Below are 64,830 nucleotides of genomic sequence, written 5' to 3' on the forward strand. Positions count from 1 at the left end.
ACTGCATCTGCTTTTTTATCCCTAAACCCTGCATATTTAAGCCATATGGTCCCAAAAATATGGGTTAGAGAAGGGTGATGTGGGTTACACAAGCTCAGCTGTTATTTAAAAGCAGAGAGTGAGAAGGGATGGGCCCAGGGGCCAAAACGTCAGCTGGTGCCATCGGGTGCCACCGCTGGCTGTGGCACTGCCCAGGGCTGTCCCCAGCAGGGATTCTGCCCTGGTCTCTGCTCCTGGGGAAGTTCTGATGCCTTCAAAGCCCGTGTTTACACTGGGAATACTTGGCAGAGCACTGGATGAGCAGAGCTGCCAGGTGGGCTTTTAAGCCAGGCTTTATTTATAAAGAGGGCACGGGCTGGGGGTTTGTGTGACCTGGTGTTTACAATTCCTTGTGAGTTTTTAATGAAATAGAAGAGCTGCCAACACATCAAATAAAGGCAGAACAGCTTTGCATATCCTTGCATGCCATGTTTTATGAGTGAAATCTGGGAATAAGCTAAAGGATGGTGTCAAAGCAAAATGGATGCACTTCAGAGCACTCCTGTTCTCTAACTCAGATCCCAGCTCTGCTTTCCCTGTGCACCTCTGAGACCACCCAGCACTGGGGTCCCTCCAGGGTGCAGGATTGGGCTGTGGGATGCTAATTTTCAGTGAATTTTCCATGGCTGGCACCCTGAGCACTGCTTGGTTTGATTTCACCTTCCCTGTCCCACACTCAGCTGTCCAACATCGCTCTCCTCCTTCTCCAGGTCAGGTTCCTCAGGGCTGGCTGTACAAAGGGAATCAGGAGGTGCTCTGCTTTCCCATGCCCTGGAATGTGTGTGCACACCCCTTCTTCCCACCCTCCCACAAAGCTCTTATCAAATCTGTGTCTCCCTGGGGGATGACCCCAAAAGCCTCCCCTGATGCCTCAGCAGCCTCACAGGCTGCAGGTGGATCTGCTAGCAGAGGGAGACACTAAATCCTGGATGAATTTGGATACAGGGAATGTTCTACTTGACTAGAGCTGAGGCAGGACATGCTGGCTTAACACCACCCTCCCTGTGATTTGCTGTTTCAAATACAAGTGCAGACTTAAATCCATAAATATATAGGTACAAGTAGTAAGTATAAGACTTAAATCCATTCAGCTTTTTCCTGAAGAGGAAGGAATTCTCCCAGCAATGAGCAGGTGCTGCTGGGGTTCAGATCCGTCCTTCCAGCCCTGTTAACTTCAGTGTATAAATCACATATCAGGTTTTATCTTTTATATTTTCACATTCTGTGCTGCTTTAGTGTGTGGGTCTGGGCTTCATGTTAAGTGTTGGTGGGCTCTGTGCACAGAGCAGGGAGACAAAACAATTCCTGCTCCAGCTGGGCACCAAGGACAAATGATCCAAATCTCAGCCCCAGAGCACAAACCCCGTGGGCTGGAGAGAGAAAAACAAGCAGGGTGGGACTGCCTGGGCTAAAGCTGCAATGGGACAATGAACTGCAAGGTGCAAATGGAGCAGAGCTGATCCCAGGGACAGAGCCCGTGCCCGCTCGTGCATTTTGGGGCCATTTTGGTTCATCTTGGGTGCAGCCCTGGCTGGAGATCCTTTGAATCAATCCCTGCTTGATTCTGGAACTCTGCCCAGCCTGCACAAGGCATCAGCTGTTTAATTAGCACGAGGCCTCACAAGGATCAGCATTGCCAAACGAACCCCAGCCCTGGCCCGCTGCCTTCTCCCCCTTGGCTGCTCCTGCTGCCCAGATGGCTCAGCCTGCCAGCACGCAGCATCAAATCATTTTATTCCTATGACAGCAACTTGATTCCTGATGATATAGGATCCATATATTAACAGCATCTCGTGGTTTTTCTCTTTTCCCCTTCCAGGAGTGAATTCCTCGCTTGTTGCTGATTTCATGCCCACATCCTCATGGAACATCTCAAGTGAATTAGATAAAGGTAAGCAGGCAAAAAAAAAAACCCAAAACAACCTGAATTCAGATTTTAAAATCTCCATTTTTCTCGACTTGACCAAAGCAGCAAACAAAGGGGGTCAGGGAGTATTCAAGATAAACCTCATTTGCCTCGGGATCCTTTGACATTTAATTCCCTGTGGTTCTGTGATTTCTGTGATGTTCCCTGAGATTGCTGTGTTCATTCCTTGTACCAGGAAAATATTCCACAGGGCAAAAATATTTCAAGATGCTCTGTCACACACTTTTTCTGGTGGATCTTTGGATTTGAACTCAAAATTCACAGGCATTAGGCACTGAGTTTGCTCTGATGTGTTTTATTACGAAATTTTGAGGCTTTAATAATGAAAAATACATTTGCAGGTGGTAATTAGGTGTAATTTGGAGCTCTCCAAGGGGTATATATTGTAAAAAAAATGAGAGGTTTATAACTCTCCTTAATTTTGTAAATTAAGCGCTGCTAATTTAAGGCAAATGGATGAGATTCCCTCATTGCTGAGATTTCCTCATTCCCTCAGTGGCTGCAGCTCCAGAGTCAAACCTGTGCATCTTTGAGGATGCTCTTAGCCACCCTCACTGCAATTTGTCAACCACTTTTCATTTGCCAACCATTTACTGCTAAGATGGAAATTTCCCACAGTGGAATTCTGCCCCAGATGGTTTTCCCAACTGTTTTTGTATGTTTTGTTACTGTTTTTTTGAACATGTGCTCATAATGTTTGATGTTTATGCATAAATATGTTTTCTGTGCTTAAGGATGAGGAGAATATGTAATATTTGGGTTGATCCTTTCACATCTGCCTTCCCAGCAGGGAAGGAGCAGGACTTTGTGGTGATCCAGGACACAGTGGGGAAGATGAAAGTCAAAGGGTGGGAATGTTGCTGGTGGGAAAGGGAGGAAAGCTTATGGTCATCAGCAGAGAATTCCCAAATCCCAGTAAATTTCTGAGGGAAGGAGTTGACACCTCCCACTGTCCCAGGTGCTCCAAGCCCCACCCAGCCTGGCCTTGGACATTTCCAGGGATCCATGGGCAGCCACAGCTGCTCTGGGCACCTGTGCCAGGGCCTGCCCACCCTCACAGCAAAGGATTTTTCCTGATATCCCATCTAAACCTCCTCTCTTTCCATGATTCTTCCCTGTTGGCAGCTTTCTTTGGTGTTTCAGAAAGCAGGAAATAATTAATGGCCTAGAAAATAAAACTGAAAAGTTTGGAAATGCCAGAGAAGGGAAAACTTTGACTTAGGAGAGCCCAAGCACTGTGTGATTGAACCATCTCTCCACGGCACCTGTTGCTGAGCTGCAGATATTGTCAGGAACAGGTAAAATGAATTTCCCGGCTTCTAATCCACCTGGAATGTGGCAATTAGCAGGGTTTGGGCTGAGCCCCGCATTCCTGGGGGATTACCGGCCCTTTGCTGCGGCTCATTAGCCTTTACAGCGCCGGCAGCTGCCACGCCCCAGCTCGGATTTACATACGGGATTAAAACAAAGCCTTGGTGCCCGAAAAGCTTCGTCAGAGGGGCGGCTTCTGCCAGCAGAGGCACGCAGGTTTTGTCTTGTCTCACCCGGGCTTTCATGTGGGAGCTGCTGCTGCTGCTTCCCTCAAAGCCTGAAACTGCAGCTTGGACCAAGCCAAGCCTTGGGCAGCACTGGAAACCTCCGAGGGGAAAATGAGGCTCGGTTCCCATTTGTTTTGCATCTCAAAGAGTGTCTTGGCTTGAACAGACAGGTGTCTGCTAAGGAAGGCAGGAGCATCCTGTGAAATTGAGAATGGAAACGCCCTCCCTCCAGAATTACTAAAATTTTGAAATTAAGGGGCTCTCAGGCAAAGATATGGGAATAGGAATAACATTTTCTTTTATTAGGAAAATTAAAATACTGTGTTTTATTAGGAAAATTAAAATACAAATGCAATAGTACAAACAAACTAAGAACAAACCACTGCCAGAGTCAGAATTCATCCTCACCCACTGTGTGTCAGGGTGGTGGCACAGTCCCATGCCATGGTGGTGGCACAGTCCCATCCCATGGTGGTGGCACAGTCCCATCCCATGGGGGCTCAGCCCGCCTGCAGTGCCAGCTGTGGTTCTGCTGCAGCAGGGATCCTGCACAAGGGGGGAGTTTTCCTCTGCAGCTCCAGGGCTGCTGGAGATGGGCCTGGAATTCCTCTGAGAATGCAGTGGGCAAAGGCTGCTGTGGTGTCCCAAACTTCAGATTGTACCCAGGTAGGAATGCTTGGCCCCTCCCCTGGGCGGAGCATCTCCCCATGGGATGATGGGATTGGATCAGCCATGCAGGGACACTCACTGGCCATGGACAGAAGATAATTAATAATTAATGGCCCATGAACAACAGAGATCTCCTGGAGGGAGGATTGGTTGTGGAAGAAATAAAGAAAACTGCCCAATGAATGGAGATAACTGCCCCACTACTGACAGATGGGGACAGAACACACAGCCCCAGCCACACCTTGCATTTCCAGCCCCAAAAAAGGAGTCAAAATCCACTTGTCTTCCAGGAGGTTGCAGTACTCCAGCGTCACAGTAAAACTCATTTTAAAGCCTGTTAAGTTCACCACATGAAAGTGGTTTCCAAGCAGATTTCCCAATTAAATCCCTGCCTACTCTAAGTGGCTCCAGCTCTACCTGCTGCCTTTTGGAAATGAGCATCTCCTCCTCCAGCCTGTGCCCCGTGCTGGGGAAGGAGGAGCAGCTTGATAATAATATTCTGCATTTTGAAATAATGACTTAATTTGGTGCTTTCCCTCGCCGGTTGAGTTCTGCAGTGATTATCTTACAACTGAGCCCCATTCAGGTTTCAATTTCTATTAAATAAGCTAAATCGACAGCATTAAACAGTTGCCTGTTTATTCTTTTTAGCAGGAAATGAATTTAAAAGAGACGCAGCCACCCGTGAAGAGCTGTTGAAAGCAACGATTGATGGGAGGGAGGAGGTGGTTTCTCACCAAAACCTTAAAAAAACAAACAAACTGGGCATAAAAATAAAAAATAATCACTTTTTAAATGGGAGAGATTTAGCTATGAGCATTTCTCTCTCTTTCCCTACTAGTAAACCATGGTGTGCAGAGGGAATGCCACGAGGGAGAAAGAGAAATGAAAATACGATCCTATAAATATTTAATTCTATAAGGAGAAATAAGTGAAGTTTGGGGGAAAAAGGGGGCTGTGGTGGTAGGAAAAGCCCCATTCCAGGGTGGTATGCATGGTGGAGCTTTTTACTCACAGGTTTTTGGTTGAGATTCCCTTTGGTGGGGGGAGCCTGGAGCAGCCCCAGGTGGGAGATCTCCCGTGGGATCGTGGTTCAAGAGGCTGGAAAAGCCTCATCTATGTGCTCCTGCACAGTGATTTCTCCTTGGATTTCTCTTCCCTGAAAATTCCTCCCCTTCTGTCCCCTCTCACCACCAGCTCCTGCTCCAGCTCCCAGTTTCCCATCTTCTCTTCCTTCTTTAGAAAGGTGAAGAGCCCTGCATTCAGCTGCTCCTATCCCACGAAACAGATCATGGGAGGAGAGGCTTCTCCTTCTTCCTTCCATCCCACGTCAGTTTATTTACAAAGCAATAGGCCTGAATAGGAATGGGAGCCTATTTACATCTGCCACACTGGAGGAATTGTCTGGGATCTCTTCATCCTTAGGCAAAGATAATATTGGAGCCCTTGCCAGGAAAGGGTCAGCTTTGGAATATTATTGTAACTGAGTAGGATTCAGCTTCAGTGGCTGTTCATTCTGCAGGGCTGATAAGAGAGTGATGCAGCTGCCCTGGAATGGGTCCCCCAGTGCCCCATTCCCACCTGCAGCCTCCTCCAGAGCACAGGGACGTGTCCTGCCTGTGCCTGCGCTGCAGCTCATTTCTTCTGTTGGTTCCTCCTCCTCCTCCCAAGATCTCTTCCTTGGTCCTTCAGCTTCCAAAGAAAACCATTGCTGTGAGTTTTTGCCTGTTTCCCTTTTCCTTTCATGGCCTATCAGCTCTGGCAAGCAAATATTTTGGAACCATTTCCATTTCCAGACATCCACCATACCAAGCCCAGACCCACAGCCCTTCCCAATGCCTGGAACCAACATTCCCTGGAGAGCTTGGCAGAAGACTCAGCTGGGATTTATCCTGAACATTCAAAGGCATATCAAGGATCGCTTGATATCAGTGGGCTGGGGATGCACAGCCCAAAATGAGTGTGGAGGGTCCAAAGAAGGGTGGGAGAGGTGCAGTGTTTGGGACTGCATGTCCTGAACTTCCTGGAGATCCTGGTGTGGGCAGAACATTCCTGGAAGGGCCGGACGGCAGCTCCAGCACAGCAGGAGGAAAATGCAGGCAGTGGAAGGTCTGCAGGACATCAGGGCTGCAGCCAGGCTGCTCATGGAGCCTTTGGCTCACCCTCACCGACAAACCCAGGCTGAAGCTGCCACCTTGGCACATCCCCCCAGGCAGGGAAAGGACCTGGCTGGGAGCTCTGTGAGGGAAAATCTCAGTCATCTCCCAGGGAGGATCTGACTCTTAGGCAAACTGCATCCCAAACAACATAAACACACCCAAACGTGGGGAAAACCAGGTGGGTCGAGGCCTCCTGCCTTTGGCCCCAGTCCTTCAGAGATTCCAGATTCTCCTTTGAAATCACTGGATGCGAATTTGATCCCTGTGCTGAAAGGGGAAGAATTACAGCTTTCACATTCATGCACAATTTACCTTTCTATTTTCCTTTATTATCTGGGGGATATGGGGTAAATCAGGCTCCCCTGGTGGGGCTCAGGGTTCTGATTCGATTTGTGGGGTCCCGTTAGTAGCAGGGCAGTAAATTACTGCTACTTTGTTTGAAAATTTTTTTAGCCACAGTACATTAGCTCCTTTTGTTTGCTTTTCCACTGACGGAGTGCACGTTTTTATTTGAGAATTTGTGTTTCTTGAATGTCTCATTTATAAATAATACAGGGTGTGAAATTCGAAGGTCACAGAACACAGCCTGAAAATGAAACCGCCCTGAGTAACTTTGGGCTTTCAGGGCAAAAATCTTTCACAAAAACTGCACTTACATCAAATTCTTTGTATAATCTGGGTGTGTGCAGTGAATATTGACCATTATACATAAGGTAACTATATATAATAACCTTTTCCTGGCTCATCCAGCTATCTTTGTTTATTTGAAAGATTGATAGATCAGAGGGTCAAGGGACGTGTTTTATTGTACGTTTCTGTTCCAAATTTCCTGACATTTTTGGTTGAAAAAAAAAATAGACCTTTAAAAGGCACAGAAAGGGCTAATAAGAACCAGATCCTAAAGTGATGCTATGTCAAAATGTCAGAAATAACAGCTTTTCTTTGACTCCACAGCATTAATCTTGAGGCACATACCTTTCCATCCACCCTCCCTTTAATGATTGGGTTTTTCTTTGTGGCTCTTTACTGCAGAGCAGCTTCTAAAGTGACAACAAAATCCCTTGATGGTTTTCAGTAGTTGGCTTTATAGCTGGATGTGGACATTTGTTTACCTATTCCAAATCACTTTTTTTTTTGGTGATAAAGTTTAGAGGTTTCCTACTTGGGCTATAAAACTGGTTCCTGAGTAAAGAAAAGCTTCATTTCCCCTCAAAGTGACCTCTGAGACATCTGTCCTTAAAGCTCAGAGGTGTCTGGTGAAAGGAGGGGCAGAAGCAACTCTCAAATGCATCCAGGAGTTCATGGAGGGCAGGGAGTTGCCCAGTTCCCACCCAAAAGCAGTGGGATTCAGGTTCCAGATAATTTTGTGGAGGTCTGGCTTCCCTCCACAAACCCAGCGCCGTCTCTGAGCTGCCAATTATCAGAATATCAAAATTAATTCTGGGAATCCCAGTTACAGTCACACGTGGAGATCTGGAAAGCCATCAGGCCTCGAGCTGTGCCTGCCTGGTTGGGGTCAGGGAGTTGGAGTTATCCTGGCTGGCACTGAACCCTCTGGATGGAGTCTGGGAAGGGAAAGTCAGGACAGAACTTCCAAGTGCATCCCAAACTGACTCCTGCACACCTCTGGGAAACGCACTGGAGGTAAAGCTGGGCAAGCTGAGGCAGCAGAAGGTTTCCTTTGTCCCAAGACTGCAGACATTGGATATTTCCTCGTGATTATCTGGACTTCTTTAACTCTGATATTCTTCAAGAGTTACCAGATCATGACTTGAGTGCAGCATCTCTTCCCTCCCACTGTCATTCCTCTTGTTTATTCATTTAAAATAAGTGAAATTCCAAGTGGGAGTTTTCCTTTTACCTTGTTAATAACAAGGTCTGGTGATCAGACCCACGGGGAGTTGTCTTCCTCTGTGAGTGATGGGCAGATCCAGCAATCCATGGGGAATCCTTTTCCCAAGGAATGTGTGTGATTTCCATCAGAAATCCTGCTGCTTCCTTCCTTGTCATGGAGCAGCCATGGAGCATGCCCCTCCAGCATCTTCAGTCTGGACTGGATCTTCTGGGTGGACTCTGTGTGTTTGACCTTCTCCAAAGAGAATTATTCCTCATGGAAGATTCCCAGTGGAGTGAGCTCGGTGGCGGTGTTGATGTTTGGAGGCATGGAGCACATCCAGGTGTGGCACCACACTGGACTCGTGGCTGATCCAGGGCTCTGAATGAATGAAAATGCAGCTTTCCCTGAGACACTTTTGGGCATTTTTCCAGTGTGTGCAGTGACAAAGAACCAGGGAGCTGCCAAACCTTTCAGTTCACAAGCATGATTCAAGGCCGGGTTCACAGAATCACAGAATGACTGAAGAGACCTTAAAAATCATCGAGTCCAACCCAGCCCCAGCACCCCAACTAAACCCTGGCACCCAGTGCCACATCCAGGCTTTGTTAAACACCCCCAGGCTGGATGGGATTTGATCAGCCTGGTCTGGTGGAAGGGTCCCTGCCCATGGCAGGGCATGGAATGAGCTGATGGCTGGGGTCCCTCCCAGCCCAGACTATTCCAGGATTCCATAAATGCAATCACCACTGGAATGTTGGTGTCCCAGTGCCTTACTCCAGCCAGGACATGTTCTGCTCTCTGTGCTGCAGTGCAGGTTTGAATCTTCAAATCCAGAATTAAGCAACTTCTCCGGGCCAGCAGGTGGAAAAGGTGTCCCCACATGCCTGAGGAAAGGTCTGGAGATGTTTGCAGAGAACTGTGTTGTTCCCCATCTGCAGTGGAAGGAACTTGGCTCACCAGCCTTTCTTGTGCACCTGGATTAAAGCTGGTTTAAGCTTGAGCAGAGATTTTAATTTTAGCTTTTCTTTGAATATTCCGAAAGATCAGAAGGGCAGAAAGAGAAGGATAAATGAAACAACAACTCTTCTCATAAAATGACCCTTCCAGGGTCTAATCCTGCATCTCCATCGTGCTTTAAACACCTTGTGAAATCAGAAACATGCAGCACACACGGTGCTGGGGTAAAGGTCTCCCTGTGGCCAGCAAAACCCTCCTGCAAGCCAAGAGGGTGTTACTGCTCTGAGCTGTGTCTTTGGTAATTTAAGATAGAGTAACCATGTGGTCACAGAGCAGATTAACATTCCTTGGCCGGCCAGGACGAGCTTTTATTTTGAAAGCCACCTGGGTTCCACTTAAAAGTAGTAGAATAGTGGAGGATTTATTAGGACTGGGCAGGCTCCTATTTAACAATGTCAGGGCAGAGCTGTGGAAATACAGACACTTTTCTTCTTTGGAGACACGCAACGCTCCACATTTCGTCCTTGCACAGCTGTTGCTGTTCTGTAACATCAAACCAGCCCAAAGTCTGGCCATGAAGGATACCTAATATTTGGGTTTTATATGCAGTGTCTCCAATTTATGCGCTCAGAATCATGAGGATGACTTATGATGTGTTGTGTTTGCCTTGGCAATGGCTCAAACCCAGAAATATATTTCAGGCTTGGCTTTCCAGATATTATCTCAAGTCATTTAAAAGTTCATTATAGGGCACCCGCTAGTGCTGCTCTAGTAAAGGGGCTGTCAGCATTTTTCAAGGGTTTATAACTCAGCCATTAAAAAAAAACCCTCTCTGTGGGCTGAAACTTGGCATTCGGGGTCTAGGCCCAGCAGTAAATTGTTTTTACAAATTAAAAAAAAATCAGTTTGACTATTATTAAATTATAGGTGGGCTAAATTTTATTTAGAACTCTTTCAGGCTATTCTCCCGTACTTCTGGAAATTAAAACGTTTCCCAAATGTTTTTATAGAGTGCTACTCTAAAATATGGACAGGCTTTTGTTCTGTGCTCGAAACCCTGAGATTTAACTTAAAATATAATAACAGTGCTTATCCCAGCATAGCACTTTTCACCTTCAAAGTGCTTTATGAGCATTATCTCATTAATGTACATAGCAGCCTCCCCATGATGTAAGAGGGATTATTATCCTCACTTTATGGCTGGAGACATCGAGCCAAAAGGTTTAAGGCTGTTTTTAAAAGGCCTTAGTTGCACAAATCCCATGTGAGCTTTGATTGGCTTTGGGTGTCTACTTCCCTTTGGCTCTTCTAAAAATCACAACTGGGCTGATTCACCCGGGGCTGTTCCGAGCCAGGATTAAACTCAGACTTTCCAAAGGCCAGTGCCACCAGACTGGATCATTCCCAGTGCACAAAACCCATACTTTCTTCTAAGAAATTGTCCTTTAGGTCAGAGGGAGTCAATCCAGCTGGAGGGCTCCTGGATGGCTGGAGAGGGGCAGATGAATTATTCATTGGAAGGGACCTTAAATCCCATCTCATCCCACCCCTGCCATGGGACACCTCCCACTGTCCCAGACTGCTCCAACCTGGCCTTGGGCACTGCCAGGGATCCAGGGGTGGCCACAGCTTCTTTGGGAAAACCATGCCAGGGCCTCACCCCTGTCACAGGGAAGAATTTCTCCTTTTGATGGGCTTTGGAAGGCGAGAGAGACAATAAAAATACAACTGGGCTTCTCTCTAACCCCTCCACACCAGGCAAGGGCAGCAGTGGAGGAGTTTGGTGCATGCCAGGGAAGGGATGCTCATAATATTTTGTGCCTCAGCAGAAATCCAGGGTTTTTGGGGAGTTCATTTTCAGTTCCAAAACAGCTTAATATGTGAGAAACATCTCCCAGAGCTCCCAATGGCTTCAAACCTTCCCTGTTTAAATCTCATCTCAGGTGAGCTGCTTGATCTGGTTTATGATTCAGATGCTAAATGTACAGATTTGAGTACTAATCTAGGGTGAATTTAGGAGATTAATTTGTTTTAGTTTTTCTGCAGTAGCTCCTGGAGGAAGGTGGAGAACAATCAGAGGAGTCAGCAGCTCCTGAGGCCACTTGTGTTGCTATTTACAGAGAAGTTCAGCCACACTTTTTCACTGATTATAATTTCTGTTGGTACCTCAAAATCCTTTTCCAGCCTTTGGAAACATGCCCTACATCCTCACTATTTTATTTGCCTCTACTGTATTCCTCAGGAGCTTTAACCCATCCTGTTCACTGTGCTGCTTGTCAGGCAGCCCATCCAGGGCTGCTTCCCTCCCTGTTGGGCTGGAGATGGCTGAAGGAGCATTATCAGGAATTAAATAAATGGCTGTGGTTCAGAAACGCCACACTGGGTAATTAACTGTGGTTCTCTGGTCCCAGGCCATTCGTGGGGCTTTATTAAACCCAGATTGTGCAGAGAGCCCAGGAATCCATGGGCTGGCTGGAGCCCTGCTTCCCAGAGAGGGTGTCAGGATGGCAGGGCAGAAATGTGCCTTGGATGGAGCTTGGAGAAATGGTCCTGGGGAGATGAGGAGCCAAGGGACACCCCTGAGGGACTTTGGACCCTGCAGGGCTGGGATCTCTACTCTTTTAACCCATCCACAGGTTTCCTAAATAACTGGATCTATGAGAGTGCCAGAACAGCTGTATTTTCATAGAATCATGGAATGTTCACGTTGGAAAAGGCCTTTAAGATCACCAAGTCCAACCAGCACCATGTTCACCACTAAACCACATCCCCAAGTGCCACTCCACATGTTTTTTGAACATTTCCAGGGATGGTGACTCCACCACTGCTCTGGGCACCTTGCTTAAATGCTTTACAGCTCTTCCCATGAGATTTTTTCCCTGATTCCCAATCTAAACCTCCCCTGATACAACTTGAGGCCGTTCCCTCTCATCCTGTCCCTTCCTCCCTGAGAGAAGCACAGTTTCACACCTGCACATTAGGACTTAATTGAAAAAATACACGTGGAAAAAAAAATATCTGTGGGCAGGGCCTGGGTGCCAAATGTTTGTCCCAAATGGCTCCTGGGACCAGGTGAGGATAGGGAGGCTTTGTTCAAAGTGCTGCGCAAACACAGGGTAAGCTGTGTACTAAACAGATTAAAAACAAAGGCAGGAGATACTGCTCCCCACAACCCATAATGAAGGGAGGAGCTGGGCAAGCCAAGATTACAGGAATAATTAGGGAAGTGGCTTACTTAGGCAGGCTGGGTGGCTGAGCTGGTTTGGAACGTGCTGGAGGGGTTTTTCACACTTTCAGGAAGGTTTCTTGCTGGAGTGAGCTGCAGGTGGACTTGAGAGTGATGGAGCACAAGCAGCAAAGCACCAGTTTGGGGATGGAAGTGTCCAAGGCCAGGTGGGACAGGGCTTGGAGCTACCTGGGATACTGGAAGTTGTCCCTGCCATGCCAGGGGGTGGAAATGGGTTAACTCCAAGGTACCTTCCAACCCAAATAATTCTGTGATTCCAAGTTCACTGCCTGATTCTGGCTTTTCTTGACCTCCTGGTTTGGCTCTGAGAGTTCAGGAGCCAGATGCAATTGGGATTTCCCATTCCTTGGTCACCCTGCTGGGACAGCCAGCAGCTGATGGTGGCCACCGTTAGCTTTGAACCTCTGACATGGAGATTCCATTCCCCATCCCCAACCCATCTTGAAAGGATTTAATGAAGTGGTGAGTACAGGGAATGAGGAATGGCCTCTTCCTGAGGGATGCCCAGTGAAATAGCCCTGGAGAGAAGGCAGTGCTCAGAAATGGGTTAGAAGAGATTCATCTTCATAATTTTAATTTCATTTGATTTTTCAATCATGAACCCTATTTCAGAGTGGAGGTAATCTTCAGTACTCTTAGCCATGGAAACACTGAGTGAGAATAAAGTCTCCTTTCCCAGATATGATCCTTATTCCTCATCTCTGCAGCTGGTGCTTACAAAATCATGGATTACACGCCATCTGCTCAGCCTGAGGGTCACTAAGAATGGCTTGGAAACAGGATCACAGAATCCTGGAATGGTTTGGGTTGGAAGAGACCTTAAATCTCATCCAGTGCCACCCCTGCCATGTCAGGGACACCTTCCACTATCCCAGGCTGCTCCAAACCCTGTCCTTGGGCACTGCCAGGGATCCAGGGACAGCCACAGCTGTTCTGGGTCACAGGATTTGCACTTCTGAATGATTCCTTTCATATGTTCCTACATTTGGTGGGTTCTGGAATGAGCAGAGGCAGGTCGGCATCAAAATGAACAACTGGAGTGCTGAGATGTTTTTCCTGTGTTTTGGTTAGGAAAAAGAAAAGAAAAAACAGCAGCAGTGTTTTTTTCTATGTGCTAAATTAAGCCAAGTAGGAGATGTTGAAACAGCAGAGGGAACCCTGCTATCCACTGTGACCGTGCTCACAGGGGTCCGAGGATGAGGGAAGAGACGAGGATCTGACTCCAGGTTTCAGAAGGCTGGTTTATTATTTTATTATATATATTATATTAAAACTATACTAAAAGAGTAGAAGAAAGGATTTCATCAGAAGGCTGGCTAAGAATAGAAAAAGAAAGAATGATAACAAAGGCTTGTGTGTCGGACAGAGAGTCTGAGCCAGCTGGGCTGTGCTTGGCCATCAATTAGAAACAACCACATGAGACCAATCACAGATGCATCCCACAGCAGCAGATAACCATTGTTTGCATTTTGTTCCTGAGGCCTCTTAGCTTCTCAGGAGGAAAAATCCTAAGGAAAGGATTTTCCATAAAAGATGTCTGTGACATTCCACCTCCTCTGTGTCACTTCCAAAGACCAGCAGGAGCTTTCTCCACAACGCCATCCCTGCTCTGGAACCCTTCATCCCCCTTCTTTTCTCCCCAACCCCAGATTACTTCCTGACGCTGGACGAGCCCATGAACAACATCACCACCACGCTGGGGCAGACGGCAGAGCTGCACTGCAAGGTGTCGGGGAACCCCCCTCCCACGGTGCGGTGGCTGAAGAACGACGCGCCCGTGGTGCAGGAGCCGCGCAGGATCTCCTTCCGCGCCACCCCGTACGGCTCCCGCCTGCGCATCCGCAACCTGGACACCACCGACACCGGCTACTTCCAGTGCGTGGCCACCAACGGCAGGAGGACCGTGTCCACCACCGGCGTGCTCTTCGTCAAGTTCGGTGAGTCTGCTCCCCGTGAACTGACGCGGCTCCTGCTTAGGGGAAGGGGCTTGGCACGGGGAAGGCGGCGCGGCGGCGGCATGGGGTTGTTGAGGTTGGAAAAGCCGAGTTTGTTAAACTTATTGAGCTTGGGTTATGCAGAGAGCCCAGGAATCCATGAGCTGACTCAAAATGGGCTTCTCAGAGAGGGTGTTAGGATGGCAGTTCAGAAACATGCCTTGGATGGAGCTTGGATAGAGCTCCTGGGTAGCTGAGGAGCCGTGGGACACCCCTGAGAAGAGAGACTTGGACCCTGCCATCTGTCCTGCAGGGCTGGGATCTCTGCCCTTTTAACCCCATCCACAGGTCTCCTAAATAATTGGCTCCATGGGCATGTAGGAACAGCTGTATTTTCATAGAATCATGGAATGTTCACGTTGGAAAAGGCCTCCGAGGTCATCCAGTCCAACTAGAACCCAGCACTGCCACCACTTCACCACTAAACCATGTCCCAGGTGCCACATCCATGTTTTTTGAACAGTTGTAGGGAGGGTGATTGCCTTGAGTAGACTATTCCAACACTTTTGGAGGAGAAATTTTCCCAATATTCAATGCAAACCTCCTCTGGAACAGCTTGAAGCTGTTTCCTCTCCTCCTGTCCCTGTTCCCTGGAGCAGAGGCCGACCCTCCCTGTCTGTCCTCTCCTGGCAGGATTTGTGTAGAGCCCCCCTGAGCCTCCTTTGCTCCAGGCTGAGCCCCCATTAATGGGGTACCTGGGCAGATTCAGACCAGAGGAGAAAAACTCCTTTTTTCTGAGTGACCTCTGTGTCTGGTGAGTGAGAAACCTCAGCTGGCACTGCAGGCTGAGGGCCTGAGATGAGCTCCATATATACCTGTCAGGGAAAATAAGCACTCATTCTCCCAAGTTTATACTGAGATAACTGCCTTCAAAGCTGGTCTCACCACTCTGAAGATTCCAAACAAGAAACAGGTTTTGTGTGTCTTCTCCCCCTCCTCCTCCACGGTCAGGGGGAAATAATTCACTGAGATGAAGATATTTGCACACAGTCCTGGTTAATCCTCTTTGGAGCTGGACAAATAACACACAAGGAATGATGGATGTGATGAGTTTCATCTTCTTTTTTTTTTTTCATAAATCTCCCGTGTTTTCTGATTTCTGATAAGAAATTAATCATAAAGTGTTCTCCTAAGGCAGTTTCAAGGGGAGGGTGAGCTGCTCACCTGTTTATTGTCCTCGTGTCATGTTCTGCAGCCAATACAGCCTTTTCTTTGGTGCTGAGGGGCTGCCACTCCTCTGTTCAACTCCATAAACCACAGGCAGCACCACAGACTGGTGCTTTTATCTTTTAAAAGCTTTTCAAAAGCTTCCTGCTTGCTACCTCGCCGTAACTCATCCTGCTGTTTTTCTTCTGTCACTTTTCCAGGTCCCCCGCCAACAGCGAGCCCAGGATCCTCGTAAGTCCTTTCATGTCTCTTCTGTGCCTTCATTAATCTTGCATTTCAGCAGGCAGAAGTTCATTTGTCATGTGGTGTGACAGGAGCACTTTTCCATTCTGCTTTTTAAGTCAGATAGGATGGTAATTTATTGTGACGGAGTTATCTGTCTCGCAGTGATGTTTTCATGTTATCGTGTCAACTCCTGTTTCTTAGCCCAGACTTCTTAATTTGCAATATTATTACCTTTGGGTCCTCTGGTGCCTTCAGTCTGTGCAGTGATTTCAGGGCACCTACAGGTACTTCATCCGTGTCACAGCCCAGTCGGGGAAATATTTATCACTACAAGCAGATTTTACTGCCCTGGGGCTTCTTGCTGATTTTCAGGGTCGTAAACTGTGTCTGTCTCTCTGTACCTGTATTAATAAACTGCCTGAAAAGATTTTTTAAAGATTTTTAAAAAGATGGAGTAGGTGGGTGGGAGCAGTGGCTGTTTGCACCGTATCTCCCTGTGTCCTGGAGCTCAGGTTTGGCTCCTGCTGCAGGCTCTGAGCACTCCCCACGTTGTATTTTGGCAGTGGAGCTTCTGTCTTGGGCAGTTTTTGAGAATATTCACTTCTATCTCTAATTTCAAAATACCTGATCAAACCTGCTCACCTTTTCAGTGCCTTGCTGTTCTCAAGTGTGATGTGTGGCTGTCCTGAGGTTTGGAATCAGTTTTGTGGTGCTTATTCACATCTCACATTGTGGAAAAACATTGAAAATCCACCTCTCCTGGTGAGGGGAGGGAAACAGACACCCAACTGAACCAGAAAATTCATCTATTAATGCGATAAATGCAATTACAAGGGATGAAAACCCTGGGAGTGTGAATGTTCCTGGCTCTTACGGAAAACCTTCCGTGAATTATTGCAGAGGATATGAATGAGGAGAAGCCTCTGACCACAAAAGGATGTTGTAGGATGCCCTCTAATGGAACAGCCTAAAATGTGGTTTTATCTCCCCTTGTGAAGGTGCTGCTGTGGAGTCCTGGAGTTTGCTTTGGAAGAGCAGCTCTGTGCTGGGGTTTCAGGGGGTTCCAGCCCTGTTGGGTGATTCTGAGGGGCTCTGGGGAGGGAAGTTTCCTGCTGCTCTGGGATTTGGGGGCTGTTGGGCTCTCCAGCAGTTTGGAGAATTAATGAATGAGGTGAGAAAATGGGGATTTTGTGCTGCTCCCACCTAGTTTGGGGTTTCTGAAATTTGTGGGGTTAAACAACACCTCCTTGGTGGTCAGAGCCCACAGAGAGCAGAGCTGGGCTGGAGTTTCACTGTCTGGGCCACTCAGGATTGCCTCACTTTTTAAAACAAAATACATTTGGGAATCTTTTTACCCATTTTTTCTTTCTGGCAAGGGATTTGGTGGTTTTTTTGCTCCCCTTCCAAAAAAAACCCCACAACTTAACCAGCTGAAATACACACAAAGGATGTGAAAAGGTGAAAAGAAAGGGAGATGTTCTCATTAATAGTTGATTTTGTAGTTGTAATAATTATGATTTTGTAACCAAAAAAGACATTTAATCACACTTCAGTTGCATGTTGTGAAATGCAGGAGGGAAATTACCTCACATTCTGGTTCTTTGTGTTTGCTGCTCCTTGCATGCAGGGAATGTCCTGGGGACTGGATTGTGTGACTCTCGCGTCGCCTTCTCCCTATACAAGTTGAAAAATGAATTATGAAATTAATTTTGTTGCTTTTCTTTCTGTGCAAGCCAAGCTCATCTGTGGCAGTTTTCAAGCTGCAGGGTGAGAGATGAAGTACCTGGCTGTCCTCCCTCATCATCCTCCCTCTGGGGAAACACTTCCCTTGGGAACAGTTTGGGCCATAAAATCAGGAAAAAACCTGATGCGAATTCCTGGGCCTGCTGTTGCTATGTCTTTATCACCACCCATGAGTGCAAGGTGCTCTTCATTTACAGATTTCATTTGAGGATCCTGTTTTTACAAATATCCACCCACTCAGCCCTTTTCCCTCCATAATTTGTAGAAAAACAGATGGGCCAAGTGTGAATGGGAATGCCAGATGATGATTTCTGTGAAAGGGATAGATAACACAATAATTATTGTGTGTTCTTTTTGCTGCTTTCCCTAAGAGAAATGGGCAAAAAGTCAGATTTGGAAATCAGTCTGAAGGCGAGTGCTGCTGGGTGGGTAGCACTGCCTGCCCTGAGCATCCTTCCTTTAACTCTGCCCTGGGATCACATTCCATGGTCCTGCTCTGCTGCTCTCACTTAGCTTTTTTATTTAAAAAAAAAAGCCCAACAAGCCCTACTTGTGCTTTAGAAAGAAATAATTATTTATATTATATAAGAATAAAAATATTATATAAATATATAAAATATTGCTAATAAAATAAAATATAAAATATAAATATTATTAAAATAATAGAAAATATTTAATATAAAATATAATAAAAATAAAAATTTATAAAATAATATAAAATATAGTAAAGATTATATAAATACATACTAGTATATTATATTTCTATATTACAGAAATAATATATAATATAGAAATATAATATAAACATATATAATTTCTATTCTATTAATATATAATACTGTATTTATAATGTAGAAATATTATATACACACATGATTTTTAATATAAAATTGAAAAGAATATTTTGAAATATAATAGAAATATATAATATATAATACATAATAATATAGTATTGTATAATATAATATATATTGTATTATATTATATACATTTAAAATAATAATAATAATTATAATATAAAATGTTATATCTCTGGGTGCTGCAGCTGCAGGGCCAGCTTCAGGCAGGTGACAGGAGGCTGTGGATGCCCATGTCCCACAGCTGGATGTGTCCCCAGGAGGCAGCTCAGGCTCTCCACTGCTGGAATCCTTTCCCCAGTGTGGATGGAGTCAAGGGCACCTCAGAGCAGCCTGGGAGGGACAGAGAGGTCAGGGAGCTGTGGCTGGAAAAGCTGGATTCATCACCCTCAGCTGATATATGTCCTTTTCTTCATGAACTTCTGAATTCAAACAAAAATTGGGTTGATTTAATACTTTTAGTTTATTTTTAGGGAGATCAAAGGCAGCATTTTGGTGGTTCACTGGTGTATTTGTGCATTGCTCTGTGTCTGTGCATTGCACACAAATTTATCCCAGAATCCCAGGAGGGTTTGGTTTGGAAGGGACCCCAGAGATCCCCTAATTCCAGCCCCTGCCACGGACACCTTCCTCTAAACCAGGAATTTGCACTGTAGCCATTGCTTCTCAAAATTTCCCCTCAAACCCAGATTTTTAACGTTATTTTTGATGTTCCTGTGCTGCACATCCCTTTGAAAGTCACTTTTATCCATCATGCATGGCAAGGTTGGTCCCTGCAGGACGCAGAAATGTGTTTTCACCTCGGGGATCAGAGCCAGAGATCAGAACCAGAACAGAATGGGGTCAGGGCACAGCAGAGTCCTGGGATGAGAGGGTTTAATGTCACCACAGAGATCCTGTGGGCTGGAAATGTTCTGTGCCCAATCTTTGTGTTCTTCTTGTCTCATTCTCCATTGTTCCCCTTCCCCTGAGCCTTGGCTTTGTGCTTACCCCAAGCTTTGACACTGCAGGAGAAATCCTGGGCACAAATCACTGAAATTTGGGGCAAGAACTTCCACAAGAGCTGCAGTGAGGGAGAAAAGGAAAATGCCAGTTTGCACGGGCTGGTGTAAAAATGAGCTGGAAAAACCCTGCTTGAGTGGAATCCAATAGGAAGAGTGCAGGAAAATGCTCTGTTTTTATTATGTACTATTATTTATTATTTATTATTTATTGTTTATTGTTTATTGTTTATTGTGTTGTGAGCATGTTCTGAAGAGGTTTAACCTGGATGTGTATGGCAGGGGTATATTCCCAAGTGGAATATGTGCATGCTGGTGCCAATATTCCTCTGGAACAGTCCTTTTGTTCTTCATGGAGCCTCTTCTATATATAAATACCCTAAATATGGCATTGTTTTGTTCTTTATTTAACCACTGGGAACGAGGAGAGGGGAAAAGAGGAGACAAGAGGGCTGTAACTTTAAGGAGCATCTGATTCATAAAATGAAACGAGGTTTGTGATTCCCAGAAATAAATAGCTTGCAAAGCTTGAGAAACCACAACCCCCCCTGGATTTTCCCATCTTTTTCAGTCATTGAGATTTATTTTTTTTATAATTTTTCTTTTTTTAACTTTCAGCTAAACACATCTGGGTTTTTCAGTAAAACAGATCTGTTTGTAAGGTGGCTGTGTGTGCCAGCAACAAGAAAATGTGTAAGCACTGGCCAGCATCCAGGTGAGGCTTGGCCAACTGTGTGTGTGATTGTGGATTTCAAAGAGGAGCACAGACACTTTCCTCTTTTGGCCACAGAAGGTAAAATTTAGAGAAGAAAAAATGCCAATTTTTTTGGCCAGAAGATTTTCACTGCTCAGCAGCATCCTGGGAGTGATGTCCCTGCACGCTGGTGCCAGGTTTGGCTCCTGGAATCCTGGAATTCCAGCCCGTCCCACTTTTTGTGGCTGGCACAGAAACTCCCTCCTGCTGTTCTGTGACGGAAATTTTGAGTGAGGGCTGGACACAATTCCCAGGTGTTTTTCTGTGGGATCTTTTACAGTCCCACTGTGTGCTGGTGCAGCACTCGTTCCTAGAGCCCTGTGGGATGTGAGACTCAGCCCTGAGGTGGGATATTCCGTGCACAGGCCAACATAAATACATTTTGGGGGGGAAAAAGCCCCACGTGGAGCGAGGCTGGAGCCTGAGTGGCTGATGCTGACACAAACCATGTTCATCCTGCTGCATGACTTCATCCCAGGGCAAATAATCCCCCCTCAGTTTGCCAGGCAGGTTATCTGCCAGGGCTGCAGGGGGAATGTTCCCAGGGAGAGCTGCCCTTGTCCCCTCATGGGCTCTTTGATCTGCTGCACACTTATCTCTCTCGTGCCACTGATGCCTCAGGTTTGGCTTTTCTATTTTCACACCCTGTGCTGCTTTAGTGTGTGGGGCTGGGTTCACATTCAGGGGATGCTGAGCTCTGTGCACAGAGCAGGGAGACAAAACAATTCCTGCTCCAGCTGGGCACCAAGGACAAATGACCCAAATCTCAGCCCCAGAGCACAAACCCCGTGGGCTGGAGAGAGAAAAACAAGCAGGGTGGGACTGCAGGGGCTAAAGCTGCAATGGGACAATGAACTGCAAGGTGCAAATGGAGCAGAGCTGATCCCAGGGACAGAGCCCGTGCCCGGCCGTGCATTTTGGGGCCATTTTGGTTCATCTTGGGTGCAGCCCTGGCTGGGCTCTTGCAGGGGGATAGAATATAAGTAAATAAAGGTAGTATAGAAAGTAATCTTACCCCTAAGGAGTTGCAGCTGAGCCAATTATTAGAGATTAGGAACAGGCCTGACTTTACCTGGCCACAGCTGTAGCCAGTGAGAGGAGTGTTATAAAATAGTGAATTACCTGGTTGAGAGGGGAACTGGAGTCAATTGGCTGCTGGGAGAAGAAAGAAAAATCAGTGCTCTGAGGAGCTGCCTGCAAGAAACATCAAGCAGGTATGAAATTCTTGCAATAAGGAGACAACAACGTGTGATATTTGCAGTATAATGGCGACGGGTTCTTGTGCTGCCCAAGGTGGATCCATGGAGGAGATCCTTTGAATAAATCCCTGCTTTATTCTGGAACTCTGCCCAGCCTCCGCTCCAGGGCAGCCTGCACAAGGCACCACCACTGTCTCACCTTTCTTCTGGATTGTTCTGCTCTGGCACTGGGGACAATGGAGTGGCTGCTGAGGGTGCTCAGGCTTTTGGGATTTGTGCTCTTGGATTTTCCTGAGCGAGCAAAAAGAACTGAAAGCCTCTGGGTAAATGTAACACAGAATTTGGGAAGCCGCAGTCAGGTCTTGTATGAAGTGCATTGGCTGCAGAGCCTATTCCAGGCTGTTTTATCACCTCAGGGTACTTAGGTAGCTAAATATGCACCTTATCTGGGAGTCCCAGGCTCTTTTGCCTCTCCACCTCCCCTTATCTCCCAGACATGTGTGGAGCTGAGCCAAAGCCAGGTTTAAGGTGTGTTAAGAGGGGCCTGTGTGAGGGATCAGCTTAAACTATTGCAGGAGTGGCCTGGGACAGGAAAGGGATCACAGGGACACAAAAGGGAGCGGAATCACAGGGTGGGCTGGGCTGGAGAGGACCTTAAATCCCACCCAGTTCCACCCAGCCATGGCAGGGACACCTCCCACTGTCCCAGGGTGTCCAGCCTGGCCTTGGCACTGCAGGGATCCAGGGGCAGCCACAGCTGCTCTGGGAATTCCATCCCAGCCCTCCCCACCCTCCCAGGCAGGAATTCCTTCCCAAAATCCAGCTGCTCCTCTCTGCTGTTCATCACCCACTGATGTTCATGTGAGCAGTGCTGCAAACAGCCGAGTTCTTTGCCAGGAAAAGCCTTAAACTGTGTTTTGTCATGCTGTGGCAAACCCACAGAAAAGAAATTGGCCTAGAGTTTGGTGAAAGACTGACCTTAGAAAGTGCTTTTGGCTTTTAAAAGGGTGTCAGATAAGCATTTCTGCAGATGCCAGCTGGAGTGCTCCCTTATCTGCGGGCAGTGCAAACAAAATCCCCTCCTGCCCACACGTGGCACAGGGAGACAGAGCTGCATTATCTGAAAACAAATTAATTGCAGAGGTGTCAATATTTTTTTAGGCAGGGAGTGAGGTGCATTAGGATTGGGCATGGGGAGCACAAAGGGCAGACAATGTGCCATTAATGTTTGGTTTTCCCTCTGTGCAGGGTCCCCAGAGCGGCCGCAGATGGGAATAAATGGGAATAAAGGGGTGGAGGTGGCCCCTGTGGGGTGCTCCAGTCAGGGTTTGAGGGTTTGGGGTTTCCATTTCCATCAGGAAAGGATTCCCTGGCCTGGCATGTGGGATTTGTGGCCAGATCCTGGGGACTGGGGGAGCTGAGAGTGAGGATAACACTGAAAGAGGCATTTGTGCTGTCATTCTATCTTTATTGCCTTTATTTATATATCAGACTTTATTCATATTTATATATATATATCAAGACCTTATTGCCTTTTTTAACCCTGGATCCAGGAAACTCTCAAATCCCTCCTGGTTATTTATTGGACTCAATGATTTTTCCCAACCTTTATAAATCTATGATTCCAAGGGGACTGATAAGCAAAGCACAGATATAGGATAAACTTCCCTCTCTCTAATTGGATATCTCAGTTATCAGTCTTTCCTCAACATTAAAGAAATCCTGTGATGACATAATTTGACCCTGAAATACAGACTCTCTGCCTGTCTCCCTGATTTATTTAAAAAGGAGAAAAGCGAGGATCATTTTGAAGTTTTTGACAACAGAAAGGCAAAAAAGTAAATCAGGAAAGGCTGGAAAGTTGCATTATTTCTGCTGATCATTTCCTGCAGGGCGTTGTGTTCATGGAGATATTCTTCAACTGTTGTAAAAAATATTAAATATCATTAAACCCAGTTGGCAGTCTGGGTCTGACCAATAATAAAGCCAAACCAGACAACCCAACCTGCGAATATTGTTCCTATTTGTTGGAACCCTGATTGCTGAGAATTTTAGACTTTCTATACTGACACACGCTAACACTACATTTAACCTAAAACTCTAAAGAAAGCTTCCAAAATTAAATAATAAAACTAAAATTAAGAGTGTGTTGTTTAAATAGAAGTATAGAATATCACATAGTAGAAAATGTAAAGTTTTAAAATATAATAATGTATATAAAACAAAATGAAAACTTTATAACAGAAGCTAATCCTTCTTCATAAGTTTAAGTAGTATTGTGTATTTAAATTAAAAAGTCCACATTACAAACCATAAGCAATTAGTTATTAAGTTAAAAATAAAAATAATTTAAGTATAATTTCTTAATTAAACAGTTTATCCTTAAAAAAGCCTTATAAAAATACAACTCAATTTTTTACTTTATTGACATCAAATACTATAAAACTCACAGTTTATAAAACTGTAATATAAATAAAACCTAATAAACATCTAAATCCAAACAAAACCTACCATCTCACACATTTAATCATAACAAAAAAGGTTCAAACACAACAACCATTAATGCCTTTTTCCTGGGTGTCACCCTTTTTGTCTGGGTTGGAATTCAGCCCCCAGCACAGGGGATCTGTGTTCCTAAACTCCACATTAAGGCTGACCCTAAAAGCCTGCTTGGAAACAAAACTATTGGATTTTATTAAACATTCTGAGCTTTTGTTATTAATTAATAATATTTTATTATTTTATTTAACAAATATTTTATTTATTAATAAATATTTTTTAATTTTTTTAACTTTAAGAAATATTTTGTTATTTATTAATAGAAGCAGATTTTGATTTTATTTTTGCTGAGGCCATCAAGCATTTGTGTCAGAAAATGAAAACTGCAGAGCCCTTGAGCCAGCAGAGAGGAGGGAGACGCTGGCAGTGCTTCAGAGCAGTCTGAAATCTGCTTTTCCCATATTTCATGTGGTCATTCCAGGTAACAGCCCTTTTGAAGCCAGCCCCAAAATCCCTGGTGGAGCTGCTAAAAGCTTGCAGCAGCACTTGGGGCCAAACCACTGCGTTTTGGTGAAGCATTCCAGTGCTCAGGAGCTGGGCTTTGCTCTTTAGAACAGGTTTAATCGAAAAATTCCCATTTAGCTCTAATCAGAAGGACACTTTAAGTGGCTTAGAGGGATTTCTTTGAGCCTGAGGGCTGTGAGGAAGGAGCTGACAGTGTTGTGACAATGGATTTGTGCCATGCTGGCCTGGCTTTGGAAAGACTTGGCCTGAATGTGTGCTCAAAGAGGACAGATAAAAAATGATGTTTTAGAGAGTTTCTAATTCATGTGAGATTAAACCTGATCTTGGGGCAGCACATGAAAATCACTGATCTGTTGTTTGATTTCTGAACCCAACCCAGTTCCTTCTTCAGTGTCCTGGCACTGCAGAGCTGCTAAAACAGAGGTGGGAAGTGTTGTTTTGAGGACAAAGATTGTATTTTATCTCAGTCCCTGGCTTTGGGAGCTTTCTCTTGTGTTTTGGGGGTTTCCTGGTATACCTTATGCAGTTAAAAAATAAAATACAACAAAAAGTTAAATTGTTTGAAACCAAGGTCCTTGATTTCCCTCCCCACCAGCCTGTGGTGGGTTCAGAGCCATTCCAAGGATTCAGTGCTGCAGGAGAACAGAAAATTTGAGTTTTTCTGGTCTCCAGTGCCTCTATTGCCCAGTGTTTTACTCCTGGGGAAGAGTGGGAAGGGCTGTAGGTGGAGGAGGGAAGAAGGGAAATAATTCTATAACCTGCGTGTGAAATGGTGTAAAATGGTGTCATGAGTTCAGTGTAACTGAGTCAGGAAACTGACAGATGAAATTGGGACTTAATTAGGATTTTCTGCAAGAGAAAATGGAACATCTCTCAGGTGGAACAAGTGGCTTTCAAAGTCCTTGTTTTGCTTCAATCCCTGCAGTGTCTGGTGGCCAAATGCTGCTCTAGAACTTCCCTGGGAGTGGCTGGGTGGAATAAAGAACTGCTCACACATTTCAGAGCTCACTTTTAATATCTGAGGTCATCCCTGAGGTTCCCCTGGGCCATAAGGCCTTTAATTAGAAGGGAAATCCTATTTAAAGGCCTATAATATTTCTGTGGTCACAGTAAAACCTCTCACACAGGCCAGCAGTCAAACCTCAGTGGGCAAATCTCAATCTCTGTCTCATTTTGTGCTTTTACCTCAGTGCCCAGCTGTTGCTGATGTTCCTTAGCAAATCCTCTCCTGCTCCTTTGGTTTTGTGCTGATGGGAGCCAGGGAAAGGAGGAACACTGAGGGATGTGCTGTACTCAGCCTGGTAAAAACACGAAAGTGGGAGTAACTCTGTAGTGACCCAAGGGGCTTTCATGACTTCAACAGGGTGTCAAACCTTGGGAATGAGTTTTCCTGCAAGGATAACATCACTGCTCAGCCAGCCTCTGTGTAGTTACTGCTCACCCCCAGTGTGTGCAGCTCCATCACAAGGTTCTGCAGTACAAGGGAGAGGATTATAAGGTGCTACATTATTTATCCTGGTAATTAAAACCACTCCTGATGTTCCAGCTCTGGCTGTTCAAAGCAATAACCCCGGGCCACCTCAAATACTATAAAAGGAGTTAATCATCCATTTCTGAGTGTGTCAAGTTTATTGATCTTGTTAACAGGAAAACATGTGTAGTTACCTGGGTGAGGAAGGAAAGCGCTTATCAGCTGAGCTGGTGTTTGGATGCTGTTGTTGGTGCCTGAGCCTGCCAAGATCAGTGCTCAGCAAAAATGAATCACAAATGTTACCTTGCCATGGTTCCCCAGCCAAATTTCTTGTCTGGGTGAGTTTACTTTAAACAAATAAATTTTCTCTCCCTCCTGATTTTGCTCCAGATGAATGGACACATTATTTTGCCACAGTTCTGCCCAGCAATTAGCACCAAGAGCACTTTGCAAGGCAGTCCAGTTTCAAGGTTCACAGCTGGTTTAGAGCTTGGGGGGACTTAAAATGAGAAGGGACTGATGCCTTGTGCAGGCTGGACAGAGTTCCAGAATAAAGCAGGGATTTATTCACAGGAATGGATCTCTTCCATGGATCCACCTTGGGCAGCACCAGAGCCCAGCCAGGGCTGCACCCAAGATGAACCAAAATGGCCCCAAAATGCACGAGCGGGCACGGGCTCTGTCCCTGGGATCAGCTCTGCTCCATTTGCACCTTGCAGTTCATTGTCCCATTCCAGCTTTAGCCCAGGCAGTCCCACCCTGCTTGTTTTTCTCTCTCCAGCCCACGGGGTTTGTGCTCTGGGGCTGAGATTTGGGTCATTTGTCCTTGGTGCCCAGCTGGAGCAGGAATTGTTTTGTCTCCCTGCTCTGTGCACAGAGCTCAGCATCTCTGATGTGAGCCCAGCCCCACACACTAAAGCAGCACAGGGTGTGAAAATAGAAAAGCCAAACCTGAGGCATCAGGACTGTTGCAGTCCTCACTGCTGTAGAACTTCTCTCTTTGTGTATTGCTCAGTTCTGAGGATTTTTCAGTCAACTGGGTCGCATCTGTGGGGGAAAAAAAGGGGTCATGTTGATTTGATGTGTCTTTAATTTCTGAACATGCTCCTGCCTGGATCCAGATGCCCCTTTAGGATCCTAAATGTACAACCACTCCTCCCTTTACAGCCCCGCTCCTGACTCAGCCAAGGTGGCCCTGAGAGGTCACTTTTCCACAAGCTCCTGGGAATTGCCCCCAGCTCCAATCCTGAGTTGTTTGGGCTTCATTCCAGCCATTCCCTGGTTTGCCTTGGGTGCTGTAAGGTCAGCAGACGTGGAGTGATTTGGGTTTTCCATGGACAGCCCAGGATCTCCTGCAGAGATCATGGAGGGGTTTCTTCTACAGCTCTGGGATGGAAACTGCCTCAACCTGCCTGTGTTTAAATTCCTTTAGCAAGTCCCCTCTCATGTCTTCTTAACTACTTTTGGAACAGAAACAATTTTATTGCATTTAAATGATAAATTTAACTCTTTTAACACCTTTAACTCTGGTGACAGTTGCACCATTTCCATCGTGTGAGAAACAAATGTGAATTACAGCAGAAACTCTTCATCTTGGACTTGAAAGCATCACAAAGCCTCTTTTGCACTGTTGGCAGCTCTGACAGCTTTGGAAATCTCCATGTCTGGCTTTTGCTCCTCGTGGCAATTTTTCAGCATTTATTTTAAGTTTGGTGTCAGTTTTTCCTCCCCAACAGGTACCGATTAGGCCAGGAGCATCAGATGAGGATTTGCCCTTCCAGGAGTGTTCCCATCATTTGGAGAATGGGAAGGAGCAAGAGATAATGAGAGAAAGATATTATTCCAGCAATGATAAACACGAGGGAGTGTTTTGGGGTCCAGTCTCAGCCCTGTGGGGATAAACCTGAGGAACTCTGGGCTCCAACTCTGTATTTTCCATGAATAACGTGGATTGTTGCTCCATCCTTGGCACTGCAGACAAAACAGGCAATCGTGGTCCTGCCAAAACCAAGTTCCTAGCTGGATCAAAGGAGCAGCAGGGGAGGAATATCAGGGTTTCCTTTGATTTCCAGCTCTAAATGCATGCATGAGGGGTGCCTGACTTTTCAGTGATGTTTGGCTTAATCCTCCAGGTTTTTATGCAGTTGCAAAATCCATGTTTTATGTTACTAGAGCACCATAAGGGTGAGTATTGATCTGAGCATTCCACCCACTCTGAGATAAATCCCAGCTTTAAAATGTGGTCCAGTGCAAGTGCCAAGTGTGCCAGAACAGATGTTACTAAAATAAGGTTCTAGAAACAAGCCTGTTATCTTAAATAATATTTTTCCACGGGGAGAATGCATTAATATCAGCCATATCATGCATTTGAGCTTATCAATACCAATTAATTCCAGATCTGCAGCTGAAATGTTGCTGGCGCAGGTAGGAAGTCTGGCAGACGTGCTTTAATTTGCATCAAAACACCCCAATAATCAGGTGCAAAATGCCTTAAAAAAGTGTGATCCATTCCCAGTGGCACATTAACATAATTCCTCCTAATGCAAACCTCCAGGGGATTCCTATTCTCAATTGCTGGCACACAGGAATAATAAAATAAAACTAAATAAAGCAATTGGGATCGTTTTATGTGTTGAGAAATATCAATAAATTCCATATCCTAAGACTTTGGTCCAGAAAAATTTTGTGCACATGAATTTTAAAATGTGCTTGTTGTGGGGGATGAAAAGTGGCTTTTTTCACCTTGAAAACCAATTATTGGCTGTAAAAAGGCTGTGAAGGGACAGCATTTTAGATGTTTTCTACAGACTCAGACAAACAATTTAAACTTGCTGAGTTTCAAACTTGCTGGCCTTGAAAAATTAGGTTTTTCCAACAAAAAAAAAGGGTTAGAATGTACTTAATTCTTTTAATGCTGCTGCCAGAAAACAGCCAGGAAGGTGTGTTGGAACATATTCACTTTTTTGGGCTAACATGAGGAAGAAGCAGGGACTGGCTGTTTTTTTTTTTTTTTTTTTCCTAGAAACTGAAGTTTTGGGTTGGATTAGTCCCATTTTGGAGTAGAAAACTGCCATTTTTTTAACAATTCTCTCCTCCAAGCAGGATTTTCAGAATTTATGGCTGGGCGTCCTTCTCAATGATAACCAAAATATGAATAAATTTGGCCCTAAATTCTGAATATTCAATATTCTGAATATGAAATGTGAGAGGTTTGGTCCCAGGCTGGTTCCTGGAGTGTGGGTGCTTCACTCAGGTCTGAGCAGCCCCTGGAGAGAGGGAAAATGCTTTTTAGGAAAACAAACAGCTTTTTTCTCCATGCTTATCCCATTCCCATGGGGGCACAGAGGGACAGCTCTTGATTCCCACTGGAGCCAATTTTCCCTGGTGTTTGTTGTTTTAACAAGGAGTTTCTTATCTCCAAAGGGATCTCTGCAGAATTTCCTAGTTTGGGATCATCTGTGGGATCCCTGTAGAGCTCTGGCCATTCCCAGGTGAGGAATTTGTGGGGTTTGTGGGCACATTTATGATGGAGCTGCAGCTTTTGTGAGCCTCCAACGTTTTCACAGTTGTGAGCCTCGACCAAATAATTCCGTGAGCCCAGCTGCTTGAAATGGGTTTGGATTTAGCCCCAGCCCAAGTTTGTGATGCTCCTTAACCCGACAATCCCCACTGCTGAGGAAAGCTCTCAGGCCTCGCTCCCAGCAAGGCTCTTGAGGAAAATCCATTTTCTTAAAGCAGTCTGGGATTGTTCAGCTTGGAAAAGCCCTCTGAGATGGATACAGCCACCCCCAAGTGCCACATCCATGGGGATTTTGAATCCCTGCAGGGATGGGGACTCCACCATCCCCAGTCCTCATCCCTGATCACCTTTTCCATGAAAGAAAATCCCAATATCCAACCTAAACATCTCCTGGCATAACTTGAAGTTGTTTCCTCTCATCCTGTTCTCTGGGAGCAGAGCCTGACCCCCCTCTGGCTGCCCTCTCCTATCAGGGAGATCTTTTTATCTGTGAAATAAAAACAGAATTAAACCAGCTAATTTTAGAGCTTGCTGTTATTTTTGCAGCAGTCGTGGGCTCCATTTATTGATGGGTGCAAATTTCTGGTCAAATGATGGCTTAAACAAGCTAACATTATAGGTATTATTTTTAATTAACTTGTGCTGAGGCATGTGTTTCACTTATAATTCAAGTGTCAGGTTTGTGAAGTCTGTTTCTCATCATGCTAAAGGTTAAAATATTAGGTCACCAGAAGAAAGAACTATTTGAGGCACAGAAGACAAATTAAATGTTAGGAGGAAGGAGAGGGGAGGGAGGAGCAGAAATAGAGCTGTGACTCCAGAAAATAAGGGAAAGCAGGAAAGAGTTAGGGAGAGATAAAATGGGCCAAAACTCATTTTGTGGGGTTCTGTGTTGCAGGTTTTCTATCAGTTTGAAGAGTTCAAAGCTGCATTTGCAGTGTCCTGATAGCCAGGAAGGGTTGGGATGTTCCTTTCTAGAACATCGGCATCTGGATTTTCAGAATTTAGGGCTGGGCAACGTTCTCAAGTCTAATCAAAATGTATGTAATTGGGCCCTAAATTCTGAATATTTAGCTAGGAGGGATTTGGACAAAAAAAAACCCCTAAAGGATGCGGCCAAGCCTTAGAGGAATTCTCTTCCCTTGGCCTTGGTGTCCATTTCCCAGCAGGTGTAGGACGTGGATGAGGATGGGATGGGCTCCAGCCCCATCCATCCCCTCCAAGGCCCCTCAGATCCTGAGGCTGATTTATTGATTTTTGGTCAATATTTAGCTCTAATTTGTGGTCCTAATGTGGCCTCAGTGCTAGCCTGGGCTCCCTGCTGCCATCCCACTGCAAATCCATCCAGCCAGCATCCCAAACCCACAGGAATTCTGGATTATTTATCCATACCTGGATTGGAGGAATCATTCAAAGCCACCATCAGTCTGAACAGTGAGGTAACAACTAAGTAAAGCCATTCCTTAGGCAGATCTTATTGAAATACTTATTTAATTATTACATTATTTAGTTATTAATTATGTTTTTAATCACAAAGTCCTAGAATGGTTTGGGTTGAGGAGGACATTAAAGATCATCTTATTCCAACCCCTGCCGGAAGCAGGGACACCTTCCACTATCCCAGGCTAATAATAATAATAATAATAATAATAATAATAATAATAATAATAATAATAATAATAATAATATTGTTATTATTAAAAAAGCACAGGATAATGAATTTTTTACTCTCTGCCTCTGCTTTCCCAGTGACCCATATCAGTCCTGGCTGCCCTGTGCCTTTCAAGGGGTGTCAAACAGCAACAGCTTTTATTCCCCAGAATTTTTCCCTAAATTACACAATGACGTGGAGGTCTGGGCAGTTCTCTTCTCTTTGCAAAGTGAAACGCAGAAATGTGCTGAAATATTACCATGAAACAGAGCCAAGGTGTTCCCATTTTCCAAGTGAGGCACAGGGAACTGGGGGTTGCTCTTTGGAAAGTATGAGGGAATTTTATTCATCTGTTTGCTTTAAGGGAGATCTGCCAAGTCAAAACCCTTTCATTTCATCCTGTGCGAAGCTGGAACACAAGGAGGGAACAAAATATAAATTATTTAACAATGTACAAATAATTTATACAGAGAGGGGGCACTGGGTGTACGTAACCATAAAAATAATTTATTGCTACACCTTGTAATTAAAGGCAAGGCAAAATGTCTTTCACCTTGTCAGTGAAAAAAATGTCTGCAGTCTTCACCCAGAGCAAAACTTTTCCATGTCCACTTGGTAGATCTGGGAGATAATTCAACATTGATTTGCTTTTGCTCTTCAGGTTGGTTAATTCTCATAAATCAACTTTCTCTGTATTCACACCTCAATTCATGCTGGCTTTGGGGACACTCAGAGCATTTGGGACTTTGTCTTGCTTTGTTCTGTTCTCTCCTTTGGCCACTTTTGCTCAAGATATCCAAATTAGTCCAAATTAATTAGGATTCTTTCTTGCAGGATACTCATTTAAATCCTTCTTAAGGCGAAAGGAAAGGAAAGGAAAGGAAAGGAAAGGAAAGGAAAGGAAAGGAAAGGAAAGGAAAGGAAAGGAAAGGAAAGGAAAATCCATGGGGTGGGGTAGGGATGACCACACAATTACAGCATCTCTGGAATATGCTTTTTTAAATATACTGGATTGTAAAATTAAATACAACATGATCTCACAGGTTCAGTTTTTCTATCAATATATGAAATTCTTCTAAATGAACTCACATTAAAGCCTGGCTACAGAGCTTTTGCTGAACTGAGTTCCTGGACTTGTTGTTGGCATTTGCTGGAAATGTTGGTTAAATCTGGGCAATTTCTGGTAATTTAGAAAAAGGCTGCAAAGAAAATTCAGGATGTTGGGAAGTGGAGTTTGACAGAGAACTTTGGTTTGTGTTCAGGAACCGGTTGCAGAGGGAAGTGGTGCCACAAACTAAGAAAATCAATATTGCAATCTGATTGTTGTTGTTTCTCTGCATGGGGATGCCCAAAAAGCTGCAGAAGTTCTGCCCAGTTTCAGAAAGGAGCTGCTTGGGAGGGGGAGCAGCCTCTGCATTTGCTGGAGCCTCACAGCAGGAGCAGCTGAGATAAAATCAGAGGATGGGCTGGGCTGGAGGGGATCCTAAAGAGATTTTGGCTGTGGATGAATTCCAAAGCTCCTCCTTCTGTGAGTTTGAGCGATCAGACACCTGGGCACGCTGTGAATTCACCCTTGGTGCTGTTATCACACCGAGCCAGGGGTGCTGCCACGGGGGGAGTGCAGCAGGATCCAAAAGCAATGGGCAGCTCCAAAATAAACACCCAGGCTGGGAATACTGACAGAGTGAGACAGAAAACGGAGTGCGAACCAAATCTGAAAGGAAATAATCTTAACGGTGCTGTGTCATCTGTGGGTCATTAAAATCCAGCTCTTTGTCCTTCACCCAGTGCTCACAGGGGCTCAGGGGTGCAGGCAGGGCAAGGAGCAACCCTGGATTCTGAGAATTTCAGATTTCTGTGCTGCCAGGCACTGACCCCCAAGAGAACCCTGCACTGACCTGAGGTGTGGAGAAGCTTCCAAAATTAAATGACAGAACTGGGATTGTGGGTGTGCAGTTTGAATAGAAGTGTGTGAGATCACATGGTGGGAAACTTAGAGTTTAAGGTTTATATATTTATATAATTTATTTTATTTAAATTATATTTTAAATCTATTTATTTATTTAAGCTTAGAGTTTTAAGTTTCATATATTAATAGAATAATAGAGTTTAAAGTTCTATATATTACTAGAATACTAGATATATATAGTAGTCTATATATCTATTATATATATTTTATATATATATATATATTATATGTATTATATGTCTATTAATATATAACATGGAGGTTTTGGGGAAGAGGCTGGTCCTTCTTCACCTTCATCTTCACTTTCTTCTTACCTTCTTCTTCACCTTCTTCTCCAAGGGTTTGGGTGGTTTTGTGTAATTGGATAAAACGTCCCCATTGGGGGCACGGGTGGTTGGTTATTGGGTTAAAAGTAATTTAGTTGTCTTTGCTTAATTGGACAGTTTATCCTTAAAAGGCCTTGCAGAGAGAGATGGGGCTCCATTTTCAGTTTGTGAGAGTGAAGTGCTGCAGAACTCAGGGTTTGTGAGACTGTGGCAGAGATAAGAACTGACAAACATCTGAGTCCCAACAAGAAATTCCATCTTGTGCATTTAATCCCTGGCAAAAAAGAAGCAGAGACTCCACAGGAGTCAGGTGTGGGGCAGCTCCCGGAGCCCAGATCCCGGCTGTGCTGGGGCTGGGGTTGTTCCTGCCCTCCCCAGTCTGCACAAGGATTCGAGCCCATCCTCAGCCAGGAGCGCCTCCAGGCTTGCCCTGACTTCCAGGAGGATTTAAACTGGGCTGTAAGTGTTAACACGGTAATTGCTGGGTCGGGCCTAATTTCCATCCTGCTGGAGCCAGAGGGGCCTTTCCTTGTGCGGGATCAGGATGGAGAAGCACGAACACATCGGAGCAGGGATGCGGTGATTGCTCACGCCCAGCAGGTGAGGGATGCCAGGCACGGACTGCGGGAAAGAATGCGGGCTCAGCCTTGATCCCAGGGAGCTGAGAGCTGTGCTTAAAGCCAAAAATTGGTAATAGCTGTGCTTAAAAACAAAACTTGATAATAGCTGTGTTTAAAAACAAAAATTGATAATAGCTGTGCTTAAAGCCAAAAACTGATTGATAGGTGTGTCTAAAGCCAAAAACCGATTGCTGTGTTTAAAACCAAAACCTGATAGGTGTGTTTAAAGCCAAAAACTGATAGGTGTGTTTAAAGCCAAAAACCGCTGTGTTTAAAGCCAAAACCCGATAGGTGTGTTTAAAACCAAAAATCGATTGCTATGTTTAAAACCAAAAACCTCTGTCTTTAAAAAAACAAAAACCTGATAGGTGTGTTTAAAGCCAAAACCTGATAATAGTTGTGTTTAAAGCCAAAACCCGATGTGTGTGTTTAAATCCAAACCTGATAGGTGTGTTTAAAGCCAAAGCCCGATGTGTGTGTTTAAACCCAAACCTGATAGGTGTGTTTAAAGCCAAAGCCCGATGTGTGTGTTTAAACCCAAACCTGATAGGTGTGTTTAAAGCCAAAGCCCGATGTGTGTGTTTAAATCCAAAGCTAAAATAGCAGTATTTAAAGGCAGAGCGCTGCCAGGGGGCAGCAGGAGGTGCGGAATGTGTTGGAGCTGCAGGGTCCTTCATGCTCCTCTGGGTTTGGATGGGGTCGGATGGGATCTCTGGGAAGCACAGGGTGATCACCCCGGCAGCATCTGCTCGCTGGGAAAGGGTTTCCTCTTTACCCTAATGCTCCCCTCCTGGGATTTTCTGCAAAATCCCGTTCCACAGGGCATTTCCAGCCAGGTGAGCCGGTGTCCCTGCTCACTGCCCATCCTTGGGGGAGCCTTTGTGCAGTCCTCAAGTGAAATTCCATGTTAAATTTATCCTGGAGCAAAGGAGGCTCAGGGGGCCCTTGTGGCTCTGCACAGCTCCTGCCAGGAGGGGTTTGGGATCTGCTCCAGGGAACAGGGACAGGAGCAGAGGGAACGGCCCCAGGCTGGGCATGGGGAGATCAGGGTGGAGATTTGGGGAAATTCCTTCTGGGAAAAGGTTCTCCAGCCCTGGCACAGCTGTCCAGGAGTCCCCATCCCTGAAGGGATTTAGGATCCCTGTGGATGTGGCACTTGGGGACAGTGGTCAGTGGTGGCCCTGGCAGTGCTGGGGAATGGTCGGACTGAATCTGAGCAGCCTTTTCCAACCTTAAGGATTTTATGATGCTATAATTCCATAAAAATAATAAATAGCTAATTATTTATATCCAGTCTGGGCATTTAATGATGAGAGGTTGAGCTCAACTCCAGAGCCTGCAGTTGCTGTTGCGATTTTTCAGCTCAGGTTTCAGTTTTTCTCTTCAGGAACCAACAGAATAAAGAGATTGTCACCAGAGTGACCCCGTGCAGGAGCCAAGGCTGTGGTTGTGGATCCCCGCTTGCATCTCAGGTGTCTCTGTTACCTGAATCCCTGAGGCACCTCAGCCTCCCCTGGGGCTGTTAATGAAGAGTTTAATTGGCAGTTAAAGGTTGTGCTTTCAACCCAGCTTCCAAGGTGCTTGGGAATACCTCAGGAACATCATGCAGGGGAACCTGGAGCCTTTCTCACCGATTTCCCAGTGGTGAGATAGCCTGGAGGAGGTTTCACAGAATTCATGGAATGACTGGGTTGGAAGAGACCTCCAAGATCATGGAGTCCAACCCAGCCCCACACCCCAACTCACCCCTGGCACCCAGTGCCACATCCAGGCTTTGTTAAACACACCAGGGATGGGGACTGCACCACCTCCCCGGGCAGCCATTCCAGAGCTTTATCACCTTTCTGTGAAAAGCTTTTCCTGCTCTCCAGCCTGTATTTCCCTTGGTGCAGCTCGAGGCTGTGTGCTCTGGCTGTGTCAGTGCTGCTGCAGACAGAGCCCAGCCCCAGGTGAGCACAGGCACCTTCCAGGAGCTGTGACAGTGATGGGGGCACCCCTGAGTCTCCTTTTCTCCCTCAGGGGCTCCTCACAGGGTTTGTGCTCCAGCCCCCGTTTCCATCTCTCCCATCCCTCTTTCCCACCCCTCTCCTTCACACTCATAAATTACTGCGCTTAATCCGCGGGCTTTGGCTTCTCCCTGAGGCTCTGCGGGAGTGCCGGGACGCTGCTGGGGAGCCGGGGGGTGTTTGGGATGCCCTGGAAGGCGATCCCAGCGCTTTTCCCCGCTAATCCCATTAGCAGCGCTGGCCGCGGAGCCGGGAGCGGAGCGGCCGCGGCCCCGCGCAGCCACAAAGAGCGGGCGCCTTCAAAGAGCCCCCCGGGATTTGCATCGCCAAGGTCTTCAGCACGGCATGAAAGTGGCTTTTGTTAAACTTAATGGCGGAGTTGATTAATAAAAAGCTCTGATTTTTCCCTTATTAAGGCGTGGTGCGATTCCGCCGTTGGGTTTTTGGCATCTGGGGGAGGGAGAATTCTGCGCACAAAGGGAGTAAGTAACCTGTTCCCTGCCCGGCTGTCATCATCCCTAGGGATATTCCACTGTCATTTCTCCCACTTTGAGAGCCATGGCTGGGCTGGGCAGGAATAACAAAGGAAATATCAGCAAATTTTCATTTAGCTCCTCGTTTTTTGCTGGGAGCTCAAGCAGAGCTAAGATATCTGTCCACAAAGTTCATCCCAAAAATCTCAGTGCAAAATATCTCAGAGTGGATCCTAAAGGAAAGATTTGAAAGGGCTGATTCATGAGTTGGGATTTCAGGGATCATGTACTCAAAAACCTCACTAAAACTCTCTGTTCAGTGCTGAATATTCAAAATACCCAGTGTCTGCCTGGGTCTTCAGCAATTTCCTTTCTTTGCTTTGTTTGAAGAGCATTGGCAAATAATTTTCCATCTGGATTTCTGGATTAAATGTCTCTTATATTGCCTAAAAGAAAGCACCAGATGAAAGAAATGTGTCTGTAGAACTCCTGTCTCAGTTTTGGTTCTGTTTTAGCACTAAATGTTGCCACACACAGAAGGCTGAGCAAACATTTCACATTTCCAGGGTATCAGTGCTGGCAGAGGTTAGATTTTCTATATACACTTTAAATTCTGCCTCCAGAATTTAAATATCCAACCTGGCAGAGATTGGGTTTTCTATATACACTTTAAATTCTGCCTGCATGACTCTTCCTGCTGTGTTTATCAATATTAAGCATAAGCTTGGTTCAAAAATAGAAAACTATGTGTTAGCTGCTTTAAATAAACATCTATCCTATTTTTCCAGGCAGTTTATATTTCTCTTCTAATCAAGGCTGAGTGTATTTCTGAGCAGAGCCTTAAAAGCACTCATTTCATGCAACATTAATGTGTATTTTGGCTAAGCTGACATGCCACTTTTTACCAGGCAGATGAAAGGGGTTTATTTAAACAAACAAATATACAAGGTCTTGTTGAAGAGAATGAAATAATCCTAATTGTATTCAGCATTTTGTAGTCACCTTTTTTTGTTTCTGGCTGTTTCAGGGATGAGTATGAGGAGGATGGGTTTTGCCAGCCCTACAGGGGCATCGCCTGCGCCCGCTTCATTGGCAACAGAACCATCTACATGGAGTCCCTGCACATGCAGGGGGAGATAGAAAATCAGATTACAGGTGGGTAAAAACACCTTGGCTGCTTCCCCACGCAGCCCTCTGCTCCCAAAACGCTGCTGGAGTTTTATAAACAGCGATGTTGTTTTGCTTTGCTTTATTCCCTCTCGCCATCAGCTCGTCTGGGGGTCTCTGCTCCTCCAGCTCCTCACAAAACACCTGAAAAAAAAAAGATTTTTCAGGGAAAAGGGGCTGTGTGTTTATAGCTTCTGGGAGACTCAGTGCTGCTGTTACCCCAGCAGGTTTTGAAAGCAAAGGGGGAGAAAGTTTAGTTGATTTTATGTGGCTGGAATAATTTAGGTGCTGGGAAAGGCTGCATAAATAATCCAGCAAGCAGTATTATTCCTTTGGATTTAGGGGAGAACCAGTTGCCATTATTTTTGTGGGATATGCTGATGCGGTTGCTGGATTCACAGATATCATAGAGATCATTATATTCTCTATTTTTAATATAAAATAATTTGGTCTAATCCTAGCCCTGGTAATCAGCTCTATATTCAGATTTTTTCCTTGCTGTCAGAATATCCCAAATTTCTCTTCTCCCTTTGTCTCCAAACACTGTCAGCATTGCAAAAAAAGGCTTCATTTCCCCAAGAAAGGCAATGTGAGCCAGCAGTTCATAATTTTCCAGCATTTTGTTTGAAAAGTTATTTGGGATTGTATTGGGATTGTCACCTTCCGTGAAGGAACCAGTGCAGGAATTTGGGGGTTACCTGTTGGGCTTACAAATATTACATGAATTTGTAAATTATTCTAAGTTATTTGGGAGAAAAAAAGGAATAATTAAAGGAAAAACTAAAGGAATAATTATGTTGGGGGGGGGGGGTTGGGTAATGAGCATAGCATTAATCCCTGATGAAAACCTGATGTATTTTCCTTGTCAGTGAAGTCATCATGGTTAATAACTTCCAGTGTAATTAGTGCTGTGCATTCCTGCTCATCACCTGCACAGCTGCAGTGGGGAGTGAGGGTTTCTCTGGGATGACACAGCCCAGGGAAAATGTTCCCAAGCCAAACCCTTGTGGTTTTTCCCAGCTGCCTTCACCATGATCGGCACCTCCAGCCACCTGTCGGACAAGTGCTCCCAGTTTGCCATCCCCTCCCTGTGCCACTACGCCTTCCCCTACTGCGACGAGACCTCCTCTGTCCCCAAGCCGCGGGACCTGTGCCGGGATGAGTGCGAGATCCTGGAGAACGTGCTGTGCCAGACCGAGTACATCTTCGCCAGGTCCAACCCCATGATCCTGATGAGGCTCAAGCTGCCCAACTGCGAGGATCTGCCCCAGCCCGACAGCCCCGAGGCCGTCAACTGCATCCGCATCGGCATCCCCATGGCCGACCCCATCAACAAGAGTGAGTGCTGAGCTGTGACCGTGCTCACAGGGGTCCCAGGATGAGGGAAGGGATGAGAATGTGGACTCCCTGTTTCAGAAGGCTGATTTATTATTTTATGATATATATTATATTAAAACTGTACTGAAAGAATAGAAGAAAGGATTTCATCAGAAGACTGGCTAAGAATAGAATAGCAAAAAATGATAACAAAGGTTTGTGTCTCGGGCTCTCTGTTCAAGCCAGCTGACTGTGATTGGCCATTAATTAGAAACAACCACATGAGACCAATCACAGATGCACCTGTTGCATCCCACAGCAGCAGATAACCATTGTTTGCATTTTGTTCCTGAGGCCTCTCAGCTTCTCAGGAGAAAAAATCCTAAGGAAAGGAATTTTCAGAAAATATCATGGCTGCACTGAATGCCATGGTGCCTTGGTTTGGAATGACAGGAGTCTGCTAGGAAAGGCAGGAGCCTCCCCTGAAATGGAGAATGTGAACCTCCTTCCCCCTCTGAATTGCTATAAATTTTAAATTAAGGGGCTCTCAGGCAAAAATTATGGGAGCAGGAAATAACAGTTCTGTAATAGGGAAGGAAATAAAAGGCTGTTGGCAGCAGTCCCATTGGAATTGTGGCTCAGCCCTCCTGCAGTGTCAGGGGTGGTTCTGTTGGAGCAGGGATCCTATAGAAATCCCATTGGAATTGTGGCTCAGCCCTCCTGCAGTGTCAGGGGTGGTTCCCTGTAGAAAGGTGTAGTTTTCCTCTGAAGATCCAGTGGAAGAGGCAGCTGCTATTCCTCTGGGCAATCCAGTGCAGAAGCCGTGCTGGTGTTTCCAGGATCTCCAGATTATATCCAGGCAGGAATGCTTGGCTCCTCCCTATGGGCTCACATCTCCCAGTGGGATGCTGTAGCTCTTATCAGCCGTGCAGTGACATTCAATAGCTGTTATCAGCAGATATCTCCCCTGAGGGAGGAGTGGCTGTGGAAGAGATAGGGAAAACTGCCCGCTTAATAGAAGACAACTGCCATACAGATGGCAATAGAATACATCTTGCCTTGTGTGTCCTTCAGAAATGAAGAGTGGCCTTGTGCTGTGTTGCCTTTGCAGATCACAGGTGCTACAACAGCACGGGCGTGGATTACCGGGGCACGGTGAGCGTGACGCGCTCGGGGCGGCAGTGCCAGCCCTGGAACTCGCAGTACCCCCACACCCACACCTTCACTGCTGCCCGGTACCCCGAGCTCAACGGGGGCCACTCCTACTGCAGGAACCCTGGCAACCAGAAGGACGCCCCGTGGTGCTTCACCTTGGATGAGAACCTCAAATCAGAGCTCTGCGATGTCCCGGCCTGCGGTAATGCCTGACCCGGTGTGGGCTGGAGCTGGGGGCAAGGGGATGGGGTTTGGTGCCTTGTGAAAACTGCCCTGGAGCAGAGGCTGGGCAGAGTTCCAGAATAAAGCAGGGATTGATTCAAAGGAATGGATCTCCTCCATGGATGCACCAGAGCCCAGCCAGGGCTGCACCCAAGATGAACCAAAATGGCCCCAAAATGCACGAGCGGGCACGGGCTCTGTCCCTGGGATCAGCTCTGCTCCATTTGCACCTTGCAGTTCATTGTCCCATTCCAGCTTTAGCCCTGCAGTCCCACCCTGCTTGTTTTTCTCTCTCCAGCCCACGGGGTTTGTGCTCTGGGGCTGAGATTTGGGTCATTTGTCCTTGGTGCCCAGCTGGAGCAGGAATTGTTTTGTCTCCCTGCTCTGTGCACAGAGCTCAGCATCCCTGAATGTGAACCCAGACCCTCACACTAAAGCAGCACAGAGTGTGAAAATAGAAAAGCTAAACTTGAGGCATCAGTTTGGTGCACAAAATGTTTGTAGGAAAGGCTGGCTGGCCCTGCTCCCTGGACACCTTTGAGCAGTTGCTGCCACTGCAGTGACAAAGTGGTGGCATGAAAATAATTTCCTGGGGAATGGCTGTGCACTGCCAGCTCAGGTGTTTCTGACTTTCCAGGTTGGTGTTCCAATCAATACAACTCCTTAGGCCAGATTAAATCATAGAAACATGGAATGGTTTGGGTTGGAAAAGCCCTCCAGGGTCATGGAGTCCAACCACCCCCAGCACTGCCAAGGCCACCACTGCCCCACATCCTTAAGTGCCACATCCACACATTTAAATGTCTTTTAAAGGCCCTTTTAAGACCCCACCACTGTGGGCAGCTGTGCCAGGGCTGGACAATGTTTTCCATGAAGAAATTTTCCCAAATATCCAATCTAAGTCTCCTCTGGTGTAACTTGAGTCTGTTCCGTCTGCTCCTGTCCCTGTTCCTGGGAGCAGATCCCAAACCCCTCCTGTCAGGAGCTGTGCAGAGCCACAAGGGCCCCTGAGCCTCCTTTGCTCCAGGCTGAGCCCCTGCCCAGCTCCTCAGGGATTCTGCAGCCCCTGCCCTGCTCCATTCCCTTCCCTGGACACGCTCCAGCCCCTCCAGTGCTTTCTTCTTGTGGGGGCCCCAAAATCAGGGAGAGGGTTTGAGATGCACATGATAGAGCCCAGACTATCTGCCTTCCCCCTGATCTACCCTTTCAGTAAGAACATGATTTAGATCCCATTTTGGCATCGATTCCCATCTTTCCATTAATTGAAAAAGGCTTTGGAGCAGACTCAGAACATGTCTCCCTGCAGAAATGTTCATAACCATAACCAGAAAAAATGTGATTTGGTTCTGGCTCCGGAGCAGGAACATCAGAGGTATCTCATTTCTGAGGGGAAAGGTAAATGTTACTGTGACAACTTGTAGGCAGCATCAAATTTGGTGTGAAACTTTGAATTTCCACAACATTTCTGGCCTGTCCATGCGAATAGCTGTGGTTTTTTTTCTTGGCCTGTTATCAATATTGTTATTTCTACATGCAGATAAAACAATTAGGACCCATTTGTTCAGGTCTTCCATTCACTTCCCCCCAGCTCTCTGAAAAGCAGAATCCAATGAGAGCTGAATCTCCTTTTTTGTTCATTTTGCAAACTCAAAATGCAGCCAGGGCAGTTCTAGAAACACAAATTTCAAATCCATTTTAGAGGACCTGGCAATGGCACCTCTATTTTTGAAACAAGGCCTGAGCTGTGTTGGCAGTGCTGGTTTAGGAGTTGGACTTGCTGATCTCTGAGGGCTTTTCCCACCTCAACAGTTCTGTGATTTTCCCCACACTTTTTGAGTCCTGCACCTCTTCTGCTGTTATTTCAACAGAAATAACAAAAAAACATCCTGAAGATTGCTGTGCCAGTCCCCTCTGGATGGGCTCTGAGGTGCCAGGCCCGGCTCAGGCTTTTGATCTGGGGTACCAGGACTCTTTTGGAGCCAAACTCTGATTTTCAAGCTTTGCTTGATAATAACTGAGATAGGCTGGAGAATTCCTGACAAAGTTTTTAATTGCCAAAACCTCTCACTGCTGCCTTCCTTAAATGGTTGTTCTGTGGCTTTATTATTCTAAATACAAGCAGGGCTGGATCAGGTGAGCAGTAATTGAATTGTTAAGTGCTAATCTGCATATTAAAACCAGAACACTGTGTGGGACTTGCATTCTGCTGGTTTTGCACTGGCTGAAAGAGCCATTTCAGGCCTGTTTTAATCAGCATTGTGCATTCTGCCCCACCAGGACATGCCTAGATGGGAAATGGATTTAATTAGGGTGGCTCCCAAGAAGCTCATTAACCTAATGAGGCTTCACAGTGGGGGCTGCTACTTAATAAGAATAATAATTGCCTTTGACTGGAATAGCTCAGGTGATGAACTGGTGCCCAGGTCTCCCTCTGCCTCGTGCTGCTGCTTTCTTTTCCTCTCTTCAACTGTATCTCACAAGCTGTGAGAGATTTGTTTCATCAAAGTTTGTTAACCTGCTTGCAGGGAGATGTGAAACACGGGCTAATTCGAGCATGAGGCTTAGCAAAGCCCAGCCTGAGAAGGTTGGGAAGGGCACTGTGTGAATCCCTGCCTCTCTGGGAACAGGGAAAACACCGTGGGGGTGGTGCTTTAGCCCTCTCCCCTTTCCCAAAGGCTGGAGGAATATTTGGGCTCCCTCTCCTCTCAATTAAAAACCAGATGGCACAACTTAATCTGAAGGAATGATCAGAGAGGACGTGGGGGGAGCAGAGGACAGCGTGAGCTGAAAGAGGAGAGGGGTTATGCAAAGTGACATCCAGAACCATTTGAACTTTGCCTCTGTCACAATTTGAGTCGAGCCCAAGCTTCAGATCAAGTTCGTGTTTAATGAAGTGCATAAAAGAGATCTGTGTGGGCCGCTAAGCGCTTGTACAAATCCAGCCTGGAAAACACAGACAAACAAACTGGAGTGACCCTGCAGGGATAATAAAACATTCCCTGTTCTCCCAGGGTCCCCGAGGCAGCCCCAGGCATTCCCAAGTCCCTTGGAAACAGCCAGGGCTCCGGGGATCCTCCAGTCCCCTGAAATGAGCGCGTTAATCCGGGTGTAATTCCACCCTAAACCCTGGGAATGCTCCTGGGGAATGGCAGAGCAGGGAGGGCTCTGTGTGCCCTGCCTGGGCCACTCGGGAGGGGGATCTGTCCTTGTCCCTGTGCCTGAGACACTCGGGATTTGGGATCTGTCCCTGTCCCCCGTGGGGCTGCCTGAGCTCCTCCCAAAGCCTCTCCCCTCTCCCACATCTCCCAGCCCAGGGATGCAGTGCTGGGTATCCTGAGCAGCGGCAAAGAGGGGCCCAAAATATTTCCAAAATGCCTTGGGAGGAGCCCTGAGAGGGATCAGGGGTTGCAGGGAGCCTTTGGGCTGTGCCACACCATCCTCCTTCCCAACTCCTCAGATTGCTCCCCTTTATCCCTGCTTCAGCTTCCCTGGCACCTCACCCTGCTTGCCTGGTTCTGCTCGTACTGAGCTGTTCTTCTTTCACTTCCATCTGCTTGTACCCATTCCTTTTTGCTGGAAAGAGGTTGGTTGAACCTTTAAAGGGAGAGGCAGCTCAATCCAGACTGTTCTCCTTTAAATTGTCTCAAACCAAAACACAAAATAAGGAGATTGAATTCCCACCAGAGCTTTTCTTGGAATCACAGACTGATCTGGCTTGGAAGGGACCTTAAAAATCATTTAGTTCCAACTCTCTGCCATGGGAAGGGGCACCTGCCTCAAGCTTCTTCCATAAGGTGTTTTAGAAATTCCCTTTCCTGTGGATCTGTGTTGGGCCATGACTTAATTTCAGCCCAAGCCAAGGCCACATCACAGCATTTCACTCTTTCCTGCCCATCAGCAGGTTTGACCTGGCAGGGTCTGCTCCTGTGTAACCTCACAGAACTGTTCCTCCACAAAATAATTTTTCCTTTTAATATTAATTAAATAAAACAGTATTCAATGTGGATTTCAGCAAGATGAAAAGGATGTTTTATTCTTTTTAACACTTTTAGTTGACCCAGGGATATGTTTGACTCCACGGGATGTTAAGGGGTTATTTTTTCCTTTCTGAACCAGATTACAAGGATTCCAAGGAAAAGAACAAAATGGAAATCCTGTACATCCTGGTGCCAAGTGTCACCATTCCCCTGGCCATAGCCTTGCTGTTCTTCTTCATCTGCATCTGTCGCAACAACCAGAAATCCTCGTCCCCTCCAGTGCAGAGGCAGCCCAAGCACGTCCGGGGGCAGAACGTGGAGATGTCCATGCTCAACGCCTACAAACCAAAGGTAAACCCTCAGTTCTGCTCCCACACCTGCAGCAGGGAGGGAAATGCTTCAAACAACCCAGCACTGAGGCATTCAGGGGGTTTCCAGATTGGGATTTGTGTGATTTCTGTGAGGGTTTTCTCAGCAGCAGCAGCAGCATGTGCTGGACCAATGTGTGTCAGTGTCTCTGGAGAAATAATGGAGTTTTTGTGGGATAAAGCAAGAAAGCCCTTCCTGAAGCATCTCCACAACAGCTCATTTAAGTGAGAGGTAATGCAGGTAAAGATGTGATTCAGCATTTCCTCGGGAGAGCTTTTCATGGCTGTGCTCAGTTCATCTGTCACCTTTCACTCAGCTCAAATCACCTAGGGAAAGATTTCTTCCTTGGGTTTCCAGGCTTCCCCATTCCCTCAGCTAAAAGCAGAAATGTCCAAAACAGCCTCAAAGCTCTGCCTGCAGCACAGCTCCTGCTGCTGCTGTTGGCTTCAGCACAGCCCCACGTCCAGGAAGAATTTCAGAATTTTAAAATTAATTTTGATTGAAATGTGACCAACTTTGTGTTCCTATTTCCTGGTGGGATATGCAGAACTGGCTGTGGCACCCAGGGCATGGCTGGAGGAGCCTCCTGCCATCCACAGGCACAGGAATGCCCTGGAAAAGCATTTCCCCTGTGTCACACACCATGCCAAGGCTCCTGATCCTCAGGAGTCCCTCCCAACTCGGGATATTTTATGGTTCTTCAAGAACTTGATGGGCTTTGCTCATTTGGAATTTGGTGGGCTTTGCTCTTTTAGAGTGAAAACCTGTATCTCAATCCCACACACACTTGTATCTTAATTTTCCTTGGAAGTTCCCAATTCCAGCTTTCCTGTACAGCTTGGAGTGGTTTTGGCTCAAAATGTTGGTAGCAGTAAAAAAAAAATTTATAAAGTCAGTATCCAAACTGCATCTTGCATCCAACCTCCTGGAATATTTCACTAAATTTGGGGTTGCCTCTTGTCCCTGTTCTGCTGAGAATTTGGGGTTCAGTCGTGAAGATAATGGGAATGCCAGCATCCTTTTATTGAGGATGCAATTCCCACCTTTCCTGCTGGCACTCCCAGCACAGGAAAGCAGAAATTCCTGGAAATATTTGCAAATATTGACCATTCACTTTCCTTTCAATTTGCAAGTGATGTGCTGCAGGAATATTTTCATTTTATTCATGCTAATTTCAATTTTTCCCACTGGGAAAGCCAGCTCTCCCTGTCTCCAGTGTTTTGATTGCCTTTCAAACAATATTTTCAAGGAAAGGAAATGGAATCTTTTTTTGAAAATTGATGTCAGCTTTGGGTGAAAACACATCTAAGCTTCGAGCTCCCACTGAGGCAGTTGTTTGCTTGGATAAATAGGAATGTTAGCATTTCCTCCAGTTTTAAGGGGTTTTAATTGCCTTCAAAAACATAATAAATTAGGGACATCTTGTCCTGGAGCTGAAGGAGAGGTGGAAGGGGTGGATTTCCCTCTCCCTTGCCCCTGACCTGCTGCCTCTTGTGTATTTTACACTTCCCTACATTTTGGACACCCGTGTGTGACAAATACTTGTCAAACAAAAGCCGAGCAGATTTACAACTGCTCCACTCCAAATGAGCCCTTCCTGCCAAAACTTTATGACTTCATTTTCTTCCCCCAGTTTTCCACTCTGTTGGTTCAAACAGACGGGCCCAGGCTCGGGTCAGACAGAGGTCATTTCACTTTCATTACTAAAATATAATTTACAATATGCCAGACCTAAACAAGTTTTAGCCTAAAGGATTTGGGTAATATAAACCATCTGTTCCTCAACAATATAGCTAATTTCCTGCCATCACTGTGCAGTCTACTGGGCTGCCCGCTTAAATGGCTTTATTATTATTATTATCATAATTATTATGATTATTAATGCAGTGTTTGTATAAAGTCATAAGTGATCAATACAATTAGAATTAATTCATGCAAAAACTGCTTTTTTCTATGATTATTTGAAATGTCAGGTTTTTTTCCCACATTGCCACTGGAAAGCTGGCCTTGCATGATTTCAGGAATGCAAATGCCAATGTTTACACTAATTTACAGAACCTAGATCCCAAACTCATTAACCTTAAATTACTACCTGTGGATTTACTGAGGGCCCTAAATGAGTGGGTTTGGGTGTTACAAGCACAAGTGGAAGTTGGGAATAATGCAGGTTCTTTATGGCCCAGGAGTGAATATCTGCACACCAAAGGGCAATAAATGTTTAAGAGGTTTGCCTTTCTCCTTTGAGAAACTCACTGTCAGAGTTTCAGGATGGAACAGAAACAGACTCTGCTGTGCCTGGAAGGGTTAACAGCAAAGTCAAGGGAAAATTGCCTACAAGGACATGGTTTTTAAAACAAAATCTTTTTTTTCCTGCTAAAACTCCAGGCCCTGGCCTAGAAAACACTTCAGCATGGACCTCTCAGAGCATGGGAATTGCCTCAATTCCTGAAATTAGTCACATTCAATTGGAAGTACAGAAATGCCCAAGGCCAAATGCTGAGATGCTGTTGGTTCCTGGGTGTGTTTGGGTCCAATTCTTGTTGTGTCTGACCTTGTGGAGAGGATGGAAGGGAATTCTTTTTGTTACCTTTGGAAGCATGGTGATCTCGTTTGGATCCTGGTGATCGATTTGGAGCATGGTGATCCTGTTTGGATTCTGGTGATCCATTTGGATCTTGGTGATCCATTTGGATCCCGTTGATCCTGTTTGGGTCCTGTTTGGATCCTAGTGATCTCATTTGGATCCCAGTGATCCCATTTGGATCCTGATGATCCCGTTCGGATCCTGGTGATCTGTTTGGATCCTGGTGATCTTGTTTGGATCCTGGTGATCCCATTTGGAACCTGGTGATCCCGTTTGGATCCTGGTGTCCCTCGAGCTGTTCCTGCCACCAGTGGGATCACTGCTCCTGTGTCCTCCTCCTTGGTTCCCACACATCCTAAGAGATTTCACATTAAAAAGGCCATTTTCAGCCCTGACCTGTTGGTGTTTCTTTCGCAGAGCAAAGCCAAGGAGCTGCCCCTCTCCGCCGTGCGCTTCATGGAGGAGCTGGGCGAGTGCGCCTTTGGGAAGATCTACAAGGGCCACCTCTACCTGCCGGGCATGGACCATGCCCAGCTGGTGGCCATCAAGACCCTCAAGGACTTCAACAACCCTCAGCAGTGGGCGGAATTCCAGCAGGAGGCGTCGCTGATGGCCGAGCTGCACCACCCCAACATCGTGTGCCTGCTGGGCTGCGTGACGCAGGAGCAGCCCGTGTGCCTGCTCTTCGAGTACACCAACCAGGGCGACCTGCACGAGTTCCTGGTGATGCGCTCGCCCCACTCGGACGTGGGCTGCAGCAGCGACGAGGACGGCACGGTCAAGTCCAGCCTGGACCACGGGGACTTCCTGCACATCGCCGTGCAGATCGCCGCCGGCATGGAGTACCTGGCCGGGCACTTCTTCGTGCACAAGGACCTGGCCGCCCGCAACATCCTGATCGGGGAGCAGCTCCACGTGAAGATCTCCGACCTGGGGCTCTCCAGGGAGATCTACTCGGCCGATTACTACAGGGTGCAGAACAAGTCCCTGCTGCCCATCCGCTGGATGCCCCCCGAGGCCATCATGTACGGCAAGTTCTCCTCCGACTCCGACATCTGGTCCTTCGGGGTGGTTTTGTGGGAAATATTCAGCTTCGGCCTCCAGCCCTACTACGGGTTCAGCAACCAGGAGGTGATCGAGATGATCCGGAAGCGGCAGCTGCTGCCGTGCTCCGAGGACTGTCCCCCCAGGATGTACAGCCTGATGACGGAGTGCTGGCACGACCTGCCCTCGCGCAGGCCGCGCTTCAAGGAGATCCACGCGCGCCTGCGCTCCTGGGAGGGCCTCTCCAGCCACACCAGCTCCACCACCCCCTCGGGCGGCAACGCCACCACGCAGACCACCTCGCTGAGCGCCAGCCCCGTCAGCAACCTCAGCAACCCGCGGTACCCCAACTACATGTTCCCGGCGCAGGGCATCCCGCAGGGGCAGCTGGCGGGGTTCATGGGGCCGCCGCTGCCGCAGAACCAGCGCTACATCCCCATCAACGGCTTCCCCATCCCGCCGGGCTACGCCGCCTTCCCCGCGCCCCACTTCGCCCCGCCGGCCGCGCCCAGGGTGATCCAGCACTGCCCCCCGCCCAAGAGCCGCTCGCCCAGCAGCGCCAGCGGCTCCACCAGCACGGGCCACGTCACCAGCCTGCCCTCGTCGGGCTCCAACCAGGAGGCCAACATCCCCCTGCTGTCCCACATGGCCATCCCCAGCCACCCGGCCGGCATGGGCATGGCCGTGTTTGGCAACAAAACTCAGAAACCCTACAAAATGGACTCCAAGCAGTCCTCCCTGCTGGGGGACTCCAGCGTGCACGGACCCAACGAGTCGGTGATCTCGGCCGAGTTGTAAATACGCGAGGCCTTTGTACAGAGAACCCTTCGGACGCGGACTCGGCAGGGGCAGCAGAGATGGGTTTGTTTTTCTATTCAGATATTTTATTGAAGGTCCTTTTCTGGCCGTTGCACAGACGTCGCAGCAAAGTGTCTTCTGTGAAGTTTCACTGCTCGCCAGGATGGGCAGGCACAGCCAGATGGATCCTCCTGGTGGGAATCCCCAGCCTTGGCCATGATTCCCCAAGTGCCACCAACAACTCAAAGAGGGGCAGAGGGAATCTGAGGGTTTTTTTAAAGATAAAAACGTTTTATCCGATGCTTTTTCACAGCTTTTTGAAGCGTGGTTTGAATCACGGGAACTTTTTTTTAATACTGAAAACCATATTTTAATATTTGTCTCTTTTTTTAGGAGATGCAAAGATTCGGAGATCTGGGTGTGCAATTTCAGTGCCAATAGGGAAAATATTTGTAAATGTTGCGGTCGAGGATTGTGTTTCAAATGTGTGATCTGAGAGCTGAATCAGTTACTTCAGGTGGGATTTTGCTCTTTGGTTTGGTTGGGAGTCTGAGCTCAGATTCGTACCAAAAAATGTCATTTATGTGACAGCACAAATGCTGGAGTTACCAGCTTGCAGTCTACAAACCTCATCTGCTGCTGGCTGCTGAGGACAGCTGGAGCTCTTAAGGAATTGCCTTAAAGGAAATGAAATTAAAGGGCTTTAATTTCAGAACCTGAATCAACTTCTTCAAAGATAACGTTTCATGATCTAGTCGCTCAAGCAGGAATTTTATATCCTTTTGTTGCTATGCAACTGTGTAATGGAAAAGCGCCAAACCACAAGTTTAGAGATGACAATCAGCTTTCCCAGGAATATTTATTGTGTCATTTCAGTGACTCTGACTCCAGTAACCCTGGAAAAAGGGGAGGCTCACATTCCATCAGGCAGCAAATCCATCGATAGCAATTGTGTCTAATAATGTGAATTAGTGCTGATTTTCCACTTAGAAATGCACCATTTGTGTCATTAAAAAACCCATTCAGGTAGAACCAATCGAGATTCTTCATTTGAAACCACTTTAATGAGTTACACACGTGCTGTGTATGGTACGTTTTCCACAGACTCTTTTTTTGTACTGAATAATATTTTTATTGTCCACAAAAACCAATCTTTTTGCTCAGTTGACAATGTTGTATAATAGGACTTTATTTTTATCTTTTTTGCACAAAAGTGTGATGATGTTTTTGTACAGCAGAAGTGAAAATACATCTCTGCATTTTATATCTTGGGGCTGTTTCTTTTGATTTTTACCCTGATGTAGATGTTCCTGAAATATATTATGGTGATACTCAGCCACTACCTTATACAAATATCTTTCTTTGTTTTCACTGCATGCGTTTAATCACTGTATTACTTGATGATTGAGTTATTAATTATGGGCATTTCAATTAGGCAAGCATGAGAAAAAAAAATGTAATAACAAAGGCTATTTTATAACTGAGATATGTGCATTTTTGTATTTCACGTGCCAGAGATGATATTAAACACTGATTATTTTATGCTGCTGTTTATTAAAACATTGTTTTGCCACAAACACGTCGGCATTTCCTCCCTCCTGAAGGATCCCTGGCTCCCTGTTTCCAGGGAGGCTGAGCTGCTATCAGCCAAGCATCCTTGGATTTAATCAGCAAATAGGAATAACCAAATCCTTCAGGAGCAGCAGTGGGATCATAAAATGATCCCTCACACACTTTGTGGTTTTATGTTCAAACAGCTCAGGCTCAGTTTGAGGTTTCTCCTTTATTTCAAAGCTGGGTCCTTGAGGTCAGAGTATTTTTAGGTATTTTTGGGAGCAGCTCTGAGCAGCACACCTGGAAAGCCTTGGGAAGACCTCTCCCTGCCCTCCCTCCCTCAGCTGGGAAATGTGGGAATTCTGAGGTGAAATCACAGTCTGGCTCACACCTGGTGCACAGGGAGGTGAGGCAGGGAGGCAGAACTGGTGAGGTCATGAGGAAAAGAAGTGCTGCCAGAAATGAGGAGTCACTGCTCAGGTGGGGATGCAGGCATGGGATCAGAGCTGGCTTTGTGGCAAACAAAGGGAGAGGGAATATTCCAGATGCTAAATCATCATCCCTTCCTTCCTCAAGGAGAGAGCACAGCCAGGGCTGTGGGAAATGCAGCAGCCTTGGCTGGATGGGAGCTCTGGAGCAGTGGGAATAAAACTCTGGATAAACGGTGCTCACTGAGCCTTCAGCCTGGACAGGCTCATCCCCTCCAGGCTGCTTGTGTTGCTGTGAAAGAGAATAAATATTTGCTGATGTAAAGACCACTGAGGCAGAGCCTGAAATGGGGATTTGGATCCTTTGTTCCCACAGAGGAGAGGAGAGGCTGGGCTGGAATTCTGCATTCTCTGGATGGAGAGGAAAGGGCCAGAGCTGCCTGTGCAGAAATGAGGGCTGGAAAGCTCAGAACTCACCAGGGTTTGTGTTTATTCAGGGATCAGGTCAGGAGGGAATCTGTGCCTTGCTTTGCTGGAACAAGGATTTCCAGGAAGGTTTGGGAATCCCAATCCCATTTCCTTGTCCTGTGGTCTGTGTTCACCAGGAGAGCCCTGAAACAGCCCCAGCTCCAGCCTGCCAGGAGAACACTCCAAGCACAAATTCCTGCTGGATCCAAGGCTCTGCACTGTGGGCTCACCTCCCACATCCATTGGCTCCCATTCCTGCACACTCAGCAGGAGGAATTTGGATTTGGGGCAGGATTCAGCCGCTTTGGGGTGCCTGAGCTTTGGCTTTGCCTCTTCCAAACGGGGTCAGGGATTCAAGGGAGAGGCTTTGGCTTGGGAAGGACCTTCAATCCCACCCCATCCCATGGCAGGGACACCTCCCACTGTCCCAGGCTGCTCCAACCTGGTCTGGGACACTGCAGGGATCCAGGGGCAGCCACAGCTGCTCTGCGAATTCCATCCCAGCCCCTCCCAGGGCACAATTCCTTCCCATTATCCCATTAGATTTCAGGGATTTGATGGTGCAGCCCAAGCTCCAGGTGGTTCTGCTGTGAGCACAGTGGTTACAAAGCAGAGTTCTGAGACATTTGGACAGAGTTGCTCTAAAGAACATTTTTTGCACAAACAACACAATATTTTTTTCAGAACCGCTAGACAAAAAAAGAGTCAATTTTTCATTTGCAGAAAAATTTGACAGAATCTTTCTTGTGTGTTACAATATTTTAACCAGTGTTTCTTTATGAATTCAGGGTTCTGTGGTCAGGGGGTGGAATGAGCAGCTGGTTCTGCTGCAGAACATCATGGACAAAATGGGAAAATTCCCTTTCCATGGGCCTGGAGCCTCTCAGAGATGTGATGTCTGTGCAATCCAAGCAGCAATTTTTTATCTTGCTGTGGGCTACCTTTTATAGGAGGAGAGAGAATATTGCCCCCAAGTTGGTCACTCTCCAGCCCATGATATTTCTGCCTGTTTCATCTCCCCCAGATTAAAGTTCAGCTCATTGCAGGACAGTTTATATTGCTGAGGTAATAGAAAATTATTAAAAACAGAGAGAGACACAATATTGGGGCTGCACATCAAAAGCTCTTTAAGACAAAGGAGGGAAAATTGACTCGGAACTGGAATTATTTGAAGCATCTGTGGTGTCCTTTATTTCCCATTTAACAGTGCAACACATTTGGGAATGGTGTTGGGCTGGTTCTGGGCCCTAATTTGCTGAGTTTTACCCTAAACCCTGTGGTTTATCTGCTCCTGCAGAGGGAACAGCAGCTCTTGGTAAATTAATTTTGACCTTGAGACACAAAGGAAGATTCTGCAGTGCCGAAACCTTCAGCTGTGTGGAGAATTTGGGTTCTTTTAATGGAATTTAAAGGCAGAAACCTCTGCTAGATTTCTGAGGAACATGTGGGTTGATGAACCACGAGTGGTGCTGGGAGCAGGATCTGTTGGGGAATATCTCTGTAAGTCCAGTGGGGTTGTTGGGCATTTCCAGAGTTTATCAAAAACCCAATAATGTTTTAGAGCTGCAGGGACAACAAGGATTCCCAATCCCCCTCGGTGAGTGCTGGCTCCATCCCGAGCTGTGCAAGGCAGAGCCATGGGAGGGGTCCCCATGGAAGGGGCAGTGCTGGAGTCTGGGATTGGGATTTTGGGGTGGCTCCAGGTGGTTGGAGCCATGGGGGAATGGGCAAAACATCCCATCCATGGAAAAAAATACCCTTTAATGGGAGCTCAGCTGCCTGTGCTCAGCAATTCCTGCACCTGGGATGGGGCAGCCCCAGCACAAAGAGGTGGGGAGAGAACTGGGAGGAAGATGAGGGTGGGGTGGGTAAAATCCTCCAGGGTCATCGAGTCCAGCTGTCCCACCTGCACTGCCAAGGCCAGCACTGCCCCATGTCCCCAAATGCCACATCCACAGGGGTTTAAAATCCCTCCAGAGATGGGGACTCCAGTGATGCCTCAGGTTTGGCTTTTCTATTTTCACACTCTGTGCTGCTTTAGTGTGTGGGTCTGGGTTCACATTCAGGGATGCTGAGCTCTGTGCACAGAGCAGGGAGACAAAACAATTCCTGCTCCAGCTGGGCACCAAGGACAAATGACCCAAATCTCAGCCCCAGAGCACAAACCCCGTGGGCTGGAGAGAGAAAAACAAGCAGGGTGGGACTGCCTGGGCTAAAGCTGCAATGGGACAATGAACTGCAAGGTGCAAATGGAGCAGAGCTGATCCCAGGGACAGAGCCCGTGCCCACTCGTGCATTTTGGGGCCATTTTGGTTCATCTTGGGTGCAGCCCTGGCTGGGCTCTGGTGCTGCCCAAGGTGCATCCATGGAGGAGATGCTGTGAATAAATCCCTGCTTTGTCCTGGAACTCTGCCCAGCCTCTGCTCCGGGGCAGCCTGCACAAGGCATCAGCACCACTGTGCCCATGTCTGACCACCCTTCCTGTAAAGCAAATTTCCAAAATCTCCACCCAGACTCTCCTCTGGCCCAAATTTATTTCTTTCTTATACAAAGAAATAAATTCCTCCTGTCCCTGTTCCCTGGAGCAGATCCCAAACCCCTCCTGCCAGGAGCTGTGCAGAGCCACCAGGGCCCCCTGAGCCTCCTTTGCTCCAGGCTGAGCTGGAACCTCAGGGAGGAATTTGTGAATTCCTCAAGAGCCAGAGCAGAGAACAGGGTAGGAAAGAGCCATGGGAATGAGAATTCCTGGGAATAACAAACCCTGGTAGTGGTGCTGTGTCTCCCTCCAGGATAAGGGCCCAGAGGCACCTTCCAGGTAGGATTTGTTCCATGTTTCTGTTTGTTTTATCAGGGAATTTGTCATCAGCATTTGCTGAAATACAGCAGGGACCTGCAGAGCCATTAAATGTCCAAAAGGCTTGGATAAAGGGAGACATTTTAACAGCTCCTGCCAGGAGAGATTTATTCTGCACAGAAAAACTGGGATTTATCTGGGAAACCAGGCGGACACCCCAGAGATAGAAAGTTTGAGTTGTTTAAAAATACAAGATATGCACAGCAGACAACCTCTGGTCCCTCTGGTGCCTGGTGACAAAGCTGCTCCATCTGGGAGTCACACAGGGCTGGATGTTTCCCCTCGCACCATGGATCAGTTTGGGAAGCCATGGATTGACTTCCTCAGCAGCTCTGGGAAGCAGGAAGAAAATCAATATTTCACTTGCGACCAGGTGAGGAAACAGATGGAGATTTGTGTCTTCTCTGGTGGAAAATATTGAGATTTGTTTTCTGTACTGGCTGTGGATGTAAAAACCACTGCTGTAAAAACAATTGCTGTACAACACTGATGTAAAAACCCACGTTGCTGAGCTGGGATGAGCTCTGGGCTGTTCCCTGTGCAGACAGGAATCATCCCTGTTCCTATTGCAGACAGGAATCATCCCTGTGTTCGCTGTTCCTATTGCAGACAGGAATCATTCCATTCCCTCTGCAGACAGGAATCATCCCTGTGTTCCCTGTTCCTATTGCAGACAGGAATCATTCCATTCCCTGTGCAGACAGGAATCATCCCTGTGTTCGCTGTTCCTATTGCAGACAGGAATCATTCCATTCCCTGTGCAGACAGGAATCATCCCTGTGTTCCCTCTGCAGACAGGAATCATTCCATTCCCTGTGCAGACAGGAATCATCCCTGTGTTCCCTCTGCAGACAGGAATCATTCCATTCCCTCTGCAGACAGGAATCATCCCTGTGTTCGCTGTTCCTATTGCAGACAGGAATCATTCCATTCCCTGTGCAGACAGGAATCATTCCATTCCCTGTGCAGATAGGAATCATTCCATTCCCTGTGCAGATAGGAATCATCCCTGTGTTCCCTGTGCTGACAGGAATCATCCCTGTGTTCCCTCAGCAGACAGGAATTATTCCATTCCCTTTGCAGACAGGAATCATTCCATTCCCTGTGCAGACAGGAATCATCCCCATTCCCCCCTGAGCCCAGGGACAGCAGATGATGCAGCAGTGGCTGGCCTGGAGCTGTGGCCAGGACTCATTGTGGCCCAGATACAGCAGGGAAGGGTTTCCTGGGTTTCCTTTGATCCCTGGATTTGCACTCCATTATCTCCTGAGCCTCAGCTGCTCCCCAGCTCTCTGCACTTCAGCGAGGGCTTTGAGGCAGCTGATAATTTCACTTTTAACTTTTCTGCCTCTCCTATTGTCAGCCCTGATCAGGATTTAAGGTGGGTGATAGAGTGTTTTAATTTGCCACGTGGGTCTCTGTTCTTTCCTGCCCTCTGGTTTTATTGGGTTTGGGGGTTTTCAGGGCAAAATAATCCACATTTGTTTCTCTGAACACTCCTGGCCTTTCTTCCTGTCCTCATTCCCACCACACGAAATGATCCTCTCTCCCCTCCATGTCTGCCGGGTTTTTCCAAACAACTTCATTTTAATGATGAGTCAAAGAAGTTGTGGAGTTTTCTGCCATTCCTGGCTCAATCAGAACAGGGTGAGGGGGAAATTAAAGGAGTGAGAAGATCCAGATCCAAATGAAGAGCTCACTGTGATTATTGTGGGCAGAAAGCAGACAGTGCAGCACACCAGGGCTGTGTAATTGTGCTAATTAAGAATGAAATCAGGGCTTTGAGGGTTTGTAGAGCCTTGGGTGTTCTGGTTTCTCCAGGGGGTGATTTCAAACACATTGGCAGAAAATACAGCAAACAGGCAGAGCAGAAAGGGGGGGAAAAAAACAATATGATTTAATTTAGGGAAATAGCTTTGCAGTGTGTTGGAAAGAGTCTGCTCCCAAAAGGTAACAGTGTCTGGATCCCTGCAGTGCCCAAGGGACAGGGGAAGGTGTCCCTGCCATGGCAGGGCTGGCACTGGGTGGGATTTAAAGTCCAGGATTTTATGATTTTCTGAGAAAATCCAGTAGCTCACCCAAGAGCTGTGACTCTGCCTTGGCCTGCAGAGGATATTTTTTATGTTGGTGTTTCCTGCAGCTTTTATTTTTGCAGTGGGGAAAAGCAGTCCCTGAATTTTGCAGCATCCTCTGAGAGGGAAGGAGGGAGCTCCTCCTGTGTGACAAAATCAGCACAGCTCCATTGAACATAGTTCATGCCTGTGGGATCTGGATGAGAAATCCTTTAAAAGAAAATCCTTAAAAAGACCCATTTTCCATTGCAGGACTCCCTGAGATAGGGAAGGGCTCTGTCTCTTCACTGAGCCATCTCCAGCCACTCAAAAGGTCAAATCCCAACAGAATTTCTGCTCCCGCTGGCACAATTTCAGAAAACCCAGCCTAAATCTAGGAGGTTTGGGTCTGTGGGCCAAAGAGAGCAATGATTTTCTTTGCCCTGCTAGTGAATATTCCCAATTATTTCATTTCCCATGGAGACATTTGGCAGGCAGTTCCCTCCCCAGCCCCTGCCAGCAGCTCTTGCTCCTAAATGAAACAAATTCTTGGCCTGGCAGGAGCAGCAGATTTGTCATTGTTGGGCCCAGTGATATTTTCATTTTCCCTCATCAATGACATTTATTTCGGGCCATACATATTCCAAGGGCATTTGTAATATTAATAACCAGCACAGGGAAAGCAGGGAATTCTCTCAAAGAAAAACAAAACTCTGGCTCATTTTTAAGGTGCATTTCTTTTGGTGTGTGGGGCATCACTGCTGAAATATTCTTGAAATTAACTTTCAAATGAGCAAATGGGGTCAGATCCCTCGTCCTGGCTCAACTGCCTTTGGTTCCCTGTGGAATTTGGCATCCTTGGCCTGCTGACAGATTTTTTTAAGGACAAGAAGTTCTCAGCCCTGGTAACCCAAGAGCAGTGGATTCCTACCCCAGTCTATTTCCAGACCCAGAAAAGGAGATGTGGCTGGGACATTGAGGATAAAAACCCGGCCCTGCTGGAGTTAAATTCCAATTCCCACAGGTGGAATTGGGATTTCAGTGCAGCATTTTTGCTCAGGTAGGGAATCAGACTGGTTGCAAACCCCAAATGTCTCCAGTTTGTCCTCAAAGCCTGCTTGGCCTCGTGTGGTTTTGATGCTCAGGAACAACTTCCAGGGTTTCATCACAAATTCCAGGCGTGGGAAGGAAGGAAACTGAAGGTCTGTGATGGAATTGTTTCCTGTCATGGACACAGCTTCCAATTTTGCTAAAAGCAAAAGGCCTCTGGCAAGCAGCTCTTGACATTTCACAGGGCAGGGATGACAAGGCAGGTTGGAGGGATATCAAAGAGACCAAAATGTGATCGGGGGCTCAGGAGACCACGTTAGCTCAGAACTGGAGTCTTCCCTTCCTTCTGTCTTCCTGAAGGATGAGACAGCGATGGGATCACAGGGATTCCAGAGCTCACCAGGGATCATTCAAGGCTTTGATAGGTATGAAAGAGAATTGGCCCAAAATGTTTTGTTTTCACTTCAATCTGCCCCCCTGCCCTAGACCAGAGGCTGGCAGAGTCCCAGAATAAAGCAGGGATTTATTCACAGGATCTCCTCCATGGATCCACCTTGGGCAGCACCAGAGCCCAGCCAGGGCTGCACCCAAGATGAACCAAAATGGCCCCAAAATGCACGAGCGGGCACGGGCTCTGTCCCTGGGATCAGCTCTGCTCCATTTGCCCCTTGCAGTTCATTGTCCCATTCCAGCTTTAGCCCAGGCAGTCCCACCCTGCTTGTTTTTCTCTCTCCAGCCCACGGGGTTTGTGCTCTGGGGCTGAGATTTGGGTCATTTGTCCTTGGTGCCCAGCTGGAGCAGGAATTGTTTTGTCTCCTTGCTCTGTGCACAGAGCTCAGCATCCCTGAATGTGAACCCAGCCCCACACACTAAAGCAGCACAGAGTGTGGAAATAGAAAAACCAAACCTGAGGTATCACCCCAGCTCAGGATTTTTATGGAGGCAGAGTGATGAGGAGGAGGCAGAGTGATGAGGAGGAGGCAGGGCAGAGCTCCAGGCTGCCCCTGAGGAGATGAATCCTGTGGGATTTGCCAGGTTTGTGGTGGGGGCCAGCAAAGGGAAAATCTTTAATTTTCCTCCTTCCCATAAAAACACCCTGCTAAAGAAATGTTCTGGATTCAGGGCTGTTCTGGAGTGTTCTGAGGTGGGACTGAGGAAGATTGAGCTCCCAGGGGGCTGATCCAGGTGGGATGAGACAATCCAGTGTGGCTCCTGTCAGGAAGGAGAATCCCAGAATCCTGGAATGGTTTGGGTTGGGAGTGAACTTAAATCCCTCCCAGTGCCACCCCTGCCATGGCAGGGACACCTTCACTGTCCAGCCTGGCCTTGGGCACTGCAGGGATCCAGGGGCAGCCACAGCTGCTCTGGGAATTCCATCCCAGCCCTCCCCACCCTCCCAGAGAACAATTCCTTCCCCAAATCCCACCTCAATCCCACCTCTTTCAGCTTAAAGCCATTCCCCCTTTCCCTGTCACTCCCTGCCTGTGTAAAACCATCTCCCCCCTTTTTAAATTCCCTTTCAAAGACTGGAAGGGGATCTGAGGTCTCCCTGAACTTTCTCTTCCCCAGGGTTTTCCAGCCTGGAGAAAGCAGGACTCCCTAATTTATTTTTTTTTTCCTTTTTTTGGTTTTTCTGATGGCTGATCCCTCAGTGCCAGCAGGATCAGGTGGAGCTGGGCAGGGATTTGAATGTGGAGATAAAATCAGCTGAGCTCTTCAGGCTCTCATGGGGCTGGGAATGGCTTTACCTCAGGCTCTGCTTCCTCTTTTTTGGCTCACTAAAAGGTAACACAGCAATGGAGCAAACCCAAGGCAGGGTCCAGGTGGGATGGGATGAACCACAAAGGAATCAAGGTGAAACAGCAACTTTTCCTCATTTATTTCCAATGTTTGTGCAGTCGCTTCCAAACCCAGGCAAAAAAGCTCCTGGGAAAACACCAAATGGGTCTCACAAAACTCGACCTCATGGCAAAAATATTCTTGCCTTGGCTCCGCTTGGCCTCATGAATGATTTTAAACAGAATTTTATTTTCCTTGGAGGAGGAGGGAAGGGCAGAATATTAAAATAATCTTTGCTTGTGCTTTTCACAGCAGTAATGAACAGAGCGAGTCCTTGTGGAAGTCCTTCCCCTTCTTTGGAGACCTTTTTCTTTCTGCCACTTTCCACCTCTTAATATTATTAATATTTAAATTATTCAGGGGGTTCAGGTCACCTTCATTGGTTGTTATCTTTAGTGGAAGTTACACAAGAGCCTGTGAGAACCAAGAAATTCTGCAGTGGCCAGATACTCCTCCCTCCAGCTGAGGAGCTGATAAAGGCTCTTGAATTTCACTCCTGGATCCTCCTGTGGCTTAAAAAGTGGGGGAAAAAATCAGGGAATTTGCAAAGCCAGGATGCTGCTGGTGTCTCAGAGGGGGCTGGAGTTTCCCTCATCCTTTTTTCGTACGTGGCCACTCTGGAACTGTTAAAAAAATCACTTTTCCCTTCAGATCCCGTTTGTTTCCAACATCCACTGGGAATGAAGGGACCATTCCACTGAAGGACAGCAAGCCCTGAGCTGAAATTCAGGGTGGGTTTTCCCTCTCCCAAACATTCCCCAGAGCACAGAGTCAATTTTCCTTTGCTGTGGTGTCCTCTAACAGCTCCCCTTTGGAATTGTTTCACCCTGCATCCTCCGGGATGTCCCTTTTTGTCCCCAAAATCCCGGACCTGCCTCTCGTAAGGGGAGAAGGGATAATTTTCTCTTTCCCCCACTCAATTCTCAAAAATCCGAGGGGAAATTGCGATTTCTGGGTTTGGGGAGGGCGAGGCGAGGCCGATGTGGAGCGGGAACATCTCGGAGCCACCTGGCGGCGGCAGGTCCCGGGATTTGGGAGATTTTTTGGGATTTTCCTCTCTTTTGAACAGCGAGGGGATCAGAGGTGGGTCGTGCACTGCTGCAGGCTCAGACACGGGGCTGCCCCGCGTTTTTGGGTTATTTTTGGGTTATTTTTTTGCAATCAGCTCCCGAAAGCGGGGCCGGGATGTTCAGAGCTCCTGGCAGGGGCTGAGACAGCGGAGAGGCCAAAAATCCGCTGAGGGCAGAGCGGCAAAATCTTCATTTCGGGCATGCAGGGCCCGAGTGTTTGTACTCAGAGGCGTTTTAATCGGGAAATGAGGGCTCGGAATTCCAGAGGTTGGAAATCCAGCTGGGTTTGGGGTAAAACATTCAGGTTCCTGTGGGGTTATCACTTCTTTGTTAATTACAGCGGCACCGGCTCGGGTTTTAATTAGTGCCGGCCTCGGGGAGGGGGGGGGTTGGTGCTGAGGAGAATTTGCTGCAGGCCTTGCTCAGGGTTTGTGAGGGGAATTGGGGTGAAACACAGGGAAATGGGGGTGAAACAGGGAAATAAATGGGGGTGAAACACAGGGAAATGGGGGTGAAAGAGGGAAATGGGGGTGAAACACAGGGAAACAGGGCTGGAACATGGGGAAATGGGGGTGAGACACAGGGAAATGGGGGTGAATCACATGGAAATGGGGATGTGCCAGGAATTCTCACCTCAGGAGAGTTCGGGATCACGGGGTGGGAGCAGGATGGGTCTCGGGTCAGCACAGGCCGGGAATTTGGGGCTGGAGGGGAGGGACAGAAATGGGGCTGAAAAGCACATTTCAGAGATTGCCCTGAACCCAGGGAAACGGGGCCTGGAGGGGCAGGATGGGGAGAATGATTCCCACAGCCAGAGGGAAGGGTTGGAGGGGATTTGGGGAAGGAATTCCTGGCTGGGAGTGAGGGCAGGCCTGGCACAGAATTCCCGGAGCAGCTGAGGCTGCCCTGGAAGGGCCTGGAGGGGCGGGATGGGGGGAATGATTCCCACAGCCAGAGGGAAGGGTTGGAGGGGATTTGGGGAAGGAATTCCTGGCTGGGAGTGAGGGCAGGCCTGGCACAGAATTCCCGGAGCAGCTGAGGCTGCCCTGGAAGGGCCTGGAGGGGCGGGATGGGGGGAATGGTTCCCACTGCCAGAGGGAAGGATTGGATTGGATTTGGGGAAGGAATTCCTGGCTGGGAGTGAGGGCAGGCCTGGCACAGAATTCCCGGAGCAGCTGAGGCTGCCCTGGAGGGGCGGGATGGGGGGAATGATTCCCACTGCCAGAGGGAAGGGTTGGATGGGATCTGGGGATGGAATTCCTGGCCCTGGCATTCCCAGAGCAGCTGAGGCTGCCCTGGATCCCTCAGCGCCCAAGGCCAGGCTGGATTTTCCCCCTGGGATATCCCAGAACCACCCGCATCACCTCCCTGAGTTTGGGAAGCCCAGCCAGGGGGGTCTGAGGTGGATTTTGGTGAAAAACCCCAGAACTGCGGGGTTTTCTCGCATGCTCGAAGCTCTTTTGCCATCTCGTGGCCGCCGGGGGAAGCAGGGAGGGAAGGAAGGAGCGGCCGCTCCATCCCGAGCATTCCCAAGCTTCCCTTGGGAGGTGTTAATTAAACTTCTGATTAACTTCAGGAACTGCTTCCCTCCACTGGAAAAATTCATATTCCCGGAAGCAGGAACATAAAAAATACCCTCCGAAAGCCCAGGCTCCTGAATTCCAGAATGGTTTGGGTTGGGAGGGACCTTAAACCCATCCAGTGCCATGGCAGGGACACCTCCCGCTGTCCCGGGTTGTTCCTAATCCCCGTCCAACCTGGATTTGGAATTTCCAGAAACAGCTGGAAATTATAAAATTAAAATTGCTTTAATATAAATAATATAAATAATGCAAATAATATAAATAATACAAATAATGCAAATAATATAAACAATATAAATAATATAAACAATGCAAATAAATAGCTAATACAAATAATATAAATAATACAAATAATACAGATAATATAAATAGAATTGGTCCAAAATTATATACAATTAATACAAATAATATAAATAATACAAATAACATAAATAATAGAAATATTATAAATATATTTTAAAATCTATAATTGAAATTGAATATATATAAAATATAAAATGGCCTGAGAGAAGTGTCTGCTAAATGGATTTTATCCATCAGGCCATGGGGTTTTTTTGTACAGCTGCTCCCATTTTCCAGGAAAAGCAGCTCTGCCAGGGCTGGGAATGAGAAGAACAGGGCAGGAGAAGCCCCATCCCCGGGCAGAGAATAGGTGACAATGAAGATGATTCTGTCAATACCTTAAGGAGGAGGAGGTTGGAACTAAATTATTTTTGAGGTGCCTTCCACGCAAAACCTACAGAGATCTCCCCAACCCCTTGGGCTGGTGTTTCATAAACTGAAGCTTTTCAGCCACCGGTGAAAAATATAAATTTCCTAAGCCCTTTCTTTTCCCTTTTCACTTCAGTGCACAAAGCAGGAGTTTGGTGGTTTGAAGCATTGTGATTTTCTAGCATTCAAGGCCCCTGACATCACTGCAAATTAGTCAGAAACCCCATTTAAAAATAACCCCCTTTTCTCAATAGAGCTGGGCCTTGTTTGGGTTGGAGCATCTGGGCTGGATTACCCAACAAAAAACAAATTTTAGCCCTGCTCACTGGAAAAGCACAGCCCTGCAGCCAGAAAACAGCCAAAGGGGGCTGCTGACAGAATTGCTAATATTGATAATGCTGTCAGGGCATGGAGATTTCATCCTCAAGTGACAGAGCTCTGGAAGGAGCTTGGTTTGGGACAGGTTAAAAAGGAGGACTTTGGGAAAAGGGTTCAGATTAATGGGCAGATTTGAGGCAGAGCTGTCGGGCATGTGAAAAATGTGCTTTATTGCATAATTCTGCAACTTGTTACACAAATATTTATAGCCCATGTCAAGCTGTGTGCTCCCACAGATGCAGTTTCATGGGCCAGGACAAATTTGGGGCTGCATTTAAAATGAAAAAGATAATTTGGCTTGGTTTAGGATGGTCCTCTCTCCTTTTCCTGGTTTCCTTCATCACTGCTGATGTTCCTGGTTTCAAACCACCAGTGGGATGTGCCTGAGATCCTCTTGGGAAGGCACAGACCCGATGAGGATCACACTTTGGGAATGTCTCTGAAGCAGGGCAGGAGCCTCAGAATTTACCAACAAGTTCACTTTTCTGAGGAAATTCCCACATGAGCCTTTGGAAGCCTGGAGGAGCTGTTGTTGTATTTTGTGTTTTCTGTCTCTGTCGGGCTGTGACAGCCTGGAGTGGGTGAGGAGCAGGGATGAGCTGTGCCCGAGCACCTGGGACAAGGAATGGACAGCAGGAGCCAGACTGAGCAGGTGGGGCTCTGCAGGACACCTTGGAGGGGATCTCCAGGAGCAGATCCCAGTGGGACACCTTGGATGGGATCTCCAGGAGCAGATCCCGGCAGGACACCTTGGAGGGAATCTCCAGGAGCAGATGCCAGTGGGACACTTTGGATGGGATCTCCAGGAGCAGATCCCGGTGGGGACACCTTGGAGGGAATCTCCAGGAGCAGATGCCAGTGGGACACTTTGGATGGGATCTCCAGGAGCAGATGCCAGTGGGACACCTTGGATGGGATCTCCAGGAGCAGATCCCAGCAGGACACCTTGGATGGGATCTCCAGGAGCAGATCCCAGTGGGACACCTTGGATGGGATCTCCAGGAGCAGATGCCAGTGGGACACTTTGGATGGGATCTCCAGGAGCAGATCCCGGTGGGACACTTTGGATGGGATCTCCAGGAGCAGATCCCGGTGGGACACTTTGGATGGGATCTCCAGGAGCAGATCCTGGCGGGAATGTGAGCAATCCATGCCGGAGGGCAGCTGGGCTCAGCCCGGAGCATGTGAGAGCCCTTCAATCCTTCCTGTGGAAATTATCCCTGATAACAGCCCCTGAGCCTTTTCCAGGGAAAATCCAGTTCCGGGATTTTCACCCACACAGGGAGATGGGACATGGAAATTCCACAGCTCTTTGTGAGCCCTTATCTGTGCCCTTTGTCCTGGCACAGCTGCTCCCAGCCCTGGGGTGGCATTCAGGGACATCCCCATCGCCCCGTGGAGACACCTCCCAGCTGCAGGTTCCCTCTGGATTGGGCTCTGGGATTCCAGGAGAGCTGGAACCTCTCCAGGTGCTGCAGGTGCCACCAGGGCTGCCCCAGAATGAGAGAATTCCAAATCCGGCTCCTTCGTTCTCCTTTGTTCTACTTCTCTTTCCTCCTCATCCTCTCTCTCCTCTAGATGGCCCCGTGACCCTGCCTGGGACACACTGCTGATGGATGGATGGATGGATGGATGGATGGATGGATGGATGGATGGATGGATGGATGCTCCCCACTCTCAGGAGCTCTTTCTTGGCGTGTCAGCCACCAAAAGGGTTCAGTTCTGCTTTTAACAGAATCACTTTGGAATCACAAAATTGTTGAGGAAAAGACTTTTGGGATCATTGACTCCATCAGCACTGCCAAGGCCAGCACTGCCCCACGTCCCCAAGTGCCACA

The 64,830-nt window shown here is 47.0% G+C and overlaps 1 protein-coding gene across 1 annotated transcript; it reads left to right on the forward strand.

The window, feature by feature from the left end:
• Positions 1–37,326: 37,326 nt before the first annotated feature.
• On the forward strand, positions 37,327–50,583 carry ROR1 (receptor tyrosine kinase like orphan receptor 1). The gene is made up of 5 exons (XM_059478075.1): positions 37,327–37,528; positions 38,561–38,878; positions 39,969–40,214; positions 44,351–44,562; positions 47,582–50,583. The coding sequence occupies exons 1-5, from the start codon at positions 37,483–37,485 to the stop codon at positions 49,004–49,006; spliced, it is 2,247 nt and encodes a 748-aa protein (XP_059334058.1). The 5' UTR covers positions 37,327–37,482; the 3' UTR covers positions 49,007–50,583.
• The last annotated feature ends 14,247 nt before the right edge of the window (positions 50,584–64,830 follow it).

Source organism: Ammospiza nelsoni, chromosome 9 (assembly GCF_027579445.1).
Source record: "Ammospiza nelsoni isolate bAmmNel1 chromosome 9, bAmmNel1.pri, whole genome shotgun sequence".
Taxonomy (NCBI): domain Eukaryota; kingdom Metazoa; phylum Chordata; class Aves; order Passeriformes; family Passerellidae; genus Ammospiza; species Ammospiza nelsoni.

Excerpts from the sequence above, each read along its gene's own strand:
- ROR1 (XM_059478075.1), top strand. The coding sequence starts at position 37,483 with ATGGAGTCCCTGCACATGCAGGGGGAGATAGAAAATCAGATTACAG. Across the intron at positions 37,529-38,560 it reads GATAGAAAATCAGATTACAG|CTGCCTTCACCATGATCGGC; the intron begins GTGGGTAAAAAC and ends GGTTTTTCCCAG. Across the intron at positions 38,879-39,968 it reads GGCCGACCCCATCAACAAGA|ATCACAGGTGCTACAACAGC; the intron begins GTGAGTGCTGAG and ends TTGCCTTTGCAG.